Below are 72089 nucleotides of genomic sequence, written 5' to 3'. Positions count from 1 at the left end.
CACGACAGATGTGTGCTGAAGGTAAGCTCCTAAGATAATGCATATATTCTTCATCTACATGTACATGGGTGCTCTGCAAGTCACACGAAAGTGCTTGGTTGAGGCTTCATCGAACCACTTTCAACTTATTTGTCTCCTATTCTCGAATTTCGCGCGGGATAAAACACGTACATCTCTCCGTCTGAGCGCTGCTTTTTTGTATTTTATTCTGATGATCATTTCTTCCAATGTAGATTGGACTCAACCATATATCTTCGAATTCGGAGCTGTAAGGTGGTGATCGAAATTTCATATATAGATCGCGCCACGCGCCACGTCAAGAAACGCCATTGTTGTAATGATTCCCACCCCAACTCCTGTATAATTTCCGCGACAGTCTTTCCCCTGTTTCACTATAATACCAAACGAGCTGCCTTTCTTTAGACTCTTTCGACCTCCTCCATCAATCGTACCAGAAAAGGCTCTCCAACTGCGTAGCAATGCTCCAAAAGAGTGTTTTGTCATTAAAACGCCTACAGCATTTTCTGTGTGTCCATTCCTATTTAAGTAGGTCGTAACTGTAAAAAGAGGTATTAAGTAGAATCTACAGCCTTTAGATTTGACTGGTTGATCCTGTAAACGAAGTTTAACGGACTTAGTTTAGTACACACAGGGATAACCTCGCTCTTGTCATTATTTATTGCCAACTGCTAATTTTCACACCAAAAATATATACCTTATTTAAATCGTCCTGCAGTTACTTTTGATCTTATGGTGACTTTCCTGGACGATAAATGATAGCATCATCTAAAAACTATTATAATTTTAAGTATGTGTAGTACGATCTTCACATTATTCTGCAAATATTAATTGGAACATGTACGGTTTCAGTACAAGTGCCCAATCACAGCACCCAAGAAACAAATCCAGGGCCGTACAAAATGGCGAAATTTGAGGACTGGGCAGAAGAGCCTCCTCTCCTACATGATGAAGTCAGCAGATACTTGCAAGAGCACTGTGTGAACGAGGGAGATATTCTACAGTGGTGGAAAAATAACTCCCAACGACTTCTTCGACTTGCGTGTGTGACAAGAAAAATATTAAATATACCAGCCGCTAGTGCCACTACTGAGAGAATTTTTAGTTGCGCTGGAAACCTAATTAGCGGAAAACGATCACGTATTAATGTAGACAGACTTAACGATCTCGTCATAATTAATTCAAACACTAATCAGCAGACACATTAAGAATACAGTAGAACATTAAACAGGAAACTATGAGTTTGAGTGCAAATTTACTAATTGAGAGTGCAGATTTCTTTCTTGTGGTTTCTGGGCGTCAATTTCTGAGATAGAAATTTTGTAATGCATACAGTTCATTTTTATTTTAGACTAAACTTTTTGATTTCAATCCCCCAAGTGACATTTATTATTGTTTGTAAACCATTTTCTGTTACTTGTGTTTGCAAAAGTAGCCAAATATTTTTAGGAGTATCTGGTTTGGACTAAATAATACTTTCAGGGGAACTGAAGGAAAATTTTAAATATTTTACATTGAAAAGTGTTCTGAAAAATAAAATATTCATTTGTGGATTAAGGCAATACACATTATGAGTTTAAATTACAATTTATTTTGTTGAGTTCCACACAAATTGCGAAATGTAATTTTAATCCTGTATTTCTATATTAAGGGGAATCCCACAAGCAGGGTCAAGATGCTGAAGACCTAGACACTACAAATGCTTTTAAAATGAAGAGCGTCTTTTTCCACGAATGTATTGTAGTAGGAATATAATGGAAACTCTGAGCCACTCTCCACAGCGTCTACGTCTGCGTCATGAGGGTTCAGACTCGTCGTTTAAGTCTGTGTTATGAGGGTCTATAGTCATCGTATAGGTTTGCATCATGCAAGTAAACACTCGTCGTCTAAGTCTGCATCATGAGGGTCCGAACTATGGTCCTTCATGACGCATACCTAGACTAAAAGTGTGGACCCTCATGATGCAAACGTAGTCGCCGCGAAAAATGGCTCAGAGTCGCCATTGTATTCCCAGTACTATAGTTTTTTAGACGAACTGGATACGAAACAAGTGCTTTGATTTTGTTCAAAATGCATTTTGGCAATTTAGAATGATTTTGCCAACTTCGAATGCATTCACAGAACCAGTAAAATACATCCTGGAAAAGTAGTTAAATATTTGTATAACTGGTGTCACACTAACATACTAATGTTAAAGAATCTATACTTCCAAAATCTTAATTTGATTCTCATTGCAGTACAGTGGCTATCAGGGGCGTAGATAATTTGTTCTTCTAGGGAGGGGACCAATCATCTTTTTGGGGGTGGAGGTTCACTTCTTTAGTACATATATCCATCCGTTTCAGTGTTGAAAACTGCAACACAGACTGCATTGCGTTCCACTAAAACAAAAAACACTATGTTCATGGGCTCGAGGGGGGAGGGGGTACCCCTCCCCCCCCCCTCCCAGTTATCTACGCCACTGATGGTTATCTGTAGCTTTTAGTGTATAAAGGGGCTCCATTTTCAGTGATTGTTCTGCTTGATACACAAACCTGTTTGAGATGTGATCTGATGGTGGTTCGAATTGAGAATATTCAGTATTAAGAGATTGTGAAGTCCCGAAGAAATCCTTTTATATTTGACAACTAGCTGAAAACCCGGCGTTCCCTGGGCATTTACTTATTCCATAATCTCGTAGTCCATCTTCCCTCCCCTATTTTCTCTCTATCCATTTATTCCTCTCCCACTATCTGTCTGTTCACCTCGCCCCCCTCCCCATCCCTTGGCCCATCTCCCCCCACCCTCTATCCTTCTCCTCATCCTCTCTCTGTTGGACTCCGCCACCTCAGTTCATCTCCTCGTCACCTATCTATGAAATCTCATATATATGTCAACTTTTGTGGTGATCAGTGAAGCAGTGCCAAAGTTTATTGCTAGGTAGCATTTATTGTAATACTTTTTGATACGCAGCATTGATAGTTTTGTTTTCTGGACGTAAACAAATGATGTTGAAGGTGTCTCGACAGGGGAATATGCGACATACAATTGGTCACGTGAAAAACATGATTTTCAAGATTGATGCCACAAACATATCACGACTGCCCTTGCGATTTATCTATCGACATAGCAAATGCAAGCTGGAAATTATAACCGTTTAAAGTCGAATGGCATGTCGGTCGGAATCATAGTGATACGTGGAATCAAACTGTCTTCATCTTTCTACTTTCCTTTTAAAATTGTGGCTTCGATTACGTTGTTCTTTAATTTCTTCACTGCAAGCCGGGTGCCATTACAAAGAAGTAGCTGGTTTACCTTTCGCAACATAATGATTGCCGATCCGACTTAATTACAGATTCGGAGGCGGTAATCCGGGCAAATCCAGCGAATTTAAAAATTCCGTAGGATAGTTGACTACATCATCTTGGTTAGTAACGGAACAAACCGACTTGTATGTCGTCAATTCGCCAGGTATCATATTTTGAATCTCAAAATTCATTTCGTTAACATCAAGGTTTTTTGCAGCCAATATAACACGTCCGCTCAACCAAAAATGGTTTGCAACTGTTAAACGACATTTGCTGTGCGCGTGTTGTCAAACACGATGACTGTGAATGTGTCAGACATCTCTCAAATTTCAAAAAGATCATAGACACTTCGTTTAAAAAAACGTATGTATACACACACACACACACACACACACACACACACACAGATATATATATATATATATATATATATATATATATATATATATATATATATATATATATATGGTGTTACAAAAAGGTACGGTCAAACTTTCAGGAAACATTGTTCACACACAAAGAAAGAAAATATGTTATGTGGACATGAGTCCGGAAACGCTTACTTTCCATGTTAGAACTCATTTTATTACTCATGTTCAAAATGTCCTCCGTTAGCGAGGATACATGCATCCACCCTCCGTCGCATGGAATCCCTGATGCGCTGATGCAGCCCTGGAGAATGGCGTATTGTATCACAGCCGTCCACAGTACGAGCACGAAGAGTCTCTACATTTGGTACCGGGGTTGCGTAGACAAGAGCTTTCAAATGCTCCCATAAATGAAAGGCAAGAGGGTTGAGGTCAGGAGAGCGTGGAGGCCATGGAATTGGTCCGCCTCTACCAATCCATCGGTCACCCAATCTGTTGTTGAGAAGCGTACAAACACTTCGACTGAAATGTGCAGGAGCTCCATCGTGCCTGAACCACATGTTGTGTCATACTTGTAAAGGCACATGTTCTAGCAGCACAGGTAGAGTATCCAGTATGAAATCATGATAACGTGCTCCATTGAGCGTAGGTGGAAGAACATGGGGCCCAATCAACACATCACCAACAATGCCTGCCCAAACGTTCACAGAAAATCTGTGTTGGTGACATGATTGCACATTTGCGTGCGGATTCTCGTCAGCCACACACGTTGATTGTGAAAATTTACAATTTGATCACGTTGGAATGAAGCCTCATCCGCAAAGAGAACATTTGCACTGAAATGAACACGGGATGGACGATTCGCAGAAGTGTACCCGTGGAGGCCAGTCAGCTGCTGATAGTGCCTGCACACACTGTACATGGTACGGAAACAACTGGTTCTCCCATAGCACTCTCCATACAGTGACGTGGCCAACGTTACCTTGTACAGCTGCAACTTCTCTGACGCTGACATTAGGGTTATCGTCAACTGCACGAAGAATTGCCTCGTCCATTGCAGGTGTCCTCGTCGTTCTAGGTCTTCCCCAGTCGCGAGTCATAGGCTGGAATGTTCCGTGCTCCCTAAGACGCCGATCAATTGCTTCGAACGTCTTCCTGTCGGGACACCTTCGTTCTGGAAATCTATCCATACGTCAAATGGGCATCTGCCAACTCCGCATTTGTAAACATTGCACTGACTGCAAAACCACGTTCGTGATGAACACTAACCTGTTGATGCTACGTACTGATGTCCTTGATGCTAGTACTGTAGAGCAATGAGTCGCATGTCAACACAAGCATCGAAGTCAAAATTACCTTCCTTCAATTGGGCCAACTGGCGGTGAATCGAGGGAGTACAGTACATACTGACGAAACTAAAATGAGCTCTAACATGGAAATTAAGCGTTTCCGGACACATGTCCACATAACATCTTGTCTTTATTTGTATGTGAGGAATGTTATATATATATGGAAATATTCAAAAACCTTCTCCATGGAAACATGCGTATATGTTCAAACTTTCATGGTAACCCGCAAACGATGTCAAAATCCTTTTGTAGCCGGCCGGTGTGGCCGTGCGGTTCTAGGCGCTTCAGTCAGGAACCGCGTGACCGCTACGGTCGCAGGTTCGAATCCTGCCTCGGGCATGGATGTGTGTGATGTCCTTGGGTTAGTTAGGTTTAAGTAGTTCTAAGTTCTAGGGGACTGATGACCACAGATGTGGTCCCATAGTGCTCAGAGCCATTTTTTTAGAGCCAAAATCTTTTGTAAGGTACTCTATTCCATGCACTGTCCGAAATATTATTTAGACAGTGAAAAAATGAAATGTCGTGTGACGAGGGCCTCCCATTTAGACAGTGATGTTCCTCTTGATGGTGAAGTGTGCAAAATTTCTTCAAGATCGGAATAAAACTGTTGGTTAGTGTAGAAGTGTGTAATTAAAGTACCCTCCACCATGCACCATTCAGAATTTTAAGCATCAGCGCCCTTCATCCTGCGCCGGCCGAAGTGGCCGTGCGGTTAAAGGCGCTGCAGTCTGGAACCGCAAGACCGCTCCGGTCGCAGGTTCGAATCCTGCCTCGGGCATGGATATTTGTGATGTCCTTAGGTTAGTTAGGTTTAACTAGTTCTAAGTTCTAGGGGACTAATGACCTCAGCAGTTGAGTCCCATAGTGCTCAGAGCCATTTTGAACCTTCATCCTGCTTTGAATGTCAAGTGTGCCAAATTTCATCATGATCGGAATAAAAACGTACAATTTGTCGAATTCCGTTAGGTAAAGCAACCTCTGCAATGCACCCTACGAAATTTTATGTAGACTGTGACCTTCCTCTTGGTTTCAAGGTATAGTGTGCTAAATTTCATCAAGATTGTATGCAATACAAACACACGGACACAATGAAAACGCACTTTGCCGGCCCTAGTGGCCGAGCGGTTCTAGGCGCTACAGTCTAGAACCGCGCGACCGCTACGGTTGCAGGTTCGAATCCTGCCTCGGGCATGGATGTGTGTGATGTACTTAGGTCATTTAGGTTTAAGTAGTTCTAAGTTCTAGGGGACTGATGACCTCAGAAGTTAAGTCCTATAGTGCTCAGAGCCATTTCAACCATTTTTTGAAAACGCACTTCCAGTTTTTCTCAAATTTTCCATTTTTTCGGTCGATTTTCCAAAAATTTTATTTCATAGAAACCTTGTCCTTAGAATTACGGATACAGCAAAAAAAAATGCCGAATTCTCGAGTTTTCCGCTTGTCAACATATTTGGCAATTCATTTTTATTTATATAGATAATAAGCCCGAAATATACGCGTAAAGGAAGAATGTACAAATAAAACCCAATATTTTTGACCTGCATTTAATATATGTATATATTGTTGGGGTTTGTCTTTTGGTGCTCAGGTAAAATAAAAACTTTTAATTAACGTTCATAATACGACAATGATGCGCGCAGACTAAACGGCTGCGTAGCGCAGCTCAGCATTAATATGGGCACGCAAGCAAGTTTCCCGCAGCCTGCCCGGGTTGGGTTCTGTTTGGCTTGGCTGGGAGTGAAGCAGCCTGCCCGTTCTGTTGACAACGCCTGGCCACCGGGCAAGCATGGGCGGGTTAAAACAACACCGACTCAAAGGAAGGCCTCGGCGCTTGTTCGTGACGTCACGTCAGCTAGGCACGGTGAACGCCAAGTCTGTTGCAGGCATACTCATAATAGTGGTGTCTCGCTCTCCGACACAGGAAAATGTGAAACTATTGGCGGTAGTTGACCAACACACATTGTTCTGAGAGATTTCTGCAATCAATTAATTGTGCAATTCATTACACTTCTTAACAAATAGTGTAGTCCTGAACTTAAATTTCCACCTGTTTTAAGGATTGTCATGCAAAACAACTTCATGGTCCAACATCAACAGAATTCGTGCTTCTTTACCTTATTTGTAAATCTGAGGAAGTTACGTTTGAACTGGGTTGCTTTTACAAGAAACTGTGAACATATTGGTGCGCTTCTTTAGGTATCTTGTTTGACTATGGGGTGAGGAGCACTGAATATTAATGAAATATCTTGCGATTGTACACGTTGGGGAGGGGGTGGGGAACAGAAGAAGAGGCAAAAGAGAAAAAATGGTTCAAATGGCTCTGAGCACTATGGGACTCAACTGCTGTGGTCATAAGTCCCCTAGAACTTAGAACTACTTAAACCTAACTAACCTAAGGACAGCACACAACACCCAGCCATCACGAGGCAGAGAAAATCCCTGACCCCGCCGGGAATCGAACCCGGGAACCCGGGCGTGGTAAGCGAGAACGCTACCGCACGACCACGAGATGCGGGCAGGCAAAAGAGAGATACTTGTTTTATCAAATACAATTTTTTATCTTATAAAGTTTCTTCTTTCCGTTGCAAGAGGGGAATATTTATCTTTTCTAATGTGCATGTTTAAAAAAGTTTAAGCTCAGCGATATTTTCGATGTATGAAGCTATTTTGTTTCATGTTTAGAATACCTTTCGTTGAAAACGACTGTAATCTAATGACTGGCAACAGTTGGACATTTACTTATGTAAATTAGTTCACATTTCCAGTGACGATGTCAAACGAAAATAAATAAATAAAAGAAACAACTTCATTGTAAGGGGGTTGGGGTAAGTTTCGATAACAAAATGGATCAAGTAAATATAGTTACTTGAATGTAAAATTTCCGAAGCTTGCAATGGGGCAAAGCATCTTCTCATATTGATCTACGTTTGTTTCGACAGGATTCAGTAATACAGAACTATGATCTTCATTTGTAGCTTTACGATAGTAAGAAAATCTTTCATCTAAATAAAACTGCTTTACACGTAAGATCTGAAGGGACCAAACTGCTTAGGTTATTGGTCCCTAAGCTTACACACTACTTAATCAACTTAAACTAACCTACGCTATGGACAACACACACAGCCATGCCCGAGGAAGGACTCGAACCTCCGACGAGGTGAGCCGTGCGGACCGGGACAAAACGCCTAAGATCGCGCGGCTACCCCCGCGCGGTTCACTTCCATGAGGGAAAAAAAAAATTGGAGTTAGAGAAAATGATTCAACTGAAATGAAAGTGTTTTTACATATCGGCGGAATCGAATTTTACACAGGAGAGATGGCTCGTCACCCTGGTGAATGCCATTGTCTAACTTACGCGGCTGTACCGCACCCTATTCATCTACAACAACAATTAAGTATACGTTATATTACGGTATTACAGCACACTCGAGATATTAGGAAAACAGAAAAGAAATTTCATACTCAAGTTTTTGAGGTGAAGGGGTTGGATTCCCCAGCGCATCGTCCAGCGCGTGCAACACTTCATAGAAGAATGCTGAAATGATGAGAAAAAACAAATTCAATTTCACGCATGAAAAGAGCAGTTTTGTATTTCTAAATGGGGCTTCAAATGCTAAATAACACTGACACGAAAGTAATAACTTATGCGGGAGCTCGTTCAGGCGGGGCCGCTTCCCCTCACCGCTGAAGTTGACTGAGGAGCGCTTCAGATGGTCGAGACACGCAGGCTGACAGACAGACTGTATCAGAATGAGGGTGAACACATGAATGCTGGGGTTTAAATAGGACCCCGAGCGTCCTTCTACGTCACCAAGAGGCTAGCTAATGGGCGTTCAGCTTCTTGGGGTGAGTCCACTAGCACACCTGGCGACTAGAAGCTGAACTAGCCACATGCATCCAAAACCTCGAACAGAACTAAGTGTCTGATAATTTACGGATGTAAAGCAAAAGAATTCATACTATTTGGAATACACGCTGGATGATATTGTATTCAGCCTCTGCATCTGGAGTTATTACGTGTATTAGGAGCTCAGCTGAGGAGAATGCAATTAGATATATTCTGGACAAGGAAGGGAGGTATTTTTATTGCATGTCGCTCAAAATCTGCGATTTTCGACTGTGAATATTATATACGGGAAATTATACGTTGCTGGTATTAAGACTAGTGTTTCTGAAATTTAACTTAGCTTTGTGAACACAGAAGCAAATCATTTTGAAGGTCTTCAGATGATAAAAATGGGATTTTTAGTATTTAGGAATGGTGTGCAGTGGAGATGATGAAATTTCAAGTAGCGCTATCGGCGGATTGTATGAGCGATGAAAGTTTAGTAAATTACACTAACGTGATGATGGAAAATTTTTACGTAGAACTGTATAGTGTTATATGTTTTGAACTCTTTAGAACTGGAGTACGGGTTTAATAGACGTCTGGAAATGTTTCTCAAAGGTGAATATCATGTTAATTGATACGTGCAATGGAATAATAAAGCGATGGAAAGAACTAGCCCCCCACCCCCATCCCACCACCACCACTGTAAATTATTATTATTATTCTGTCACGCATGTAGCAGGATGATAGAAAAAATTTTCTTGACATGAGTAGTTATAAGTTTTGTACTGACGTGTTTTAATAGTCTTTCAGTGCTTGGATATTTTTTCTCGATAATGTTAAGCATATCGATTGAAGGATCTGTTAAGAACACCTGCGTGGTTCCTGTTTTGGGGGCGTCCGGCTGGCGCCACAGTGGCTGGCGAGAGTGTTCTTAGAGAAAGTGAGACTGTTTGTGTCTGGCAGACGTCAGCAGGACTGAAAGTAGGCTAGTCGGTTGTCGTTCTTATTATCAATGCGCTTGGTCGCCCGGGATGCGACCGCGACACGAACATACAGCCGGACGACACCGTGACCTATCGCAAAGTGCTGTAGCGAAGAACTAGGTCAGTTCTTCGGTCAAAGGCAGTTGCCACTTGTGTAAAGCATTTATTTGCAGGACCATTCTCTTCCTACACAAATGTACAAGCATTAATGGTCAGCTGAATGAGTGCCCGCATCTCGTGGTCGTGCGGTAGCGTTCTCGCTTCCCACGCCCGGGTTCCCGGGTTCGATTCCCGGCGGGGTCAGGGATTTTCTCTGCCTCGTGATGGCTGGGTGTTGTGTGCTGTCCTTAGGTTAGTTAGGTTTAAGTAGTTCTAAGTTCTAGGGGACTTATGACCACAGCAGTTGAGTCCCATAGTGCTCAGAGCCATTTTGAAGCTGAATGAGTGCATGAAATACAGCTATTAAAACACCAACAACTGATACATCAGCCTCTAGTGTAGGTAGATAATAAATTTAAACAAATTTAAAGAAATTATATTCTAATTGAATGGCAACACAATGCTAACTACCGTCAGCTGCAGGAGTAAACTCTTAGAGCAAAATTCGTGAAGATTTTCCGAGCGGATGGCGAAGACACTTGATTGTGGTAGTGACTAATTGTTTAAATAAAGACTTATGTCCAGAGCTCAATGAGTGCATGTAATACAACTATCGATATCTCAGCCTCTTGTGGTGGTAACACGAGACTAATGCTGTAGCTGGATAATAAATTCAAAAAATTTAAACATTTGTAAAAAATTTAAACAAACTTAAATAAATTATATTCGAATTGAATGAGCAGGCCGGCTGGTGTGGCCGAGCGGTTCTAGGCGCTTCAGTCTGGAACCGTGCGACCACTACGCAGGTTCGCATCCTGGCTCGGGAATGGATGTGAGTGATGTCCTTAGATTAGTTATGTTTAAGTAGTTCTAAGTTCTAGGGGACTGATGATCTCAGATGTTAAGTCCGATAGTGCTCAGAGCCATTTGAAGCATTTGAATGAACAGCGTCCAATGGAGGCAACACAATACTAATCCTCCTCAGCTGCAGGAGTTAGCTCTTAGAGCAAAAATCGTGCACATTTTCGAAGAGGATGGCAAAGACACATAATGGTGGTAGTGGATCTAATTGCTTAAATAAAGATTTATGTCCAGAGCTGAATGAGTGCATGTAATACAGCTATTAAACAGCGACAACCGATATCTCAGCATCTTGTGGGGGTAAAATGAGACTAATGCTGAAGGTAGATAATAAATTTAAACAAATTTATACAAATTTAAAGAAATTAATAGAAATTATATTCGAACTGAATGTGCAGCCTCTAGTGGGGGACGAAACCATACTAATTCCCCTTAGCTCTTAGAGCAAAATTCGCACACATTTTCGAAGAGAATGGCGAACACACTTGATGGTGGTACTGGTTCTAATTGTTTAAATAAAGATATATGTCCAGTTCGTAGGAAGAGGCGAGTTAGGTTAGTAGAGATATCCCAAATGCCCTTTCTTTGGCGCCATTTTAGTAGGTTAGTGGAGGTAGCAAAATTCAAACTTCCAGCCAGTTCCTAGGACGAGGTGACTTAGGTTAGTGGAGGTAGAAGCATCCATCTTGAATGACATAAATGGCGTCATCAGCTGACGTCACGGCCGCCATCTAGGATAACGGTACTTGTATCACCATTTGACGTCACGGCCGCCATCTTGGATAACGGTACTTTGGGGTGGTGTCCCCCTGGGGTGGTGTCCTTGTTGCTCCACTACTCTTTACTATTAACAAAAAAGTAAGTCAAAAGCAATGAGTAAATATGTGTCATACAACAAGTCGTAAATTTCCGATATCCGCTCCTTTCGAAATGGCCGTGGAAGGCCCAACAGTACCGAGTGATAGCAGTGTCATCTTTAATTGTAGGAGTCACTGGATGCAGACATTGAGGGGCATGTGATCAGCACAACGCTCTCCTGGCCGTTGTCAGTTTCCGTGACCGGAGCCACTACTACTTATCAGTTAAGTAGCTCCTCAGTACGCCTCACAAAGGCTAAGTGCATCGCACCTGCCAACAGCGCTTGGAAGAAGCGAATAATCGCCCATCCAGTTGCTAGACAAGGCCGACAGCGCTTAACTTCGGTGATCTGATGGGAAACGGTGTTACCACTTCGGAAAGGCTGTTGGCTCGATATCCACGGCAACATGAAAAATCACTACTACGTGACTAACATAAAGTTATTCCTACAGATTTGTTAAATCAATGAAAATAATGGATTTCGCTTGACAATTTGAGTGTACCTATTTGATTGTACTGTATGGTATGCGGGACTAATTTCAGTTGCTGTGGGATAGCCCATAAAGGATTTGTGAGGTGTCAAACTATTTTTGCATTATATAGACAACTAAAAGTCTAGTAAGATGTTGGGGACACACTGGACATACCTTTGTTCATGACATAGTACGTAATAAGCGGTTGTAAAAACACTGAAGTTACAGCAGACCGGAGATGAGGAGTGCAGCTGAAATTTATACGTGCAATTATCGGCACAAATATCATCAGGCACCTGTGAAGGAAGCTGGGAATTACTGCTCCTACCTTTTTAATAGATGTCACAACACACGGAGATAAGAGTGTGTACTCACAAGGTACAGTAACTACGAATGGAAACCAAAAGAGTCCTTCCTGAGTGAGGTAAAGTGGTCGGCGAAGCATGGTTTTCACCCTTCACTAGACGGAGAATTATATGGCAAAATTATGACCTTCACGTCCTCTCTTACATCTAATTGGACATCGTTATTGAGATTATCGCTACAAATACCATTTCATTGGTGATAGAAACGGCAGTACGTAGAAAGGGAAATACTGGTATTACCAGTGATAACAATGGTAAAAGTAATAATAAGAAGTAATAGAGGTAAAATAAAAGTGTTGAAAATAATACAATTAATAACAACATCCGAGTTAATACAACCAGAGGAATAATTATTCCAACCACAAAGCTTTTATTTTACTGCACAGTTATGGCGTTCTGATAGTAGCCTTGGAACCGGTATAACTAATTATTTAACGATGAAACTGATGGTACGGTTAAAGAAAGAGAGAGAGAAAAATGTCCTTAAAAATACTATAAAGAAATGAAATTGCGGTTAGGACAGAAACTTACGGACAGGGAAAAGAACAAGATGAAACAAGTATTGAAGCTGTGTGTTTGCACTGGATGAAGACTGGTTTGATATACCGATAGCAGAGGCAGTGCTTTACAGTCCTATTGAAAGTAATGTGCATCTGCAACGTATACAGATTATTGGTTAGATTGTCCCAGAGATGGTTGGCTTGGATATGCACAGAGCTTCAATTTTACGCAGAACTACTGCCAGAAGACGGAATGTACCACGTCTTACGTTAGTGGCCAGACTTCACTACAGACCTTTCGAGAATAAGATGACATTAATCAAACTGAGCACTTGTGAACAATAATTGGTATGGAAGTTAGATCAATAAATGAGTTCATGCGGCACCTGTAAAGGTTGTAGAGCAGCTTCTGACAATATGACGCTAAATAGCCTCTGGAATCTCTGCCTACAAACCTGAAAGTATAATTGGCACCAAAGGTCTGCACACAACATACCAATTTATGTTACTTATATAACTCACATCGTCAAAAATAAACGACCATCCAAATACTTTTTGGATGGTTATAATTTGATTTCGTAGTCTCGTAGGATTTTTTCTATTATACCTTCTTGTTCATACAGCTGTCATTTTTAGCAAAATTATCATATTTGTTGTAAGAAAATTCGTCTGGACCGTATGTATAAACCCCAGCAAGCTCACAGCACGTAAAATACATAGTGCTAACTTCAAATTTATGACGTGACTGTGTTATCATAACGTAGCTTCCACTTGCTATAGATTATATTCCTATTAAAATTTGCTGTACATAAATGGTGTGGGGTGCAGGAAGTTGGTGAAGGGGCTTGTACTTCCTGGGCGCAACATTGCTCACCAGAGTTTGGCGCGCAGCGGCCTCCGGCAGCGAGGGTAGTTGGGATGCTGTGCGTGCCGCTGGCGGCGTGACGTCAACGCCCGTCGAGGAGGGCGTTGGTCGGTCACGGGGGCGCCTCCTCTGCTCGTATTCTTCTGGACTCCTAGCTGCTCGTCATAACGTCATATGATGGGAAACCTGGATAAGTATGACACTCAATATAAAATCATGAATCTAACAGTTAATTTTTACATACAGGGGACAGAATTATTAGACGGGTTCATGGGCAGTATTTTCATCAACGTTTGCCATGATATCCTCAATATCTCAAAGGAGTTTGTGAAGTCAAAATTCAGTCTTTGTTCGGCTAATACATAATTTCGAATACACATTAGCCCCCGTTCAAATAGTTCAAATGGCTCTGAGCACTATGGGACTTAACAGCGGAGGTCATCAGTCCCCTAGAACTTAGAACTACTTAAACCTAACTAACCTAAGGACATCACACACATCCATGCCCGAGGCAGGATTCGAACCTGCGACCGTAGCGGTCGCGCGGTTCCAGACTGTAGCGCCTAAAACCGCTCGGCCACCCCGGCCGGCATATTAGCCCCAGTGAGCGTCCAATTAGTAGCAGAGCAATTATTTCGTCTACATATTACCATGAAGAATTTTTGCAAGAAAATTGTCAACCGCAGTCACAGTGACATGAGGCAGTGAAGTAAGGTAGTTTGATGTACTGAAAAAGATGTACAGAAACATGTGCGAGGCTTATTGCATTTGAGACTCAAGGGACCATGCTCGACATTATTTCAGGCGAGCATAGTTGTACAGGCGCAATCTGGAAGTGTAGCACGTATCTTCACATCTGTTTAAAAAGTAGACGCTGATACATGAATACTAATTTCTGAGGGGAGGCGGGAGGTAACAGCACGTCTTAGTGCATTTAATCGACCACGAGATACACTGAGTGGACAAAAGTCATGGGATAGCGATATGTGCACATCCAGATGACGGTACTATCGCATACACAAGGTATGAAAGAGCAGTGTATTTGTAGTGATACATGTGAAAAGTTCCCAGTGTGGTTATTGCCGCATGACGGGAATAAATATACTTCGAACGCCGAATGAAGCTTGACGCATGGAACATTCTACACTCCTGGAAATAGAAAAAAGAACACATTGACACCGGTGTGTCAGACCCACCATACTTGCTCCGGACACTGCGAGAGGGCTGTACAAGCAATGATCACACGCACGGCACAGCGGACACACCAGGAACCGCGGTGTTGGCCGTCGAATGGCGCTAGCTGCGCAGCATTTGTGCACCGCCGCCGTCAGTGTCAGCCAGTTTGCCGTGGCATACGGAGCTCCATCGCAGTCTTTAACACTGGTAGCATGCCGCGACAGCGTGGACGTGAACCGTATGTGCAGTTGACGGACTTTGAGCGAGGGCGTATAGTGGGCATGCGGGAGGCCGGGTGGACGTACCGCCGAATTGCTCAACACGTGGGGCGTGAGGTCTCCACAGTACATCGATGTTGTCGCCAGTGGTCGGCGGAAGGTGCACGTGCCCGTCGACCTGGGACCGGACCGCAGCGACGCACGGATGCACGCCAAGACCGTAGGATCCTACGCAGTGCCGTAGGGGACCGCACCGCCACTTCCCAGCAAATTAGGGACACTGTTGCTCCTGGGGTAACGGCGAGGACCATTCGCAACCGTCTCCATGAAGCTGGGCTACGGTCCCGCACACCGTTAGGCCGTCTTCCGCTCACGCCCCAACATCGTGCAGCCCGCCTCCAGGGGTGTCGCGACAGGCGTGAATGGAGGGACGAATGGAGACGTGTCGTCTTCAGCGATGAGAGTCGCTTCTGCCTTGGTGCCAATGATGGTCGTATGCGTGTTTGGCGCCGTGCAGGTGAGCGCCACAATCAGGACTGCATACGACCGAGGCACACAGGGCCAACACCCGGCATCATGGTGTGGGGAGCGATCTCCTACACTGGCCGTACACCACTGGTGATCGTCGAGGGGACACTGAATAGTGCACGGTACATCCAAACCGTCATCGAACCCATCGTTCTACCATTCCTAGACCGGCAAGGGAACTTGCTGTTCCAACAGGACAATGCACGTCCGCATGTATCCCGTGCCACCCAACGTGCTCTAGAAGGTGTAAGTCAACTACCCTGGCCAGCAAGATCTCCGGATCTGTCCCCCATTGAGCATGTTTGGGACTGGATGAAGCGTCGTCTCACGCGGTCTGCACGTCCAGCACGAACGCTGGTCCAACTGAGGCGCCAGGTGGAAATGGCATGGCAAGCCGTTCCACAGGACTACATCCAGCATCTCTACGATCGTCTCCATGGGAGAATAGCAGCCTGCATTGCTGCGAAAGGTGGATATACACTGTACTAGTGCCGACATTGTGCATGCTCTGTTGCCTGTGTCTATGTGCCTGTGGTTCTGTTAGTGTGATCATGTGATGTATCTGACCCCAGGAATGTGTCAATAAAGTTTCCCCTTCCTGGGACAATGAATTCACGGTGTTCTTATTTCAATTTCCAGGAGTGTATTTCGGAAAGCCTTAGGGAATTCAATATTCCGAGATCCACCACGTCAAGGGCATGCCGAGGCTATCAAGTACCGGGCATTAACTCTCATCACGGAAACGCAGTGTCTGGCGGCCTTCACTTAACGACCGAGAGCAGCGATGTTTGCGTAGAGTTGTCAGTGCTAACAGACAAGCAACACTGTGTGGAATAACCGCACAAATCAATGTGTCACGTACGACGAGCGTACAGTGTGGCATTAATGGGCTATGGCAGCAGACGACTTGTAACCTCCCCCTTCCTAAGCGGCCTACTGGATTGCGATATAATTGACCGTGATGGCTGTGCCTAGTGAAATTTTGCAGTGATTAAGGAAGGAAAATAATACCGGTTAGTAGAAGGAAAATGTACAATAGACCCTTCTGAAGGAAGCATCTATACTAAACATAATCTAAATACTGGTAACAATTTTGAAGTTCGTGGAATTTATTGCAGTCGCTCATGAACCACACACTTGGAAAAAGGGTACCACGCAATATTTAATACAAAAAAATACTGATTAGCAAAATAAGGATAATTAAGCGGCTTCCAGCCTACTAGGACAATGAATATCCAGAATCCTAAGAAAGCTAATGGTAAGAAAATTAAGCAAATAATCACTGGCGTGGCAACAGAAGGTCGTCACACTTTTCCACAATACAACAGTTCACGAGAAAATAAAAGAATCAGAATGCACTGAGCTTGCAGTTAATTAATCTGAAATACTAAGTTTTGAAAGTAAAGCTAAATGAAATTGCATGTTAAATAAATGAATGATTGTCACTGAAAATTTTTTACATAAAAACTGACGTCCAGTAACCACAGCATAACATAATGCAGAATTTGGGAAAAGGCAAGAAATTTACTTTTAATTATTGAAAGATATAATTTATTTTAAACAATGAGCAACGGATTTTACTTTTAATATACGGACAGTAAAGTACATGCCAAGCTAACAGAAGTCACTCGCTAAGCTAAATACAAAATAAATGAGATTTTGCACTCTTAATTTGTACTGTATCTTTAGTTATTAGTTTTGTCAGAGAAATTTTACGTTACTAAAAGTGAGTTAAGTTAATAATCAAAATTGCAAATTCTTCACGCCTCTGTTATGCAATACAAGAATGAGCAGTTAATGAGGCAGCATAATTTAGACTGAAACTGGTCATTAGCAAACAAACAAAACCGGCAGTAAATAGTTAATCAATTTTCATATTTTACTACACCCGGTGATTGCACGGAAAGGAAATGGACGCTGCTTTGTAATAATGTCTGAGGACAATGACAACACAGGGGCCCTGCAAGATTTAACAATTGCAGGTTATTATTCAAGAGAGTTAGTCAAAGTTTGTGAAAGAAATTCCACTGAGTTGTACAATATTATTTATACTCCGTCAGTTAACAGTCTTACAATGTAGTAACTGTGCGGACGACGAATAATGTAACTGACGACAGTGCTGAGATGTTGCTGTTGAGAACCACAAGTTGCCTCCAGAGCCACGGATAGTTATGGGGTAGGCAGTAGTTCGAATTGCAGTTTCCTCCGCCTGCCCTATCCTACTGTTCTCTCAATCCTGGCGAGTTAACGTAGTAGGTGCGCCTTCACTGGCGCCGTCATAGCTGCACACCCCAACGAACACTTCCGCACTCTTTCATGATTCAAGCTGCTCCGTCTCCTCGGAGACTCTCCATACGCAAAGATAATCAACGGCACAGCTTCTGCCACTTCGTCGTCGCTATCGATTCATTTAAATAAAGTTCCTTTGGCTACTGCCCAGCAGTTTACAATATGTACACTATAATTACAATCAATTATATACCTTCACAAATAAATACACTATTACATCCATTACACATTAAATATATTTTCTGTAATAAAGCTTGTAGGTTCAGAATTAGTAGTACATTGCAGTTCATCTCCAGATATTAATCGACGAAAAATTTTGGATGGTGGAGAAGGTATTTTATCTGCATTTTCGGTGTTACAGACTGACGTGAGTGCGTTTGCTAACAGCGCGACATGTCATGCAGCGTCTGTCCTGGGTTCGTGACCATATCTCTTGGATCCAACACGATTGGAAAACCGTGACCTGGTCAGATGAGTCCTGATTTCAGTTGATTTATGGGATGCAATCGAGAGGTCAGCAAAAGGAAGTCCGACGTGATATTAGGAGGTATCTCATGACTTTTATCACCTCAGTGTATGTCGTGACTTGTTAAAACACGATCTGAACACTGATTCAGTAAAACAAGGCAGACAACTGACCGATGTATTTAGCTTCTCTCTCTCTCTCTCTTTTTTAATTGCGCGATTCTCTGTAACGCAAAAGTCAAGCTCTGTCAGTATAAGAATACAGACTCTCATTGCATTAAGAGTCTATTGAGGAAAGTTTCACTTTTGCTTCTTTTGTCAATTTAAAAGTAATACATTTCATTTTCAAAAATGTGAACTTCCATTATTTGGTTTATCTGAATATAATCTTCAGTGATCTCAGTTGTCACATTCAGCGTGTAACGTAGATGCTCCAAGTGGCTAATAAATACTTAACTTGTTGAAACAAAGTTTTTAGCATTAATATTATGAAAATTGTAGTTACTTTTACACAGAAAGAAAACAAATTATAGTTTTTCAAATAGCTCTGAGCACTATGGAACTTAACATCTGAGGTCATCAGTCCCCCAGAACTTAGAACTACTTAAACCTCACTAACCTAAGGACGTCACACACATCCATGCCCGAGGCAGGATTCGAACCTGCGATCGTAGCAGGCGCGCGGTTCCAGACTGAAGGGCCTAGAACCGCTCGGCCACTCCGGCCGGATATAGTTTTTCAAATGGACTGCTGAACAGAGAAGTTAAGAAACATGGGGGTAAGACATAGCATTTGTCCGCTTTTTTCGGCGTCTTTATTTTCGCTTTGTGTCAGCAAATTCATCACACTTAGCGAAAGCTAGGGCCACAGTTAAGTATGACATACTTCTGCTGCGTGACCGCCTCACGCACATTTTACCGCAGCTCCGGACGAAGATAAACTGCGAAAATATACACCTCTAAGCTGCAACCCCGCTCACACTATTTTGAATCATCTATATATTCAGCTGTGTTGGCACTTTTTAGACATCGGCGTTTAGATAGTCCGACATTACTGAACCGCCATCCATAGTGGTTCAGTTATCTGTTCTAAGTCACACATTTCCTTCCACCTACATGTGATACTCGTCCTGTCATAACGTACTCGCATTACGCGATCACTAGACTACACATTGGGTAAGACGTTAAGGCTTAGTAACGCCAGACTGATATCAGGTTGCCTTCAGATTCCATCTCTTCTAAACGTTTCCATCGAAACACGCTAGATTCCCGACTCTTCAACTTTAACCACTCTTCAATATTCACCGATGAAGTCACGTACATGACGCCCAATGAAATCCAAAGGCATGAAGGGCGCTTGTACTGTTAGAGGAAAAACGCATCTGATTGGTTCCGTACAAAAATATAATCCGGTTTTATGTAAAGGTAGAGTGTACACATCATAAATTTCTCAAATTCTTTAATAAACTTTCACCGCGCAGGTGCGATGCCTTAAACAAAAGGTGAAGCCTCCTTTCATAGGAAATGTATTCTGGCTGAGGACTTCATCTATATTGTCCTTTTCATAGATTAAAGCATTATCAACATTTGGTCACAACGCTATCTTCCTGCGACACACTCATCATGAAAGCTATGAAACTGCTGCTGAGTTTTAGTTAATCGCAATGATCCTTTTAGTTCAATTACTCTGGGACCCTTAGTTAGATTTCAAAGTAGAAATTAATGGGTCCGTACAATAAACCATGACAAACGCATGAACTGTTTGGTTCTAAGGTGCCATACTATTCGCAACAGAATGTCACACATTTAACATTTTTGACGTCAGTATTTACAACCTCGAGTTTCACTGTCGATGGCTGCATTGCCTTTTCCTCCACCAGCAAATATGAAACCCAACATGTGTAATTTAGCTGTAGTATTCAGATAATTCAGAACATGTCTGTTATCCGCATTCACGGCTTTTATGTCAGAAATCACATAAATTAATTTTCATACCTGTTCGAGAAAACCAGAATTAATTCCTGTTGCGCCCAAATTGATTCTGTGAAGTTTCCGTAAAAATACCTCCGAACTACTTGAAAACTAGAATCTGAGGAGTGTGTTCGTAGTACGGACTCATTTATAGCAGTCGGCAATTACAGATGACTATTTCGACAATGAATCGCAGTAAAATTATACCGGCAATTACTTTTGTTTGTATTTATTTTCCCATGACCCGTTTCGAGAAATTCATGTCCACATAGAAAATCATGGTTTTCTGAATTATGAGTGTTACCAAATGTAGAACTATGCACATGCACTTAGAGTAGAACGTTATCGCACAATCCAGTGCAGTTTGACCTTCATATCACTTTGAACGTCATCACGTGTAATGAAAGTCATTCACAAGCGTCCATCACATGCATGCATGATATCATCAATGACCCTGAATTTATGATGTCATCAAGATGGATGTAGTGGGCAGCGAATTTAAATACTAAAGATGCGGTTGCCTACATTCTGGGACAGGGTCAAGCACCTTGTATACGTTACATCACCAAGCTACTCATACTTCCCCTTACCCTCTCCACTTGCTCCCCTCTCTTTCCCCACCACCATATCTCTAACCAATTATGCCACAGTATTAAAAATGTAAGAACCAATGAAAAATACAAGATGGCGGAAATAATCCAGTTGCGTATGCGGGAAAAATTTACAAATCCATCCCCTGTCATCTGCCTCCAACCAGTCACGCAGTGCAGTATTCCTTACCTATAGGCAGTCGTAGGGTAGTATTGAAAGTCCAAGCTGATAGAAACAGACCAGTTGTGAGCTCTGTACACCACACCCCTTCCTCACTACAACCAATCAGAATATAGTATTAAAAATACGATCAAATGAGCAGTAAACATTACGTAATCCTCGGATTAAAGTCGAAGACATTTACTTCTAGTATCAAAATTTACGTTATTTACACACATAGGCCTACACAAAATATTAAAAAGACTGAAAGGTCAAAGATATGCATCACATATGTAAAATGGCACCCACACACACACTGCATAGTGAAGCACCTTGTGGTGTCACCGCCAGACACCACACTTGCTAGGTGATAGCCTTTAAATCGGCCGCGGTCCGCTAGTATACGTCGGACCCGCGTGTCGCCACTATCAGTGATTGCAGACCGAGCGCCGCCACACGGCAGGTCTAGAGAGACGTCCTAGCACTCGCCCCAGTTGTACAGCCGACTTTGCTAGCGATGGTTCACTGACAAATTACGCTCTCCTTTGCCGAGACGATAGTTAGCATAGCCTTCAGCTACGTCATTTGCTACGACCTAGCAAGGCGCCATTATCATTTGTTATTTATCTTGGGATGCATGTACAGTCAGCCTGATGTTCACCAATTATGGATTAAAGTTAAGTATTCCAGCAGCTACGTACTTTTCTTGATAGTATAATTACTTTACCTGTTCCAGACCTCACGCCAGCCTGCGTGAGCTTAAACGCGTGCCTTTCGGCTTCCTCCAAACCCCGTGAATTGGCTCCTGCCAATTCACAACACACCTCCTTCTCCTCTCCTCCAGTCAGAACTTAGTACTGCTATTATACGTAGGCTGCGCTAAAATATAACCAAAATACAATGAAGCGCCAAAGGAATTAGTATAGCATGCGTAGTCAAATACAGAGATATGTACACAGGCAGGATAAGGCTCTGCGGTCGGCAATGCCTACATAAGACAACAAGTGTCTGGCGCAGTTGCTAGTTGCTGCTACAATGGTAGCGTATCAAGATTCAAGTGAGTTAAAACGTGGTGTTGTAGTCGGCGCACGAGCGATGGGACACAGCATTTCCGAGGTAGAGGTGAAGTGGGGATTTTCCCGTACGACCATTTTTTGAGTGTACCGTGAATATCAGGAATCCGGTAAAACATCAATTCTCTGACATCGCCACGGCGGGAAAAAGATCCTGTAAGAACGGGATCAACGACGAATGAAGAGAATCGTGCAAAGTGTCAGAAGTGCAAGCCTTCCGCAGATTTCTGCAACTTTCAATGCTGGCCATCAACAAGTGTCAGCGTGGGAACCATTCAGCGGAACATCATCAATATAGGCTTTCAGAGCCGAAGACCCATTCCATTCGTGTACCCTTGATACCTGTACGACACGAAGCTATACCCCACACCTGGGCTTGTCAACACTGAATTTGGGCTGTTTATGTTAGAACCATGTTGCCTGGTCGGACGAGTCTCGTTTCAAATTGTATCGATCGGATGGACGTGTACAGGTATGGAGACATCCTCATGAATCCATGGACCCTGCATGTCAACGGGGGACTGTTCAAGCTGGTGGAGGCTCTGTAATGGTGTCGGGCGTGTGTAGGTGGAGTAATATGGAACCCCTGATACGTATAGATACGACTCTGACAGGTGACACCTACGTAAGTATCCTACCTGATCACCTGTATCCATTCATGTTCATTGTGCATTCTGCTGGACTTGGGCAGTTCCAGCAGGACAATGCGACGCCCCACACGTCCAGAATTGCTAGAGAGTTTCTCCAGAGACACTCTTCTGAATTTGAACGCTTCTGCTGGCCATAAGATTCCCTAGACGTGAACATTATTGAGAATATCCGGGATGCCTTGCAACGTGATATTCAGAAGAGATCTCGACCCCTTCGTACTCTTACGGATTTATGGACAGCCCTGCAGGATTCATGGTGTCATTTCCCTCCATCAATACTTCAGACATTAGTCATGCCACGTCATGTTGCGGCACTTCTGGGTGCTCGCGGGGGCCCTACACGATATTAGGAAGGTATATCAGTTCCTTTGGCTCTTTAGTGTAATTACCAACAAATTCATCATAGTACATGAATTGAACAACACACCGAAAATGTTATCCACCATATTTGTATTACTGACTTCGACAATATCGTTTATGACATGGATCACCAGTCACAATAGTGAATTTCATTTGAAGCTATGTATAATTTACTATGGAATATTGGAATGAGTATATGACATATTTCTCTATATATAATTAAAAACCAACATTTACTTGTAAAATATAAATAAACAATTGGTAATTTTTAGTTGTCAAATACGACTTTCACCTTAAATGCTGTCTCATAAAAACTGAAAATGCGAAATAAAATAAACTGCTGTTTCATAGCCCAGTTGCTTACTGTCACCAAAAGTGGGTCCCCCTGTTAAAAAAGCAACAATCTTCATAAAAGCGTTCAAAGTTCCATATATGAACTACATAAGACACAACAGAGCCTTAAATTAATTATTTTCCGTCTATGATGTCTCAATAGTCTAAAATGTCTGCAAAATATGTCGACACCGCCAAAAGTGCGATGTATATGTCGGTTAGCTGGGCTGTAGTTAATGTTAAGTACAAGAAAGAAATGCAGTAGGGCTCAGATTAATTACTTTACGTCATCCATGAGGTCAATATTCTAAACTGCATCAGGAGAGGTAATGTTTACTTCTGAATAGTATCTAAATACGTAAAGTGTGTATTGAAACTGTGCAAAAAGAAGTGTGATGTTTATGTAGATTATCATGATGCATTTACATCAAAATTATTTTTCACACATATTTTGTCATGATTGTGAACTTTAAGTATGTGTCGAGGGAAGCAGAGAGTGAAGATAATGAATCACTAGCACGATATAATCTATAGTAATGAATAACATGATTGCTTTTCTAGAGAAGGAAAGAATCAGGCGTTCGATTTTAGGAACGAATAAGATGTTTTTTTTACGACATATCACATAAAACACAGAACTACATGAACTGTTTATACGTGAGTGAGATGGGCAGGGACGATAACAGTGAGAAATGTGACATTTCGATAAACTATGTCGGAGTCGTTATCTTGAAAATAAATTAAGCGATTTATCATTTATTGTGAGATAGCTCAAGTTTTTAAAGCACAATGAAACTTCAAAAATTAAATATTTCAGCACTTATATTGTCTGTAGCACTTATTAAAATCCTTACAGCTCACATGCTTATCGTAATATATGCAGGATCTCTACGAAAATGCGAGCAAAATAAAAATGCTTCGTTATATGTAATATTTCTGACACTTTGGAAGTGTAATGAAGCTTCCAGCTAAGTTCTGTGCACATCTGAATTGTTTGTATTTCTTATTAAAATACAAACAGCTTGCATGTTGGCTGTATTGATAGGAAGTTTTAGGTTCGGCAGCACTCCTTTACAACGAAAGTTCGATATATGTTCCAGACCTGTAAGCAGTATGGATCATAAAAATAAGTATTTTTCCTGTTATAAAAGGGTTTGTATAACTTATTAAAGTACAAGAAGATTGAGTGCTTATCGTAATATGCAAGACCTCTAATGAAACTGGAGCAAATAAAAAGTTGTATCGTATGTGATACTAAGAAAATTCGAGCAAAATATAGACGTCTTATATGTGAGATTTCATTTTATTTTATTTTTAAAATACGACAGAAATTCGTGCATGAGGCTTATGAGCATGATGAAGTACGTGAAAATTATAACCAAAACTGATTTGTGTTTGAATTTGTATATTGAATTTCTGTATTATATTACGCATTTCGAGCATAGCCCATTATCAGACGATCTGTCAAAAACATTTTCGAAAACAGTCATAAGCATGGCAGTCCAGTTCAAGAAGTGATAAAGAAATATATGTCACACGTTAGAATGAAATGAAAAGTGTCCAAACCGACATTGATACAGGCAACAAATGACCATTCTCACTCAAATGAGTACCTAGTGCACTATTATTTTTGTGTCGCAAAATCTCTGCCAGAACAATTCGGAAAAATCTCGATGAAAATATTGATAAATTTTAAAACTCAGGCGTTTACAGACTGAGGTGTAGTTCTTGCGATAGTATTCACTTCGGTCAGACAGGGAGAGAGCTTACGCCTCGATTTAGGAAGACAGAAAGATAATCTGTTGCCCTGTATCAGTAATGTTTTGGACATTTTACAGGTTGAACCTAAGGGTAGGGACCTTGTTATTCACGAGAAATTAGAAATTTATGAGCATCGCCAGTCCGGAAGTTGTCGTGAATGAACAACTGGCAGGTAGCACGCATTGGCTTTTTTATATCTTTTGACGATGTACTGGTTCATTAACCTGTCTCCTTCGCCCTTACTTATTTTATGTTAATCTGGAAATAATCATTTTATTTCACTTTCATCCACACTTCGTTTCTATTGCAACTACAATAACATTTTTTGTTACTACCCCAAGCTAATGTCTAACGCAAAACACCTGACCCATAATGCCGAATGACTAATGGCTAATGCATAATGCCCAACGCATAATACCTAACAGATAGTGCTGTGAGGAGTGGTTTAAATTGAGATGTTTACTTTCAATGGGTAACAGCAAAAATTATGATTAATGGCTAACAAATAGGTAAACACCAAACAATATAGGGAGTAACTTACTTGTATCAAGTATCTGACATGCTATATGTACATCCTGAACTACATGTTAATAGATGATACAAACCCGAACGTATTTAGCAGCAACACTCTGAGGAACAACATCAACTTCGACAAACACAGGCACTGCGAGTCAATTTTAATTTTCCGTTTTTAACACTAAAATCATAACTCCTTAATGTCTTAAGTTTTGCAGATGGCAAAGTTTCGTATGTGTACTCTAAAGCTATAAGATTTGTGTAACAACTACCGCATGGTGGACTTTCAGAATACTATTTGTGATCTGGGAGTTGATACTCACTGTCCGCTTTTGGTAGTGGTACAATAGAGTTGTAAGATTCAATACCCGACACATAATGTCATGCTAATCGAAAGCACCTATAGTGTGAACACATCCCATCGCTTTTTTTACATTGTTCTGACTAAATATTAATTATATTAAGACTTTTCTGTAAGGACACCTTTGTATGGCCAACTTCCATTCCTATAATTGCCAAGCAAATACCTCAGCGCTTATTAAAGTGACGTTATTCTCTATAACGTACAAATATGGAGACGTAGATGTGGAAGCAGTTGTGTTCTAAAAGTAAGGGATCATAACCGAAAATGATGTGAGATATTCTATCAAGCTCTGATGCTGCTACTGCTGAAGTATAACCTTAATTCAAGTAGTCAGCCCCATCTTTCATGTTCAGACATCCAATCACGTTCTGCTATGGACCACAGAAGTGTGTTGCATCTTTTAATCTGTAGCCTTTAAAATGCAAGTTCGGATTTTTCCCATCTCGATGTAGAATTTCGATATGTGTGTTATAGCGCTTTAACAAGATATTGTATTGGGGAAGATAAATGTTTCCCCAGCTAAAATATAGCTTCTACATATAATATTCATGTCGTTTGTGATAGCAATTTCGTCCTACCTCCATGTGTATTTCTAAGATATATGCAAATAGGTGATTTTAAACGTCTAACGTGTAGCACAATGCGACAGTCTAACAGAATAAACCGGTAACACACGCTAAAACAAATATCACAGCAAGGTAATTTAGTTCAATATTAAAACTGTGAGATGTACATAGACAGTCACTGCGTGAGGCGTTCAGCATACCCGACAGCCTTGGGATGAATCTGGAGGTCGAGGTTTCATGAACCGCTGAGAGCATTTTTGCTATGGGATTGAACCCATCACTTGATCAAGATCGATAATTCAAAAAATTAAGCAATTATCAGCGAGCACATGCTCTTCTGGATGTGATACACGCGGGTTTGATTCCGAACTCTACCACAATGGACGCTGTGATGTGATATGCTACAAAATGGTTCAAATGGCTCTGAGTACTATGGGACTTAACATCTGTGGTCATCAGTCCCCTAGAACTTAGAACTACTTAAACCTAACTAACCTAAGGACATCACACACATCCATGCCCGAGGCAGGATTCGATCCTGCGACCGTAGCAGTCGCGCGGTTCCGGACTGAGCGCCTAGAACCGTTAGACCACCGCGGCCGGCAGATATGCTACAGATTTGCATGTTTCCTATCTGTAACTGAGAATAGTATTTGCAAAATGGTGCGTAAAAGTGGATACAAAAAGGACACTAAACCAGAGAAACGCTTTTTATGATGAGAGCAACGTTAAGAATCTGGGAAAATGTATTGAAAATCATTGTCTCCATGGCAGTAAATCAGAGAATACAAAGAACTGCTAGACATCAAGATATTAATGTACATGGGTGTCAAAGGCCTCCCACCAACATACTTGGCGAGAAAACTACAGACTTCATGGGTATTGTGGTATAAACTTATGTTGCAGATGTATACCTACATCTATAAATTGAGCCTTACGAACTGCAATGTATCTACTTCTAAGATGACCACGTGATCACTAACTTGAAATTTCATAGGTGATTCTGCCTACCTGTGAGTGACATGAGATGCGTCGCTTTTCTGCCTGCTCTACACCTATCGCACTGTGCTACTTGTTAGACGTTTAAAATCACCTGTTTGAATATATCTAACTAAGGCTACTTGGAGGTAGGACAAAACTACTACCACAAACGACATGAATATTATGTATAGGCGCTATATTTTAGCTGGGGAAACATTTTTCTCCCTTAATACAGGGTCTTGTTAAAGTGCTATAACAAACATATCGAAATTCTTCATCGAGGTGGGGGAAATCCAAACTTACATTATAAGGGTGATAGATTCGAATGTACAACACGCTCCTGTGGTCCATAGCAGAGCGTGATTGGAGGTCTGAACATGAAAGATGTGGCTGAGGATTTGAAGTTAAGCCTGTATAGAAGCAGTAGCAGCATCAAAGCTTGATAGAATCTCTTACATCATTTTCGGTTGTGACTCCTTAATTTTAGAACATACCTGCTTCCACATCTTCATCTCAATATCTGCATGCTATAAAGAATAACATCACTTTAATAAGCGTTGTGGCATTTGCTTAGCATTTACAGCAGTGGAAGTTGGCCATACAATGTTGTGTTTACAGGAAAGTCTTAACACCTTAATATCTGGTCAGAATAATCTGAAAAAGCGATGGGATGTGTTCCCGCTATAAGCGCTTTTGATTAGATAGTGTATTTGCCACAGCACGACATTATTTGTCGGATACTGAATCTTACAATTGCATTGTACCACTACCAGAAACTGATAATGTATACCAGATTCCAGATCAGAAATAGTATTCTGCAGTTCCACCATGTGGTAGCTGTTACATAAATCTCATAGCCTTAGAGTACACATACGAAACTTTGCCAGCCGCAAAACTTACGAGATTAAGGAATTATGATTTTAGTGTTAAAAACGTAAAACTGACGTACAGTGCCTGTGTTTGTCGACGTGGATGTTATTCCTCAGGGTGCTGCTGCTAAATACATTCAGGTATGTATCATTTATGAAAATGTGGTTCAGGATGTGAATATTGCATGTCAGAAGCATGATCCAGACGTGTGATTCCCTCTATTGTTTGGTGTTTACCTATTTGTTAAAGTCATTAATCATAATTTTTGCTATTACCCTTTGAAAACAAACATCTCAATTTAAACCACTGCTTAGAGCATTATTTGTTAGGTGTTATGTGTTAGGCGTCATACATTAGCCATAAGCCATTCGGCATTATAGGTCAGGTGTTACGCATTAGCTATTAGCTGTTGGGCGTTAGGCGTTAGCGTATTGGATGTCTCATTGTGCTTGCAAGGTGTGCTAAGTATCACATACGATACAACTTTTTATATTGCTCCAGTTTTATTAGAAGCCTTGTATATTACAATACGCATGCAACCTGCATTTACTTTAATAAGCTATGTAGACACTTTTAGAAACGCTAAAATATTTATTTTAACGGGCCATAGTGATTGCAGGTGTTGTACACGAATAGAACTTTCATCGGAAACGGGTTCTATACAAACCAATATTTCCTGTCAGTATAGCCTATAAGCAAGCTGCGATTATTTTCACTTAGTGTGCGTATGACTTGGTATTACAGTGCTTGCGAGAAAGGAATCTATGGCGGGCGTAATATTGTCACGCCGGTTGTGATGAATTTTCATGATATCAAACGTACAGCTCCCGCAAACGTCTGTCAGGTCTTTGGCTTCTTAGTTCCTTTTATATGGTAGTAGCGGTATCACTGTAAAATTTCGTCAATTTAGGAACATTTAACCTGACGTTCACGTTCTCTCTATATTGTGCGTTTTGTGTCTTTTTGTCTTAATTTTGTGTTAAAAATGTGCAATGAAGACGAGAAACTTCTGGAGAAAATTATTTATAACTCTGCAGATGATGAGAAATAAATATTTGATAATGATTCAGGTTACCGTTTAACGTATTATTTTCGCAGATTTAATTGTTATTAAGGATTCTTCTGCAGGTGAATCAGGAAATCACTCCGAGAATATGACTCCAGTGAGTGTAATTTTGATCTTTGTATCTCTGCGTGAGTCAAATAGTATCACAGTGTGTGCAATATGAACGCAAAATTTCGTTTGTGGTTGGGTTCTGTGTGTTTCTTTTGATTTAAATTAGCTGTGAAGAAAATTTAAGCAGAAAGACCACTTTTTTCAGATTTAAAACTAGCAATGCAAAAAATGTATATTTAGAAAGTTCAGTAAACCTAAAATGGTTTAAAAATTCCTAATATTTATTTTTAACACGAGTTATAACTTCCGAAAAACCGCATATTTAAGCCAGTCCATAGGTAATGGCAGCTACGTACAAGAACAGCAGTGTTAATAAGTAATATGGACAATTTAGATCCGGACAGTCATCAATATGAAGCTTCATTGCGCTTCCAAAGTGTCATAAATCTTACATATCATGACAGATTTTTATTTTGCACGAATTTTCATAGACATGTTATACATATTACGATAAGCAAGCACACTATTTGCATTAATAAAGAAACTGTATACGCTAAACTATTTAATTTTTCAGCTTCATTGTGCTTGATAAGTGAGAGTCACCTCACACTAAATGATAAATGATTTTATTTGTTTTCGAGATATTGTCGTTGACACGGTCTTTCCATGTCTCACATCTCTCGCTGTTACTGTATTTGATCCTCTCTCTCATGTATAAGCAGTCCTTGTCATATTGCGTTTTCAGGAATATCTCCTAATAAAAACACATTATTCGTTCCTAAAATCGAAAACAGTGTTCCTTCCATCTGTAGAAAAACAACCGTGTTGTGCATGTCTATTTGTGTGTGTGTGTGTGTGTGTGTGTGTGTAGGTATTTTTATTAGATGTTGGTGTAGCCGATTACAGGTTTCATATCAGCAAGCCATAGATTCCCAAAATGTAACAGTAGTTTGTTTGCAATTCTTTTCATCGAGTTTACTTTTTCAGTGGATGAATTATCTTCGCTTCGCCCAACGGTAACTGGTGATGAAAGAAAGATAAGTGATGGCAGTTCACACATAATCAGACTGAGTACATTCTATGTATTTCTATTCTGTTGCAACATAAATATTTTATTTTTTGATGTATTTTAAAATAGCGTTGCCTCACAGATGCGGTAAAGTAATTAATTTGAACCCTACAACGTTTCTTTTGTACTTAACCTCTACTAGGTGCCTATTTTCTAATTTGTATTGCAACACTTTGTGTGTCAGTATTTACAGAACTTTTATGAGCACTTTCTATGTTGAAATAATACGTTCGTGGATTTTCTGAGATACGTATCAGTCGAGCCATTAAACAGAATCACGTTTACACTTCTCCATTCGGATATTAGGAAATCTGAATTTATTACGTCCCGTCTCAGGGAGCACTTTTCAATATTTTATGATGTATATCGATTCTCTTGTACACAAATGCTGCATCCATTGTGATTCTTTGTTCTACATTTTACATGTACTCATGATGTGTGCTCAATGGCGGCCCTAGCAAAGGTTTAAAAACAATAAAGCATTTTCTTACTGAAAGATTCGAAAACTTTATTTTTTATTTCTTGTCATTAATTTAAAATTTTGACATCTTTATGTCCAAACTGCACTTTGCAATTGGCGTTGGGTTATATCAGTGCAGTGTTCACTCTGCCTTCAGCTTAGATAAAAATTTCTTGCATTATCATTGTGATAAATATGTATATATTTCAGATAATTGCGGTGTCCAATATGCTGTGTTCACTTTCTTTCCACGATTTTACGGAACAGAACGAAAGTCACTCAATGGCATTCGAGAAGAGGCTGGCAGGTCACTACATTATGTACAATATAATCGCTTGTCTTTGAAATTTCAGACATCTAATTAGGAAGGGTAAACGAACATACTGGATGAAAAATGGTCACAGTACTTGATTTGGCTATAAGCTGAATTACTTACACATTGTTAATCTTAGGCCATTTTCTTATCAGAAGTTAATACGTTTGTGGAGTACACTCAAGTTTCTATATTATGCTCAATATTAGTAACTTGCACAAAGTAAGCATCACCTGTTCTTGTTTAATATGCTCTTTGTGGGTACATTCAAATAGCGTTATCGCACGATCTCATGGGCCTAAATTTTGTGTGTAGGAGGGTATCTTTGTAAGTAGGCTGTTTATGTTTTCTTATCGGCAACGTTTGCGTAGCGCTCTGTATGAAAATCACTGGCTGTGTTGTGTGCAGTCTGTGGCTAGTTTGCATTGTTATCTGCTATTGTAGTGTTGGGCAGCTGGATGCGAACAGCGCGTAGCGTTGCGCAGTTGGAGGTGAGCCGCCAGCAGTGGTGGATGTGGGAAGAGAGATGGCGGAGTTTTGAAATTTGTAAGACTGGATGTCATGAACTGCTATATATATTATGACTATTAAGGTAAATACATTGTTTGTTCTCTATTAAAATCTTTCATTTGCTAACTATGCCTGTCAGTAGTTAGTGCCTTCCGTAGTTTGAATCTTTTATTTAGCTGGCAGTAGTGGCGCTCGATGTATTGCAGTAGTTCGAGTAACGAAGATTTTTGTGAGGTAAGTGATTTGTGAAAGGTATAGGTTAATGTTAGTCAGGGCCATTCTTTTGTAGGGATTTTTGAAAGTCAGATTGCGTTGCGCTAAAAATATTGTGTGTCAGTTTAAGAACAGTCATGTATAATTTTTCTAAGGGAACATTTCATATGTCGACCCTTAGCCGAGGATACCTCACTGGAATCTTCTGATTTTTCTTGTAGTTTGTGTAATTTGTGTAGCTTTTGTTTATTGCTAGCGCGTAATTATAGAGAGAATTTCCTTTGTAGTTGTAGTTTTTCATTGTTGTACACAGTTGTGGCATGCATGTAGATTTGCACTAAGTATTTTGCAGCTGCGCTTGCAATTAACTAGATATTATTTTCAGTGCTATGTTAATCTGTTTTCTTATTTTGCTCTTCAAATTGTGCTTTTCTGTGTTGTCGTGTGAAATATTGTGACAATAATGGCGTGTGAAAAACGTAATACTATGCTCCAAAGTAAACTGAGAAATGACAGTGAAGACGAAAGCAGTGTGTTAGCTCCACCGTGTAATGAATTAACTAATGTTCAAAGTAGTAATTTGGTAATTGTGCATAGGGAAATGGAGCAGGCTGCAAGTAATGGTGTAGGCAGTGAAACAATTAGTGAACAGGGAAACATTATCGATCGATCGGTCGGCAACAGCTCGCCTCAGGAATCCGAAATGACAGATCACAATCTTGCAAATACTGTAGATTGAGGTTTTGGGTCCCCACCGTTTTCTCAAATAAGTCAAGACACATTTTCTGCTTGTCAAAATGTGAATGTTGCCGGTGCAAATTCACTGCCGAATAGCACTGAGGAACATGTTTCAGACACCAGTGCATTGTTATTACAGTTAATGCAACAAATGGGACAAAGGCTACAAAAGTTAGACACAATGGAACAAAATCTTCAGAAGTTAGACACAACGCTTGAACAAAATCAGAAACAAATGGGACAAAATCTTCAGAAGTTAGACTCAATGGAACAAAATCTTCACACCACGCTTGAACAAACACGTGAAGGTTTAACTACTGAGTTACATAAATCGAATAGAAATGTCAAAAAGTCTGTAACGACGTAAAAACACAAATTTGTGAGCATTTCCAACCTATTTTTTCGCGTCATGAAAATGCATTACAGAATCACGAAGTAGCCATAAAAGAACTGCAAACTATTGTTCATGAAAATCACGACACCTTGCAAGCTAAAATTGACTCAGTTGCATCTACCGATTCGGTTACGCAACTTGCAAAAACTCAGGAAAACTTAAAAGACACAGTAGATACGATTTCAACACAAATGGACACTCTGAAACTTGGTTCAAAAAAACACACAGAGGAAATAATTTCACTAACGGATAAAGTAGCCGAACTTTCAGATCCGTTCACTAACTTATCTACAAAGGTAGATGATGATCTGAATGACACAAGACCTGTAGCCTTCACTGACACTAAAGAGTATGACTAAATTAGAAAATTCAAACAAAATCAAAATCAAATCAATACACAGTACAAAAGAGAAATCCGGGAAGTACAAGATCAGTTGGCACAAGTAATACAAGAATTACATATTTCAGAGGACACTCGCGCTCCAGTACGGGAAGAGGGACATAGAAATACGGAACAACCACAAAATAATAACACAGGACACTTCGGAAATTATGAAAGAAATTGACAAGGCGCATTGAATTTTGAGATGGAACCGCCGAAACGAAGTAACAATGAGCCATGTGCGTCTCGCCGACACGATGATTTTGACTGTAAGCTGTTCTTTACTACACGTAAATTCAAAACATTTAAGAATTCTGACAACGACATTCATCCACGAGCACGGCTTCATTAATTCTCTCATTGTTTTCCTCCCAACTGGTCATTGCAGCACATATTAGAATTTATGTGTGGCTACTTAGAGAATGAACCAGCTGTAAGAATGCGATCGGTCATTCACGATTGCCACAGTGAAGGAGGATTTTATCATGCCTTCCTCTCAGCGTATTGGTCTCAAGCTACACAAGACCGAGTAAAACATAGCATCATAATGATGAAACATTTCGAACAATCTGAATTTTCCAGTCTTGTGAAATATTTTGAAGACATGTTGCACCAGAATCAATATCTTTCAAACCCATACAGCCCTTCAGAACTCATCCGCATTTGCTTAATGAAATTGCCTGAAGATTTATGAAATATTATTTTGGCAGGACGTTGCAAAGACGACATTGAAGCTTTTCAGGGACTCTTACAAGAATTAGAAATTGACACAGACAGTCGCGGGATGCGAAAACAGGAAAACAATCACTACAGGTCACATCCGTCGCAATTCCACGATGAAAGAAATAATAACTGGACACGACAAGGCTATTCTCACAACACAAATCGTGACCAAAACAGACACCATCCGTATGACAACCGTTGGCAGAATAATAGTTACAGAGAAAGATCGCTTTTCCATAGTAATGAATGTGACAGAGACAACCATAGAATCAGACAATATGGGAACCAAAATAATTATTATCACGGGAGACAGAACAACTTCAGACGCAACGGTCCACCGTGCAGTGATAATTCAGGGAGAAATTCTCCACCACTTAACCGACAAGAAAGAAACTACAGGAACTACCGACATGACGACAGACGATATAATCATAGCGACAGACCTGAATTGCATCAGAACTGGCGGGATTCAAACAGAGCTGGGCCCTCTCGGCAAGGTGAATTTGTAGAAGTTAGGTCTCCTAATCCCAATAACGACGCGCGCCAACAAAGGAACAGACAATGACTCGCACCGCAGGCAGCCGAGTGCGCCGGCTGGCTCAGAGAAAAATAACATAGACGCTAACCTTGAGAAAAATTCCAGTATTCTTTACTGACGTATACTGCATGATAATTGCGTTCAAGCTGAAACTCAGAGTACTATGAAGAGTAAAGGTTTACATCACATTTCACATGTAAAACCGTTTATTGAAAGATAATCTGCTTTTTAACTTTGTCTTTGCCATATAACTTTTCACTGTACATTACTAGTATGCTTTGTCAGACTTAGAATCTGTTAACATGCAACAATGTTTGAAGTTAAATATCCAGTCAAGAACCAAGAGAACTTATTTAAACAGAAATTACGAATGCATTGTTATAGTGAACAGACGACAGTGTTGTATTTGTACATTCTTGCTTGTTAGTTGCACGATTACGTAACGACTATCAGGCTTACATACTTAGGACACATACTGGTACTGCTAATGAGATTTTAATGCAACATTTTGGTTTACTTGAAAATACATTCTGGATTTAAAGTACTTTCTGTGAGATACCAGATGGCACAGTGGTTAGTTTATGTGACAGCTACACGATTTTATCACGACGCTACTAATGAGTGACAATTTACAATGTTGCTTTTGCGGTGATCTGTTTTATATCTGCACAGTTGTACTGAATTCTTCTGGAAAGTAAAACATGTTTTAGTAGTAACTTTTGTGGTATAGCTACAATGAGACAGCCTTTTTTGTAGCACAACAATACGTTACATTGTAGTACTTTCTTGATCACGGTAAGGTACGTAATAACTACGATATCTATACGTAGAGTATTTCACTTTCGTTTATGATGAGGTAAGTACGTTCATTTCAGCAAGACTTTGCTTACAGAGCACAATAACTACGACACTTACGCAGAGATTATCTTACAACAAGACGCACAGTTTAGCTCTACAGTACATATATTTGAGTGATTAATTTTGTACTTAAAACATTTATTTTCTAAATATTTTTGAATTATAAAGAAAGTTTTCCGTGATACATTTCATTCCATTGCTGTAATCTGTAACACCTGAGGGTATAATTACATTAATCCTCAGGGGGGTACACGCTTACTTTGTGTACCATGTGTTTGGCAAGCACAAGGAGCCCTAGCTAATATGGTATTTGCTTATACAACTTTACACATCGGTACCATGTTTCTGTAACACAGAATTACACAGCTATCTGATTATTTAACTGATAGAGACAAACATTTATTTTACTGCATCAGTGACAGATGTTTACGTAATTACACCGTTGGATAATTTCACACTTAGGAAATTGTATTTTGTCTGTACTTTGTGAACTGTTCATATTTTTTCGGAACCATTGTGATACAATGAGAGCTTTGAATGATGTGTTTGGTATGGGATCATGATATTTAAAGTACGTTTGAGGTAGATGACACTATTGAAATGAGCAGAGAATATTTTTTAGGTTTTGAAATTATTGGAGGAAGCTACGACGATTTTGAGAATTGACTGAGATGTTATGATATTATTACGACGACGATGTGTATTATGCTGTTGAGATATGTTTATGATCAATAAGATGATGCTACCGTATATGAGGAATTTGATTATGCTACGTATTTCTTATGATGAAATATTGAAGAAGTGTCAACGAATATATATATGTGTAATAAGGTAAGGAGTAATGAATAGTGGTTAGGGACTCTGACTTGTGAAAAAGGATGTTGGAAACCAAGAATCGTACTTTAAGAGTTATGAAATGTGTGTAAATGCGTGAATGTATCACAATGCCGGCGAAAATTTTTTGGACACTATTATATTTATAGGATTTTGTTTCTACACATTTGCCACGCAAATTCTCAACCCATTAAATTTTTTATATGAGACTGCCACTGTAGTGCAAAATGGTGTTGTAAATATTTCGGTAAGAAAGTTAAGTGACCTTCATGTAATGCGTCGTGGCCACAACGCATTACGTGGGCAGCTGCGCGACAGTCGCCTGGAAAAAAGCCTTTTGTGTGTGCCTTTCAGAGGCACAGGTGAAAAAAAAAAGGGGGCCATTATCCTCACTATTGACATTCCTTAGTAGAAAGCATCGCAAATACGACATGCTGAAACCTGAAAACATATGATAACACTGTGGAGCTCTTAATTTATGATATTTACTAAAATGTCTAATGAAATGACGAGAAATATTTTATGTCTATGCACTTGATGATGACTACTGTCTTTCTAGTTGAGAGATTTTTTTTACTACCTTATGAAATGCCATATGGCTAATGAATGATGTTTCATGCCTTCCTTTGTACATATTTGCTCATTTTCTTTGATATCTAGTTTCTAGCTGCACTGCAGCATTGGTTATTATAAAATTTAATAGATAAACTAATATCACTATTTTCTGTCTACAGGCCCAGTAAAGAATACGTTTCTCATATACTTTCTTAGAAAAGAGAGCACAAATAGACATTTCCCTTCACAGGAATTGCATAAATAATTTTTTTAATGACTTGGTAACTTTCTTGCAGAGTAAGTTTTTGTGATGCGTCACTCTAGTGTTAAGATGTGACATAGGTATTAGACATGGCCATTTTTAGTGTAATATTTTTTCTGCTTGAGCTATGTCATGTTTGGATACAAGTTATTACATTTGCTGCTGCTGTTTGCCAGGCATAGTGCTACTAAATTTCACTTTGTATTACTCTGTTAAGCTAGTTTCACTACTGATTTATTTTTCTTGTTGCTGCACATTGGCTCCTATTAGTTGTAATGTTGCATTGCTTGGTAATTTAGATTTACTATAGCTTGCTTTGCAAATTTCCATTTTTTTTGTCATTGCTGTTTGTGTTAATTGTTTTGTGTTGCTGCATTGCCTCGTCCCTTAGTTTAGCATCTGAGCTCAGTAGATTTAAGTTAGCTTAGGATGGGGTAGGCCATATAAGAGAACAAGTTGTAATGAATTGGAAGAAATGCATTGAGAAGCTATAAGAAAATGGTTTGGCCAAAAAAGTATTTTGAAAGAGGATATGAACCAAAAAAGTAGGGTTTAGGGACAACAGGTTTAGGTAGGATTTTCTTGGAAATAAATGATGAGGTAAGATAATGGAAAATAAATAGTGAGGTAAGGAATGTGTGAACATATAAATACAGAAAGTATGCTTGGATACGATTTTTTTTTTTTTTTTGGCTGGAGCAAATGTCGAAATAAGAGGAACGATCTATGGAATGAAGTTTTGGGTTGGGCTGCAGTACCAAATGTTACACTGAAAACAAACCCTGTCCTTTCCTTTTGTGTTATCCCACTATGTGTTTGTGTACACTTGTGTATTTGTTTTCTTCCTGTCTCTGTGTAGTTTCATAGAATTTTTTCTTCTTCTAATACTAAGCTACATTCACTATGATGAGGAATACTGTCATCCTCAAATATAACTGGCATTAATAATATGTTATTTACATTGTAAATATGTTTAGACATTATTTATTCTGTTCTGTTTTAATGCTCACGTGTGAAGTTGTTTCAAAAGTTATTCTGATCTTTTATGTATTTACTTATGTCATAATTCCTGTAACACTGTTGTATATGTTATTTCGATTCTTTTGTAAAGCCTGTATTACTACAAATGTTATCTGTATTGTTATGTTCTTTAATGATGTATTTTGTACCTTTGTAATTGTATTCTTATGTTATAAAATTGTAATTGACACCAGTTCATCAAATTAAGTAACTTGTAAGTCACATTTCACTGCACACGTTTCTGTTGGTGATAGCATATGGACAATATGTGAGAAGTAGAGACTGTTAGTGTTTGCACGTGTGTTGATAATTCAGCAAGGGACTGGATAACAGCATTGCTGGTTCTAAGGAAAATTCCAAAAACTTTGCGAGTGCACAAGTGGTGGTTTATGGACTTGCTATATTGTCCGCAAGACTCTTTGATGGTGATTGTGCAACTGCACAGTCGCAACAGATGGCTGCTGGCCGTCTCTACAAGGACTGAAATGGGTCTGCACCTTCGATGACTCACCAATACAATTATTTCTACAAGGACTGCAGTGGGTCTGCACCTCTGGTGGCCCACCAATACCATACTCTCTACCAGGACTACAGTGGGTCTGCTCTGTGATGACCTACCTACCAATATTCTTCAAAACTTCGACTGACTCTGCTGTGGGTTTGCTCTGATGTGGCCCATTACCTGTCTGCATGTCGAGAGTCAGCACTGTCTTTCCATTGGAAGGACAACACTACTTCTTCAATACTGCATGGAAATCCACAACTTCCATGTGCATTTTCTTTTACTGCTCAGACTTTGAGAAAAACACTGCAATTTTACTGTGATGAATGATCAGGACTATCTTTATGGACTGTGAGAAAATTTTAGCTTTTGACCAACATTGTATCAATAAGTGTGTGCATTTGATATCTTTGTTATTGTAATTATGAAAAATTTTATCAAATCATTATTGGCCACTGCCCAAAACTATTTGTAAAATTTTTTGTGGGGAGCATGGGGACTATGTAAGTAGGCTGTTTATGTTTTGGCAACGTTACGTAGCGCTCTGTATGAAAATCACTGGCTGTGCTGTGTGCAGTCTGTGGCTAGTTTGCATTGTTGTCTGCCATTGTAGTGTTGGGCAGCTGGACGCGAACAGCGCGTAGCGTTGCGCAGTTGGAGGTGAGCCGCCAGCAGTGGTGGATGTGGGAAGAGAGATGGCGGAGTTTTGAAATTTGTAAGACTGGATGTCATGAACTGCTATATATATTATGACTATTAAGGTAAATTCATTGTTTGTTCTCTATTAAAATCTTTCATTTGCTAACTATGCCTATCAGTAGTTAGTGCCTTCCGTAGTTTGAATCTTTTATTTAGCTGGCAGTAGTGGCGCTCGCTGTATTGCAGTAGTTCGAGTAACGAAGATTTTTGTGAGGTAAGTGATTTGTGAAAGGTATAGGTTAATGTTAGTCAGGGCCATTCTTTTGTAGGGATTTTTGAAAGTCAGATTGCGTTGCGCTAAAAATATTGTGTGTCAGTTGAAGCACAGTCATGTATAAATGTTAAAAGGGACGTTTCATCTTTTAATAAATTACATATTTCCAGACACACATTAATACGTAATCCCATTTTGAAACGAGACAGGCAGCTTATATTTAGCTTTACCCTGGCTGCATTCTAAATTTCGGCATCTCTGAATACAGATATGTGAAAAATTTTCTTAATTTAATTCAAATTCTATACTCATTTCTCATTTAATCCCGTCAGTGAGCCTTAAATTCGTCGACTTTCCGACCAGGACATGAATTTTTGTTTTTTCTGATCACTCGTTTGCGATGTAACATTTCATATTTATCCTAACCGAGCGACTATTTCATTTGCTTTTCTTATTTGTGAATTTTCTGAGGGACACAGAATCCAACTTAAATTGCACTTTACATTGTTACATGATGTCAGGTCAGTGTAACAGACATTTATATAAGTGAACAAAGTATTTACTTATCGCAGGGTCAGTGATTATTTAATATATTGTCTTGTTAACTAACTACATTGTGGTTCCTGACTATGTATTGAAACATGTGCTCTTTGCTTTCTTGTGGTGTTTGGTGTTTCCTAACTGCAAGCATAAATTATTATTGTATGTGATACTCCGCAGGGAAATAGCAGATGCTAATTGTTACTTTATTTGCTGTAGTATTGAGTCATTACGGATATAATTCTTGATACACATGTCTGTTTGTGAAGATACACACTGTGAGTGCTTATATGTTGGTCTGTGGGAATAATTTCACCAAACCGGGTTTGCTGTTGTAAAAGTATACTAACCCATTTCCCTGTTTTCTTCTTGAACTCCATTAGGAATGATAAAACCGATGTGTTATACTATAAAGGAAGGTTGTAACTACATTGCGTGTTCAAATGTAAATTATAAAGTTTGTACTTCATGCCGAGATCTTTTGTTTGTTAGATGTGGTTGGAAAGTACTTATGATTGTTTAATAAGAGAAAACTCCCGTGGAACAGTGAATACTTTGGGGGCTATGTCAGAATTTGCAATGGTAATGATGTAGAGACAAGTGTGTTGAATACTGATGATATGTAGCGCAGATTTTTTTCTGTGTGATACTGTTGGCATTGAAAGATATTTTGTGTCCAGTGAGTACTAAGTCAGTGAGCAGTGATGGAATATTTTCTTTTAGTTGTATTCTGTAATTCAGAAGTGAATTCACTATCGGAAATTGTGCTGTGGTGATTGATATTGGAGTTCAGTATGTTTATTTCACTAAGTGAAGAGAATATCAGTGTGAGATAGATACATTTAATTGGGTGGGCTCTATGGTTGATAGTTTCATTGCTGACTCCTATGAATCTGCCATTTACCTTTTTCATTTAATAATTCTAATATTGTTAATTAGATTCGATACTGGGGATCATTTGGACGGTTGCAACAGCTAGTTTAAATGTAGTGCGATGAGTGGAGCAACCTTGTTCACAAAGTCAACGATTGGATTTAGTTGAGGCTCGAAGTGGTGACTTGGTAGAGTGGAGAGTAATATTATCATTTCAAATCTCACCCCCCCCCCTTCCCCATCCTAATCTCGAGTGTGATTTGTATATAGATGAGTGCAGAATCAATTTCACGTATCTTAATAGTGATAAATACGTAGGAAAACACCGTTTTGTTGATTTGACAAAGCTGTTTACTCATTTGAAGGTCTTATGAACTATCAAAAACAGTTATGAGCTGCTGTTGAGCACTGACTGTTAAGATCAGAAGTGTTTCACGCTATTAGTATTGATTCTCTACTGCTTGTGGTTAATTTTGATACTTTGAGAATTGATTATATGTGTATCTCGGTCTGAATAAACAGAAGCCTTATAGGATCACTTTTTTGTCCGTCTGTCTGTCTATTTGTCCGCCTGTCCGGCTGCTCAAAACCCTTTTGGTTAGGAACGGGCAGACGCATCAAGTTGCAATTTATGTCACATATTTAGGCCTACGGTCCCTTGGCGATATAAAAAAGTGAAGGTTCTAAGTCAATGCATTGAAAAGTTACGGCCATTTATGTCACATATTTTGATACTCACACATCAAAACCTGCAAGGTACTTCCAGTTTACTTAAAATCACGAAATTTGCCAGGAAGCTAGGTTTCACACTACAACTGAAGGAAAATTCCGGAAACTGTTAATTTGAAATTATATCACACGAAAAAATGTTTTCGTTTGTTATCAGACTGTCTTTCCGTTCGTCTATTTGTTGAGACCCCTTCTTTCTAAGGAACGAGTACACATATCAAGTTGAAATTTATGTCACATACTAAGGGCTATGCTCCGTTGGCGGTATAATAAACGTTAGCTTCTAAGTCAGAGCAAACAAAAGATATGGCCATATATGTCACATATTTTAATATTCGCGAACTCTTTCATAAAACCGTGATGAATACGACCGCTTCAGTTGTGTATGATAACTCTTTATTTCTCTTCCAACTAGTTTCGTGGCGTTAGAGCCATATATTCAGGGATACAAATTAATTTCATAGTTTTTCCAAACGACGTGCAGTAGATGACCCAAAATTCTTTCTCCACTCGTGATAAAGCTCTTTAACTGTCAGGAGGTTGATAGTCCAATTGAAAATTGAGTAGAAGGCACGGAACAACATCCCAATACTGGAAAACTAAGGTTTAACATAGTTGTGACGACATGAGGTTCGCAGTGACCACCCAGTGATAAATCTGTATCGCGGAAGATGTGGCTCAAATGCCGGGAAACTAGCTGCATCAGAAATAAAGATTTATTACACAACCAAAGCTGTCTTATTCATCATGGTTCAATTCTACAGTTGTTGATGCCCAGAATATAAACTTTTCTGATTCATCAAAACCTATAGGTTACTTCCCTTTGGTCTATAACCATTATATTTGGCAAGAAGAAAGGATTCACAGTATAGATAAAGAGGAAAATTCGAAATTTTTAATTTCTTATTATATCACATGTTAAGTAATTTGGTACCAGGCTTTCCATGTGCCCCTCCGTCTGTCAAGACCTTTTATTCCCTGGAGCAGGTAGACCTATCATGGTGAAATTTATGTCACATGCTTAGATCTATAGTTCTTTGCTACAGCAAAAATGGTAAGCTTCTAAGTCAATGCAGTCAAAAGATACGATCAATTACATCCCGAATTTTGATGCTCGTAAACTCACTCATTAAAACCCATAGGGTTCTCCCCTTGACGTATATTCATGAAATTTGGCAAAAAGGAAAGTTTCACAATAAAAATAAAAGAGAATAATGAAATTGTAAATATGTAGTTCTATCACACGAGAAAAAATGTTTTCTTGTCATTTGTTATCCGACTTCAAGTCTGACATTAAAATATTCTCGGATGTCTTCGAATTCCTGGGACAGGCATCTTGCCAGTATCAATGTCAATAATAGGCAGAATTCGTCGAGATGCTCGATTCGCGGAATGTATGAACTTTCTACATACATAATCAAGTTAATACGGAACCATCAGTGCGCGAATCCTAGTCGTTTTAGATTTTAATTTGTGTCTGGATTCATTCGTGTTTCTTGACTATACTGCTGGTTCTTGAGGAACAATATCGAATGGTGTTGTTTCATGTTTATGGTCTTGTAGTTGTGTACAGAGACTCTGATGGCACAGAGCAAGATTATTTTCTTTGACGGCTGTTTAACATTTGATTATTAGCATTATTATTGTTTTGAGTAGTTTGCTGAGAGAAACTGGTTATAATTATTGATTCTTTTAACATTATTTACAAAAATGGAGAGAAGTATTGAAAATTACAGAGGAACAAGGAGCAACAAATTAGGGAGAAACTTGGGTAGCAATGAGAAATGTCAGTGTTGCATTCTGGTTCTAGTGATACTCTGTCTGCTGCTACTCAAGATGATGAACGTGTGCTTTCTCGTGATTCAAACTGAATTTTGGATAATCAAACGGAGAGTGTTGATGTTAGTAGTGGTGATGTAAGAAATCAGGAGGCTAGTTGTGTCGATGCGAAGGGAGGTGCAGACGATTCTGAGGCGATATCTCCATTTGAATCCACTAGTAGTTGTCATGTTCTGTCAGTTAATTCTGTAACACCTACTACCTGCAGAGTTCAATTTGAACAGCAGAATGTTCATAATGTTGACATAGATGACAAAGCAGGCATTCAGGTTCGGGAGTTGTTGAAGAGCGACGAGTAGGTGTTTAATTTATTTCTCAAGTTTACAAGTTCGTGTGAATTTTATTGTTGTAAAAAGGTTGCCCACTGACGCAATTTTCGGAGTAAATTTCTTGTTGACGCATATAGCAGTGATGAACTTGCGTTGTGGTGAAAGGAGTTTGGGAATAATAGGTCTGCGATGAAGTTGTTATTTGATGCATCTGCAGATAGGGAAAGAAGTTCACACTATTCTCTTAATTTTCTCACAATATCTGGCTTGTATTTCGATCGAAAGCCTGCTGAGAGTGAGAGTGGTGTCCGTGCAGTTCCATTGTTAGATAGCCAAAGATATGTTTGCACTTCGCTAAAGATATTGAATCGAATTCGTTGTGCTGAAGAAATAAAAATAATATTTCTTGTAGGTATTGCGACGTCATTCAATGGTATTTTCGGAGGATAGTCACAGGCTTTTTCAGTTTAAAGCAAAGGATCTTGGCAAGCTTTTTAGGAGATCCTGCCCTGTATGAAAGGTTTACAAAGACAGAGTAGAGGCAGAGATGGGAAAGATATAAGAACAGGATGTCATTGAACCAGCTGTCAGTTGTTGCAAAGAGAGGAAATGATATTAAGCTGGTGTTGGGTTCACGACAGAGAAATACGATTATTCCACCTGAGACTGATAGGCCGCCGGCCGCGGTGGTCGAGCGGTTCTAAACGCTTCAGTCCGGAACCATGCGGCTGCTACGGTCGCAGGTTCGAATCCTGCCTCGGGCATGGTTGTGTGTGATGTCCTTAGGTTAGTTAGGTTTACGTAGTTCTAAGTCTAGGGGACTGATGACCTCAGATGTTTAGTGCTCAGAGCCATTTGAATCATTTGAACTGATAGGCCATTGACGTTGGATGAGAGTCTACACAAATTTTATGGAGTCAGAGTTCTGTCGTCTATTGACTTAAGAATAATTTTCTTAAATACATATTGCAATCTGTGTTTGCTGCTGACTTTCTTATACACTCTGATTATATGTCTACCCCACTGCTACTCATTGTATTTCAGCTTATATGCTGTCCAGATCCCCATACAGTATCACATAAATAATCGGGTCACATTACTATGACGATCCTCAATTCACGTCAGTATCGTGTAGCGCATCTGATACGACACATGCCGTGAACTAGGTTGGTGCGTGAAGTGCAGTGTGTCCCCTTATTAATCGTTGCTGTCGCCGAAAAAAAGACGTGTTTTGCAAAATAGGGATGACTGCCTGTTTTCATGCCAAATATGGTAGTATCTCTGAAATAGCGCAGTTTATGAACATTCCTCGCGCAGCTGTGCTGAATGTGTATTGCGAGTGGACAAATGGGAGCTTTAGCAATAACCGGTATGGAAGCGGGGGGACACCACGTGCAACTAATGTGAGACGCAGATGTCGATTGCAAAGTTGCGTAATGGACAGCCGACAGTTTACATTGAAGCACCTGATAGTAAAAACAAACTAATGATTAAGAAGCAGACGTATGTCTACATCTATCATAATGGGTGTAGCACTCAGATGCAAACTAATTGTCTTATCTCCGCTAACGAAAGACAACCGGTAGTTTCCACCACAGCGTCAACATGTATTTAGAAACAAAACCCGTCATCACTCAAAAATGTTCTTTTATTAACGAAAGTGTATCGAACTCTGTGGATCAATCTCGTCGTGAATACTTTTACTACAGTGTACATTGTGATTTATTAACGTACTGGTGACAAGAGTTTTGACTTTGTTGTTATTTAATAGAGCTATATGGAGAAGTTGTCCGACACCGTGGTCGTGTGGTGAGCATTTCGGTTATGACATTGAGACACTATACTGAATTCTCTGTACCGCCAGGTGGAAGGACTGAAACTGAAAAAACCTCTTCGACTTGCTTTGAGGTATCTGAATGTAGCTGATACCTGGAGCAGATGAATACAGCGTGTTACAGGAAGAATGACGTGGCAAATCTTCACTATAGTGTCAGTGCTGTCGATTAATTAGAATAACAACACATTCAGATCCGACTCGACGGGAAAAACCCACCGTGGCTCAACAACAAAGTTAGGAAACTACTGCGGAAGCAAAGAGAGCTTCACTGCAAATTTAAACGCAGCCAAAACCTCTCAGACAAACAGAAGCTAAGCGATTTCAAAGATTGCGTAAGGAGGGCTATGCGTAAAGCGTTCAGTGAATTCGAAAGTAAAATTCTATCTTCCGACTTGACAGAAAATCCTAGGAAGTTCTGGTCTTACGTTAAATCAGTAAGTGGATCGAAACAGCATATCCAGACACTCTGCGATGATAATGGCATTGAAACAGAGGATGACACGCGTAAAGCTGAAATACTAAACAACTTTCACGAAAGCTGTTTCACAGAGGAAGACAGCACTGCAGTTCCTTCTCTAAATCTTCGCACGAACGAAAAAATGGCTGACATCGAAATGAGTGTCCAAGGAATAGAAAAGCAACTGAAATCACTCAACAGAGGAAAGTCCACTGGACCTGACGGGACACAAATTAGATTCTAGACAAATTACGCGAAAGAACTTTCCCCCATTCTAACTGTCGTGTACCGCAAGTCTCTAGAGGATCAGAAGGTTCCAAATGATTGGAAAAGAGCACAGGTAGTTCCAATTTTCAAGAAGCGTCGTCGAGCTGATGACCAAAACTAGAGGCCTATATCTCTGACATCGATCTGTTGTAGAATTTTGGAACATGTTTTTGTTAGCGTATCATGTCATTTCTGGAAACCCAGAATCTACTCTGTAGGAATCAACATGGATTCCGGAAACAGCGATCGTGTGAGACCCAACTCGCTTTATTTATTCATGAGACCCAGAAAATATTAGATACAGGCTCCCCGGTAGATGCCATTTTCCTTGAATTCCGGAAGGCGTTCGATACAGTTCCGCACTATGGAACGGTGATGGACCTTGGGTACAGAAGAGACTTGAACAGCACATTACGTCCACATGCTAACACCTTTTTATTGGTCTTTTTCACTGACGCACATGTACACTACCATGAGGGGTGAGGTACACGTACACACGTGGTTTCCGTTTTCAATTACGGAATGGAATAGAGTATGTCCCGACATATCAGGCCAATAGATGTTCAATGTGGTGGCCATCATTTGCTGCACACAATTGCAATCTCTGGCGTAATGAATGTCGTACACGCCGCAGTACATCTGGTGTAATGTCGCCGCAGGCTGCCACAATACGTTGTTTCATATCCTCTGGGGTTGTAGGCACATCACGGTACACATTCTCCTTTAGCGTACCCCACAGAAAGAAGTCCAGAGGTGTAGGATCAGGAGAACCGGCTGGCCAATTTATGCGTCCTCCACGTCCTCCCGTCGAACATCCTGTCAAGGGTCAGCCTAGTGATAATTGCGGAACGTGCAGGTGCACCATCATGCTGATACCACATACGTCGACGCGTTTCCAGTGGGACATTTTTGAGCAACGTTGGCAGATCATTCTGTAGAAACGCGATGTATGTTGCAGCTGTTTGGGCCCCTGCAATGAAGTGAGGACCAATGAGGTGGTCGCCAATGATTCCGCACCATACATTTACAGTCCAAGGTCGCTGTCGCTCTACCTGTCTGAGTCAGCGAGGATTGTCCGCGGACCAGTAATGCATGTTCCGTAGATTCACTGCCCCGTGGTTTGTGAAACCCGCTTCATCGGTAAACAGGTAGAACTGCAACGCATTCTCTGTTAATGCCCATTGACAGAATTGCACTCGATGAATAAAGTCATCACCACGTAATTGCTGATGTAGCGACACATGAAACGGGTGAAAGCTGTGACGATGCAGTATGCGCATGACACTACTTTGACTCAGTCCACCGGCTCTCGCAATGTCCCGTGTACTCATGTGTGGGTTCATGGCAACAGCAGCTAACACACCAAGTGCACCCGCTTCTCCTGTGACGGGCCTGTTACGGACACGTTTACGTGCTACGACCATACCTGTTGGCGGTAGATGTTTTGCAATGTGCGGCACGTTGGATGCTCTCTGTCCGGGTACCGTTCTGCATACACCCTTCAAGCTTCAGCTGCATTTCGTCGACACACGCCATAGATGAGTATCATCTCCGCCTTTTCAGCATGGTCACAGTTCCTACAACACTACACTATCACAGACGTCTGGTAACACGGTGTACTACAGTTGGTCTGCGTGCGGAGACGAATGCAGAATAACAATAGCAGCAAGCGCTACATGCGGACACTGCGACAGCTAGACCAAACCACAACAGTGCACTACAGCCACACTCCTAAACACGGTCGTCGTCGTAAACATGTCCCTGCAGATGCTGCTCGTCGACCGTGGCCCGTGTTTGTTACAACACGCAACTGAACGTTGGAGGTTTCAAGCGTCAACTTTAGGTTACAATATCTCCGAATGTAATTAACAATTTACAATGCAACAAACGGCACTTTTCAGCATGGTCACAGTTCCTACAACACTACACTATCACAGACGTCTGGTAACACGGTGTACTACAGTTGGTCTGCGTGCGGAGACGAATGCAGAATAACAATAGCAGCAAGCGCTACATGCGGACACTGCGACAGGTAGACCAAACCACAACAGTGCACTACAGCCACACTCCTAAACACGGTCGTCGTCGTAAACATGTCCCTGCAGATGCTGCTCGTCGACCGTGGCCCGTGTTTGTTACAACACGCAACTGAACGTCGGAGGTTTCAAGCGTCAACTTTAGGTTACAATATCTCCGAATGTAATTAACAATTTACAATGCAACAAACGGCACTGATTACGTATTTGTTTATATGTTCAGATGTGCTAACAAAACTAACGGGGTTCCATTTAAAAAAACGTAGGTTTGTGTTAAAAAACATACTTCCGTGCATTTTTTTATGGCTTGTATTAACCAATTACACTAGCCCCTCTCCTCAAGTTCCGTCTGTGGAATCGATTCGTCAGTATTTGATGTGGTTTACGAAATATATCCAGCTGTAACGTTAGGTGACTCACCCTGTATATAAATGACCTAGTTCATAGTGTCAGAAGTTCCATGCGGCTTTTCGCGGATGGTTCAAATGGCTCTGAGCACTATGGGACTCAACTGCTGTGGTCATAAGTCCCCTAGAACTTAGAACTACTTAAACCTAACTAACCTAAGGACAGCACACAACACCCAGCCATCACGAGGCAGAGAAAATCCCTGACCCCGCCGGGAATCGAACCCGGGAACCCGGGCGTGGGAAGCGAGAACGCTACCGCACGACCACGAGATGCGGGCTTTTCGCGGATGATGCTGTAGTATACAGAGAAGTTGAAGCATTAGAAAATTGCATCGAAATGCAGGAAGATATGCAGCGGATAGGAACTTGGTGCAGGGAGTGGCAACTGACCCATAACATAGACAAATGTAATGTATTGCGAATACATAGAAAGACGGACCATTTATTGTATGATTATATGATAGCAGAACAAACACTGGTAGCAGTTACTTCTGTAATATATCTGGGAGTATGCGTACGGAACGATTTGGAGGGGAGTGATCATATGAAATTAATTGTTGGTAAGGCGGGAGACAGGTTGATATTCATTGGGAGAGTCCTTAGAAAATGTAGTCCATTAACAAAGGACGTGGCTTACAAAACACTCGTTCGACGTATACTTGAGTATTGCTCATCAGTCCGCAGCTCGTGGTCGTGCGGTAGCGTTCTCGCTTCCCGCGTCCGGGTTCCCGGGTTCGATTCCCGGCGGGGTCAAGGATTTTCTCTGCCTCGTGACGACTGGGTGTTGTGTGATGTCCTTAGGTTAGTTAGGTTTAAGTAGTTCTAAATTCTAGGGGACTGATGACCATAGATGTTAAGTCCCATAGTGCTCAGAGCCATTTGAACCATATTGCTCATCAGTGTGGGATCCGTACCTGGTCGGGTTGATAGAGGAGATAGAGAAGATCCAAAGAAGAGCGGCGCGTTTCGTCACAGGGTTATTTGGTAAGCGTGGTAGCGTTACGGAGATGTTTAGCAAACTCAAGTGGCAGACTCTGCAAGAGAGGCGCTCTGCATCGCGGTGTAGCTTGCTGTCCAGGTTTCGAGAGGGTGCGTTTCTGGATGAGGTATCGAATATATTGCTTCCCCCTACTTATACCTCCCGAGGAGATCACGAATGTAAAATTAGAGAGATTCGAGCGCGCACGGAGGCTTTCCGGCAGTCGTTCTTCCCGCGAACCATACGCGAGTGGAACAGGAAAGGGAGGTAATGACAGTGGCACGTAAAGTGCCCTCCGCCACACACCGTTGGGTGGCTTGCGGAGTATAGATGTAGATGTAGATGTAGATGTAGATGTAGACCGTTGGCCATTAGGATAACTCTCCATTATGAGTGTCACTAAGCTGTTCGTTGTTCTCTTAAATGATGTTTCCATTTGGGGGAAGGATTAGAATTGCGATCAAATTAATTACATGATACGCTGCGCAAAAAAGGATAACTTTTCCGAAACCACGTAATTGTGTCCCATTACGATGCTTAAGATTGAAATTTGACTCAAAGGTGCCTGTATCCGCCCTCTGTAATGGTGCAAAAGCATTGCGCCCTAAGACGTCACCCTCCAGCTCGGCGACGCTTCAAACAGCAAGATGCTGACACACGGAAAAAGGGCACAGCTCAGAAGTTCATGTGACGTGTAAGGTGGGTTAATGATGTCACATTGACACCAACTTTCCCCACAATCCTGCCCAATGCCATTGTGGAGGTGTTACACAATCTGAAGGTCGTCACAGCCCCTCTAACCCTCATTTCACCATTTCTTGCGGTGCCTCTGGGAAGGAGATCAGAACCGCGACAACCATCTTTGAAATCACGCCGTTTTCTTATGGGTGGTTGCGGAAAACATTTCAGACACACTTCTGCTCAGAATCGACACGAAATGGTCGAGGTGGCATAAAGGGCGTGAATCAAAATACCCCTCCCCTTGGGCCATTAATTCTCCACATTTCACGGCGATAACGAGAGTTCGCATTGTGATGAACCACATGAGCACGTTCTTGACGACGTTCAACACTGCTAACATCCCCTGGACTATTAAAGCCTACTCTGAAGACATCGTGGAGCTGCAACCCCACTAGAAGTGATTTGACACCTTTGGAGTGTAGTGTGAACGGAATTGTTTCTCTGGTCTACAGGATGAAACCACTAGTGATCGTCCAGAACCAATTTTGAACTTGATCCGAAGCAGTAAAGGGTGTTTCCGCTTTCTCAAACCTACTATTTCGCGCTTTCTTGTGGTGTGATAAAGGAATGGAGTGGCGGGGGGGGGGGGGGGGGGGAGGTGCGACACATCGACATATGCGTGGATAAAACGACATGGGGTCCCTCTAATGCCCCCTGTTAGGCAACACCCTTAGTACTGCCCGTGCACCTTTGTTCAGCACATTAAGAATGTACCTTTCAGGGACATCGACACCTATTGAGTGCTACTTCACGACTGCACTAGGGTGTGAGGACAGGCAACCGCTTCGACACCCGTTAGGTGGGATTGCCTGCCCTCAGGCGCTAGGATAGTCTCTAGGAGCCACTCAGCTGAACGGGTGTCGAAGTCTCTGACACATATATTTTAACGTACTCAACAAAGGTGCTTGGTCTAGGTTCTAGGCGCTACAGTCTGGAACCGCGCGATCGTTACGGTCGCAGGTTCGAATCCTGGCTCGGGCATGGATGTGTGTGATGTCCTTAGGTTAGTTAGGTTTAAGTAGTTCTAAGTTCTAGGGGACTGATGACCACAGATGTTAAGTCCCATGGTGCTCAGAGCCATTTGAACCATTTTTGAAAAATGCTTGACTGATAGCGAGAGCGTTGCCTACATTGGGTGTCATAGAGGGACTTCATGCCGTTTTATTCAAGCACATGTCGATGTTAGAACCCTCTCTCGCTCTCCCCCCCCCCCCCCTACCGCCTCCCCCGCCTCTCCTCCCCCATGATCACGCTGCAGTAGGGCGATAACCAGGAGAGCTGAAAATGCATAAACACCATTTTCAGCTTTGTATCATGTTAAAATTCCATTGAATGGTTTTGAACGGTCCCTGGTGTTTTCCCCCTGTATACCAGAGCAACGTAAGGTCGCACTATACTCCACAGGGGTCAGATCACAAAAAAGGTTCAAATGTGTGTGAAATTCTATGGGACTTAATTGCTAAGGTTATCAGTCCCTAAGCTTACACATTACTTAACCTAAATTATCCTAAGGACGAACATACACACGCATGCCCGACGGAGGACTCGAACCTCCGCCGGGACCAGCCGCACAGTCCATGACTGCAGCGACTGAGACCGCTCGGCTAATCCCGCGCGGCGGTCGGATTACATTCAGTGGGGTTGTAATCCCATGATGTCCTTATATGCAGAAGGGTTGAATCGTCTGTATGACGTCAGCTGTGTCGAACTGCGTCAAGAACGTCGTCCTGATGCTTATCGTACCGCAACTGTCGTTTTCGACATGACATATTTGAGAACCAACGCCCCTAAGGAAGATGTGGTTTCATTGACGCCCTTTATTCCACCTCCCGACAACTCTTCGTGTGGCTTCTTAGCTGCGATGTATCTGAAATGTTTCTGTTGGCCACCGGTAAGAAAACCGCGTAATTTAATGGCTGGGTGTCACGGTTCTGACCTCCATCGTATAGGCGTCGGAAGAAAGGACGAAATAGGGGTTGGATGGGATTTGACGACCTTCACATCGCGTGACACGCCCATGATGGCGTTGGGCTGAATTTTGGTGAAATTTGGTGCCAATTTGACATAATTAACCAGCCTTACACGCCGCATGAACCCCTGAGTTGTGGTTTCTTTTTTTGCTTGTGTCGACACCTTGTTTTTTGAAGCGTCGCCGAGCTCGGGGGTAAGATCACAGGTCGTCACACTTTTGCAGAGCTACAGAGGAATGTTGTAGGTACCTTGGAGACAAAGTTCAAACTTCTACGTCACGATGGGACACAGTTAGGAGGTTTCGAAAAAGTGATACATTTTTGCGCCGTGTATAACTTGAGCTTACTGGTAAGTCAGAAATAGTAAGATAATACCTTCATAATAAAAAATAAATCTGGTAAAACATAAAGAAATACATGGGACTTGGAGCACAGTGATCGTCATTGATAATATACGCATCAAAAAAAGTTTTGCATCAACCCGGTTCTCACCACTCCAGAAGGTTGGCTGTGGATATTTTATCACAGACACAGTAACTGTGACTGTTCAGATATATCACTAAACCAACCCAAAGATGTAAACAATCATGCATGAGTAGCTCCTATTAGACGGAGGGGTCCGACAGCCGATCAGTTCCAGTCATTCCACCAGGAAGGACGTACACGGGTCGTGTTGCATGTAGTTCAAAAATGCCTAGACGGTCAATACCGCGGTTCGATCGCGGCCACGTTGTTACTATGTGCCAGGAAGGGCTCTCAACAAGGCAAGTGTCCTAGCGTCTCGGAGTGAACCAAAGCGACGTTTTTCGGACATGGAGGATATACAGAGAGACAGGAACTGTCGATAACATGCCTCGCTCAGGCCGCCCAAGGGCTACTACTGCAGTGGATGACCGCTACCTACGGATTATGGCTCGGAGCACCCTGACAGCAACGCCACCATGTTGAATAATGGTTTTCTAGCAGGCAAAGGACGTCGTGTTACGACTCAAATTGTGCACAATAGGCTGCATGATGCACAACTTCACTCCCGACGTCCATGGCGAAGCCCACCTTTACAACCACGACACCATGCAGTGCGATACAGATGGGCCGAACAACATTCCGAATGAACCGCTCAGGAATGGCATCACGTTCTCTTCATCGATTAGTGTCGCATATGCCTTCAGGCAAACAATTGTCGGAGACGTGTTTGGAGGCGACCCAGTCAGGCTGAACGCCTTAGACACACTGTCCAGCGAGCGCAGCAAGGTGGAGGTTCCCTGCCATTTTGGGGTGGCATTATGTGGGGCCTACGTAAGCACGCCGCTGGCGGCCATGGAAGGCACCATAACGGCTGTACGATACGTGAAGGCCATCCTTCGACCGATAGTGCAACCATATTGGCAGCATATTGGCGAGGCATTCGTCTTTATGGGCGACAATTCGCGCCTCCGTCGTGCACATCTTATCAATGATTTCCTTCAGGATGACATCGGTCGACTAGAGTGGCCAGCATGTTCTCCAGACATGAACCCTATCGAACATGCCTGGGATAGATTGAAAGGGGCTGTTTATGGACGACGTGGCCCACCAACCACCCTGAGGGATCTACGCCGAATCGCCGTTGAGGAGTGGGACAATCTGGACCAACAGTGCCTTGATGAACTTCTGGATAGTACGGCACGACGAATACAGGCCTGCATCAATGCAAGCGGACTGGGTATTAAAGGTACAGGTGTGTACACCAATCTGTACCACCACCTCTGAAGGTCTCGCTGTATGGTGGTACAACATGCAGTGTGCGGGTTTCATGAACAATAAAAAGGGCGTAAATGATGTTTATGTTGATCTCTATTCCAGTTTTCTGTACAGGTTCCGGAACTCTCGGAACCGAGGTGATGCAAAACTCTTTTTATGTGTGTAGTATTTCGCGCTGCTCTCACTGTAGTGCACTTTAGAAAGTGAGCTATAGACCATCTCTCTATCTCTTTCACTGTTCCTTCCCCACGCCCTCTCTCCCTCTCCCTTATTCTTTCTCTCTGTCGACATGCCCAGCCCCTCATTGTCTCTCTTATTTTAGAACTAAGGCATGTATTGTTACCACCATACAGGCGTCACAATTTGCAGCAGAATTGCAAGTTTCCATCTGACGCCGATAGCGGTCACACAATGGTGGGTGCCTGCTGAGTCACACCTCCAGTGGTTCCGTACTACGAGTGCCCTCTGCTGCCATGATATAGGATGGATGGCAGCAGATACTCAACCAACTTGCACTTGGAGCGCTTTGCTCTGATACCATAGTTCGTACTTTAGCACAAAGAGACTCATCCTTGTGGACATTGATAGCTGAACTCTATTTCTTACTGCATTATTTGTAATGAGTTTTCGTTCACGTAGAGAAATACAAGTTTAGTAAATTTTCTGTTTGTTGTGTTAACTTCTTCGGTAGTCGTTTTTGCTCCTGTCCAGCTTTCCTACAATGACAGTTACTGCACCACTCTGTTGCCCACCTCTCCTTACAATTGTGTAGGAAGTCGTACACTACAAACACAAACTTATTACAACAGCACTTCAGAAACGCTTAGGAGCAGATACAGAAACAAACAATGATCAGCCTAGGAGAGCATAGTCATCATAGGCTGAAGAGGCTGGGACTCCTTCGTCGCTCCCTGTACAAGATTCACAGTATCTGTGCGGGTATTGGATGCAGAAAAAAACATTACATATGGAAGTTTGGCTCTGTCTGGGATGCGTGCTCGGATAGTCGAAGCGGTTAAGGCGACCGCTAGCGTAAAGTGGGAATTCCGGGTTCGAGTCCCGATACTACACCAGTTTTCATTGTCATGAATATATTTTGCAGCTGGAGTTCCACCATATTCGCAATGCGAATATGATTCTTGTATTTCTTACAGCTAACGTTCGGAGCAGTGCCAGTTTCTGCAGACATGTATGCATGAAGCAACACAGGCACTGCAATATGGTGATAACTTATTGTCCTTTCAATCACTTTAACTCCTATATTAATCCATTCCACAAGACAAAGAGGATAGATCTCTGTTTACAGAAACATGTGCATCCAAAATGTTTCGTTTTTAAGTGGGCATTAAAATCATTAGTCCAGCACAACTAAGTTGCACATAGGACACTTTAGTTTTCGTAGAGAGATTCTAAATCTGCGAATGGAATGAATTCAGACACCTAATTGACTATATCATGAACTGTGAAATAAATGGAGTCAAGACATCAAAAAAAAAAAAAAAAATAGGATGACTTATTACTTTCTTGGAAGAATAATGTCAACCTGCGACTGATTTTCTTGTAGGTGTCTGTGATGACAATTTGTGCTATTAGGGGAAACCTTTTTAATAAGCCGAAAGAACACTGGTGCACTAATAGCCTGATGCATGTCTTCGTTAGGCAGCATGTCTAGCTTCATCTGTATGTGTGTGTTCTGCAGTGTTCCAGGTGTACATTATTTTGGTAGTGGCCGCTCTTTACACGATCTATAGTGTTTAAGCCAGACAGTCGGAGTGCCGGAGCCGTGCCCATTTTCCGTGATCACAGAGCACGTAATATCGGACTTAAGGGAAGAAAAATAGACTAGTTCGTGGTATGGGCACCATTTCCGTGGATGGAAACAACCCATATATACTGCCTAGAAAATGATGAGGACCCCGACTGCTTGTCATTTACGAGGGTTGGAACTTAAATAGTGGCAACTATTTATTCACAACCGATACAAAAGAGTTACAGGTTTGCACCTGTGACTGTCCTTCAAAGTAGTCACCAGCGTTGTGTAGAACCCGTTGCGAGCGATGTGGAAGGCGTAGTATACCGTTAGCAGCGCCTGTTCTGTTGATGGTGCGAATGGAGCGGTCTAAAGTTATGGTGATTCTCGTGTACGACTGTGATGGTGTTATCCTAACGCATTACGTTCCTCCACGGCAGACCATCATTGCACAGTATTACTGTTCGTTTTTGGAGCATCACCTGCAACCAGCTTTGTGAAAGAAGCGGCGACACTTTCTGCGCAACCCACCCATCATTTTGCACGACAATGCGCGGACGCATACAGCGCAAACTGTGGCTGCTCTGTTCGCTCGATGGGGCTGGGAAGTACTGTACCGTCCACCATACTCCCCGGACTTAGGTCCTTGTGACTTTGACGTGATTCCGAAGATGAAGGAACCACTTCGTGTCATTCGCTTCAGAACTGTTCCAGAGACTCGACAGGCAGTAGACCGCTCCATTCGCACCATCAACAGAACAGACTCTGCTAACGGTATACTACGCGTTCCACATCGCTGGCAACGGGTTCTACAAAACGCTGGTGATTACTTTGAAGGACAGTAACATATTCATCTACGTGATTACTCTGCTATTTACAGTAAAGTGCCTGGCAGAGGGTTCAATGAACCACCTTCATGCTGTCTACCGTTCCACTCTCGAACGGCACGCGGGGAAAACGAGCACTTAAATTTTTCCGTGCGAGCCCTGATTTCTCTTATTTTATCGTGATGATCATTTCTCCCTATGTAGGTGTGTGCCAACATAATGTTTTCGCAATAGGAGGAGAAAACTGGTGATTGAAATTTCATGAGAGGATACCGTCGCTACGAAAAACGCTTTTGTTTTAATGATTGCCACTCCAATTCACGTATCTTGTCTGTGATACTATCTCCCCTATTTCGCGACAATATAAAACTAGCTGCCCTTCTTTGTACTTTCCCGTTGTCATCCGTCAGTCCCACCTGATGCGGATCCCACACCGCACAGCAGTACTCCAGAATACGGCGGACAAGCGTGGTGTAAGCAGTCTCTTTGGTAGACCTGTTGCACCTTCTAAGTGTTCTGCCAATGAATCGCAGTCTTTCGTTTGCTCTACCCACAATAATATCTATGAGATAGTTCCAATTTAGGTTATTTGTAATTGTAATCCCTAAGTATTTAGTTGAATTTACAGCCCTCAGATTTGTGTGACTTATCGCGTAATCGAAATTTAGCTGATTTCTTTTAGTACTCATCTGAATAACTTCGCACTTTTTTTTTATTCAGGGTCAACTGCCACTTTTCGCACCATACATATATCTTATCTAAATCGTTTTGCAAGTATTTTTGATCATCTGGTGACCTTAAAAGACGTTAAATAACAGCATCATCTGCAAACAATCTAAGACGGCTACTCAGATTGTCTCCTATGTCGTTGATATAGATCAGGAACAATAGAGGGCCTATAACACTTCCTTGGGGAACGCCGGGTATTACTTCTGTTTTACTCTGTGACTTTCTGTCTATTACTACGAACTGTGACCTTTCTGACAGGAAATCACGCATCCAGTCGCACAACTGAGACGATACTCCGTAGGCACGCAGTTTGATTAAAAGACACTGGTGAAGAACGGTGTGGAAAGCCTTCTGGAAATCTAGAAATATGGAATCAATTTGACATCCCCTGACGATAGCACTTATTACTTCATGAGTATAAAGAGCTAGTTGTGTTTCACAAGAACGATATTTTCTGAATCCGTGCTGACTATATGTGAATAAATCGTTTTCTTCGAGGTACTTTATAATGTTCGAATACAGTATATGTTCTAAAACCCTACTGCAAATCGAAGTTAGTGATATAGGCCTGTAATTCAGCGGATTACTCCTACTTCCCTTTTTGGGTACTGGTGTGACTTGAGCAATTTCCACTCTTTAGGTACGTATCTTTCTGTGAGCGAGTGGTTGTATATAATTGCTAAATATGGAGCTATTTTATCAGCATACCCTGAGAGGAACCTGACTGGTTTACAATCTGGACCGGAGGCCTTGCCTTTGTTAAGTGATTTAAGCTGCTTTGTAACACCGATGATATCTACTTCTATGTTTCTCATCTTGGCAGTTGTTCCTGATTGGAATTCAGGAATATGTACTTCGTCTTCTTAGGTGAAGGAATTTCGGAAAACCGTGTTTAATAACTCTGCTTTAGTTTCACTGTCATCAGTAACTTCACCGTTGTTATCGTGCAGTGAAGGTATTGATTGTGTCTTGCCACTGGTGTGCTTTATGTATAACCAGAATCTCTTTGGGTTTTCTGCCAGATTTCGAGACAGAATTTGGTTGTGGAAATTATTAAAAGCATCTCGCATTGAAGTACGCGCCATATTTCGAACTTCTGTAAAACTTTGCCAATCTTGCGGATTTTGGGTTCTTTTAAATTTGGCATGCTTTTTTCGTTGCTTCTGCAACAACGATCTGACCCGTTTTGTGTACCATGGGGGATCAGTACCATCACTCATAAATTTATGTGGTATATATCTCTCAGTTGCTGTTGATACTCTCTCTTCGAAAACATTCTACAACTTTTCTACACTTACATGTTCAGATCGGTAGGAGTGAAGACTGTCTCTTAAAAAGGCGTTAAGAGCATTTATATCAGCTTTTCTAAACAGATATACTTTGCGCTTCTTTTTGATGGTTGTAGGTGTCACGGTATTCAGCCTAGCAGCAACTGCCTTGTGGTCGCTAATCCATGTATTCGTCACGACACTCACTATTTGTCCAGGATTATTTGTTGCTAAAAGGTCAAGTATGCGCTCGTAACAATTTACGCGTCGAGTGGACTCATGAACTAGTTGTTCAAAATAATTTTCTGAGAAAGCATCCAGTAAAATTTCGGATGACGTTTTATGCCTGCCACCGGCTTAAACGTATAATTTTTCCAGCATATCGAGGGTAATTATCTGATATGAGGCTCAAGTTTTCTTTGAACTGTTCAGCAACTCTGTCGTCTGAGTCGGGGGGTCGGTAAAACGATCCAATTAATAGTTCAGTCCGATTATCAGGTACAGCCTCTACCCATACTATTTCATACAAATTATCTACTTCAATTTCGCTACAAGGCAAACTACCTCTGACAGCAATAAATACTCCACCACCAACTGTATTTAATTTATCCTTTCTGAACACTGTTAGATCGTTTGAAAAAATTTCGGCTGAACTTATTTCCGGCTTTAGCCAGCTCTCTGTACCTACAACTATTTGAGCTTCAGTGCTTTCTATTAGGGCTTGCAGCTCTGGTTCTTTCACAACACAGCTACGACAATTTACAACTACAATACCAATCGTTTCTACAACTACCTTACTGTGTTTTACCTGTCCACTTTCTGACGGACGCCCCTTCTGTGGTTCCCTGAGACCCTCTAACCTAAAAAACCGCCCAGTCCCTTCCACACAGCCCCCGCTACCCGTGTAGCCGCCTCCTGTGTGTCGTGGACTCCTGACCTATTAAGTGGAACCCGGAAATCCACCACCCGATGGCGCAAGTCAAGGAATCTGCAGCCTACACGGTCACATAACCGTCTAAGCCTGATTCAGACCCTCCACTCGGCTCTGCACCAAAGGACCACAGTCGGTTCTATCGACGATGCTGCAGATGGTGAGCTCCACCTTAATCTCGGAAGCAAGACTGGCAGTCTTTACCATTTCCGCTAGCCGTCCGAAACCAGACAGAATCTGCTCCGATCCAAAGCCACACACGTCATTGGTACCGACATGAGCCACCACCTACAGGTGCAAACATGTAACTCTTTTGTATCGGTTGTGTATAAATAGTTGCCACTATTTATGTTCCAACCCTCGTATTTCACACTTATAAATTTGACTGCTACTGTCTCAAAAGTTTCTAGCATTGGAATGCTGTGATGGGCAGGTAGCAGAATGACAAGGGAGACAACTACAAATGACTTTGACTGCTTCCGGTTATGAGCCTGACATTTAAACTCTTTAGACATTTCGTATTTCACGAAGATTCTTGGGTTACTACGGAAACTTCGTGAACTATTGCACTGACGAGTATTGCCACCCATAGTGGGCTTGCCATTTTTAATGCTTGAGCTTGAAATTCTGATTCGGGATCTAAACGGAACATGACGTCAGGAAAGAAAGTGTCTCAATATCATTCACTACACTTAGCACAAGAAAACTGACAACGTTAAGACTTACCAAAGCAACTAACCAAGTTAACTATGGCTGGACATTTTTTACGTGGCTCCACGAATTTTAGCTTGGCTCGTCCTAATGTGTTTGCGAACAAAAATGTTTAAAAAGCATGGTAGAGATATACACTCCTGGAAATGGAAAAAAGAACACATTGACACCGGTGTGTCAGACCCACCATACTTGCTCCGGACACTGCGAGAGGGCTGTACAAGCAATGATCACACGCACGGCACAGCGGACACACCAGGAACCGCGGTGTTGGCCGTCGAATGGCGCTAGCTGCGCAGCATTTGTGCACCGCCGCCGTCAGTGTCAGCCAGTTTGCCGTGGCATACGGAGCTCCATCGCAGTCTTTAACACTGGTAGCATGCCGCGACAGCGTGGACGTGAACCGTATGTGCAGTTGACGGACTTTGAGCGAGGGCGTATAGTGGGCAAGCGGGAGGCCGGGTGGACGTACCACCGAATTGCTCAACACGTGGGGCGTGAGGTCTCCACAGTACATCGATGTTGTCGCCAGTGGTCGGCGGAATGTGCACGTGCCCGTCGACCTGGGACCGGACCGCAGCGACGCACGGATGCACGCCAAGACCGTAGGATCCTACGCAGTGCCGTAGGGGACCGCACCGCCACTTCCCAGCAAATTAGGGACACTGTTGCTCCTGGGGTATCGGCGAGGACCATTCGCAACCGTCTCCATGAAGCTGGGCTACGGTCCCGCACACCGTTAGGCCGTCTTCCGCTCACGCCCCAACATCGTGCAGCCCGCCTCCAGAGGGACGAATGGAGACGTGTCGTCTTCAACGATGAGAGTCGCTTCTGCCTTGGTGCCAATGATGGTCGTATGCGTGTTTGGCGCCGTACAGGTGAGCACCACAATCAGGACTGCATACGACCGAGGCACACAGGGCCAACACCCGGCATCATGGTGTGGGGAGCGATCTCCTACACTGGCCGTACACCACTGGTGATCGTCGAGGGGACACTGAATAGTGCACGGTACATCCAAACCGTCATCGAACCCATCGTTCTACCATTCCTAGACCGGCAAGGGAACTTGCTGTTCCAACAGGACAATGCACGTCCGCATGTATCCCGTGCCACCCAACGTGCTCTAGAAGGTGTAAGTCAACTACCCTGGCCAGCAAGATCTGCGGATCTGTCCCCCATTGAGCATGTTTGGGACTGGATGAAGCGTCGTCTCACGCGGTCTGCACGTCCAGCACGAACGCTGGTCCAACTGAGGCGCCAGGTGGAAATGGCATGGCAAGCCGTTCCACAGGACTACATCCAGCATCTCTACGATCGTCTCCATGGGAGAATAGCAGCCTGCATTGCTGCGAAAGGTGGATATACACTGTACTAGTGCCGACATTGTGCATGCTCTGTTGCCTGTGTCTATGTGCCTGTGGTTCTGTCAGTGTGATCATGTGATGTATCTGACCCCAGGAATGTGTCAATAAAGTTTCCCCTTCCTGGGACAATGAATTCACGGTGTTCTTATTTCAATTTCCAGGAGTGTATTTGTGTGAATTAATAATGTGGCTTACCAAAGGGAAGAACTTCTGAATCAAATTGTAAATTTGCGTAGTACAAAACGGCGAACAGGCCCCTTGGTAGTAAATGTGAGATATGTCATTTTCCTGGAAATGCAGAGTAAACAGACGTTCATAACAGTCTCAGTGTTCAGTTTCCATGTCAGCAGTTAGAAACTGTAGTAGTGGTCTGATCTGGTTCGTTGAATGGATTCGCTGCTGCAAGATTTCATTTAAGATTTACTGCTCTTACAATTTCCGCTGTTATTTTGCTCGACTGCTTTACTTACGTTTTGCACTCTTTGCTGTTCGTGACACATCTTTTTCTCTGTCTGCCGCAGTAGCTTAAAACGCAGCACCTGCTGTGCTACTGTTCTGGGAGATGTACGATTGCGAAATACATTCGGGATTCTGAGTGCATAAAGTGAATCGGACAAACGTGTGTTTCACTGACGTTAAGTGAACCTCACGACCACTTTTGTGTTTGCAGCGAGATAAGTTTATTACTTATTTGTGGCAGCGGAAATGGACAAAAACAATGATAAGCCTAGGGCAACACATTCGCCATAGTCTTCAGAGATGTCTGAATTACGAACGTTTAAATACACACCAGAGTGTAGCTCGAGTCCCTGTATTACACTTACAAGTAAACAACTGCGAAGTTATCCCACTGGAAGCAAGTCCCAACAACTGGTGCAGCAAGAAGGTATACACAGCATTGACGGTAAACGTAGCATTGGTTGATAGTTTTATTATTATTAAAGCTTTTCATTTTCTACTGCTAAATTTAGAACGGTTTATCCGATTGCAGATTTATTGTGGAGTCACGGTCTTTTCAGTCAACTACCTGGTGAGCTGGTAGTGAGTGAAAGAGAGTTTCAATTATCAATACACAGCTTGGCAAAAAAAAAAGTGAAGCACTCAGGAGACTTTGGCAGATGTCAATGTAGCTGTGAACATGTGAATACCATCGGCGGGTATGTAAATTATTTAAGCTGCAGTTGTCTGGGGCAAGTAGCAAATGTGTTTCACCGCTGCTAAAAAAAGGTTCCTCTGATAAAAGAACAAACTACCGTCCTGTATCACAGTTAAGTTTCTTCTCAAAATTTCTAGAAAAACTTTTATAATACGCACTTAAGTTTCATAAATAAATAGCCTTCTCTTACCGTACAACAACGTGGTTTCAGAAAGTCTAACTCTACAGAGACGCCGATTTTTGAATTCGTGAACTGTGCTTTAAAATCCCATGAACAACATAAATTAGCTGCAGGTATTTTTCTTGACCTGTCGAAAGCCTTCGACGTCCTGGACCATAACGTTATGCTCGAAAAATAGAATGACGAGGGGTAAGACGTGTAGCACATAGCTAATTGTGTTCGTACCTAAAGGCCGCAGGCAGAAGGTATCACTTCAGTATGAATTCAACACTAAGAGTAAAACAAAAAGCAACTCCTTCCTTTCTAGCGAAGTACCAATAAAGTATGGCGTACCGCAGGGATCAATCTTAGGTCTACTATTCTTCTTGATTATATGTGGACGACTGCTGAATATATGAAGCCTCCAAAAACTATCCTATTTACCGATGAAATCAGCATATTGCTTACTGGGTCCAGCCTGGAAACCTTGCAGTCGACAGCAGAAAGTTCTATGAAAAGACTTTCTGAGTGGTTCACCAAAACCAAACTCATTGTAAATATCGATAAAACTGTGTGTGTTAACTTCCATTTATTTCCTCCATCCAATCAAATGTCTGCTCAAGCATGATTAAAAAGGATCCCCTAGGAAATGTATGTGTCACAACATTTAGGGGGCTGTCGGTTCAGAAAGACAAATTGGGACACACATATAAATAACTTCTCTATCAACTCTCACCTATGTGCTATGGTCTAAGAATATTAAAGGCTGCAACAATCAAAACTACAGTACTGCATGCATACTATACGCATTTCGACTCACTGCTTCGATATGAGTTGATTTTCTAGGGCAGCCAGCTCCAGTGTAAAGGTTTTTAGATTGTAAAAAAAGAACTCAAAGAATAGTTTGTGGCCTGAAGAAGATGGAGTCCTGTAAATCACATTTTGCTGAGCTTTGTGTTCTGGATGTTCCAATCTTATTCATATATGGAACTATATTGTTCACTAGAGGCTACCTCTTGAAAACAGGAAAACTACTATGGAACGAAAATGTACTCAAATGTTGTACCAGAGGGAAATCAAATATACACCAAAATTTTCACAGAACAACAGCCTATCTGGAGAGCATAATTAGCATTGGTGTAATACAGTGAAACGACAAAGAAACTGGTATAGGCGTGCGATTCAAAGACAGAGGTATGTAGACAGGCAGAAAGCGGCGCTGCGGTCGGCAACGCCTATATAAGACAACAAGTGACTGGTGCAGTTGTTAGATCGGTTACTGCTCCTACAATGGCGGGTTATCAAGATTTAAGTGAGTTTGAACGTGATGTTATAGTCGGCGCACGAACGATGGGACACAGCATCTCCGATGTGGCGACGAAGTGGCAATTTTCCCGTACGATCATTTCACGAGTGTACCTTGAATATCAGAAATTCAGTAAAACATATCTCCGACATCGCCGTGGCCAGAAAAACATCCAGCAAGAACGACACCAACGACGACTGTAGAGATCGTTGAACGTGACAGAGGTGCGACCCTCCCGCAAATTTCTGTAGATTTCAATGCTGGGTCATCAACAAGTGTCAGCGTGCAAACCATTCAACGAAACATCATCGATATCGGCTTTCAGAGCCGAAGGTCCACTCGTGTACCCTTGATGACTGCAGGACACAAAGCTTTACGCCTCGCCTGGGCCCGTCAACACCGACATTGGATTGTTGATGAGTGGAAACATGTTGCGTGGTCGGACGAGTCTCATTTCCAATCGTATCTAGTGGATTGACGTGTACGGATATGGAGACAACCTCATGAATCCATGGACCTGCATGTCAGCAGGGTACTGTTCAAACTGGTGGAGGCTCTGCAGTGGTGTGGGGTGTGTGCAGTTGGAGTGATATCGGACCCCTGATACTTCTAGATACGACTCTGACAAATGACACGTACGTAAGCATCATGTCTGATCATCTGTATCCATTCATGTACACTGTGCGTTTCGACTGACTTGGACCCGTTCCAGCAGGACCATGCAACACCCCACACGTCCAGAATCGCTACAGAGTGGCTCCAGGAACACTCTTCTGAGTTTAAACACTTCCGCTGGCCACCAAACACCCCATACATGAACATTAATGAGCATATCTGGGCTGAATAAAACGTTCTCGGTTATCCTGCCGCGTCAGTTCGAATAAAATCCTCGAGCTTTCGAAGGCCCTCTCCGCCATCGTCATCAGGAGTTCACTGACTGCCGGAGCTGCTACGGTTTCTCGCTTATATAGACATGATGACATCATCAGCAGCTAATCAAATCGACCCAATGCGGCGCGCGCGCGTAAGTCGACCAAGGCAGCTAGCGGATCTATTGCTCGTGGCAGAACCGGTGACGTCAGGTGGCGCCAGGGGCAGGCACCACGTTTGAAACTGCCACTCCCGCCTCGTGCATCTGTCTTTGCTTTCTTTCGATGTCCAACTCCCCCCCTCGCCCCTCCATGCCCTGCTGAGGGTGTATCCCTGGTCTCTGTTGAAATTGTTGTTGTTTAAACGAATCTCGGTCGCTTCCTTTATAACAGAGTCCCAATATGAAGACGCATGAGCCAACACTTTTGTATTTTCGAACTGTATTTTATGTCCGTTTTCTAGGTAATGCTCCACTATGGCCGACTTGTCAAGCTCCCTTTGTTTTATATGGCGCTTGTGCTCAGTATCTTTTATCCCACTGCTGGCATCCCCCAGGGCTCTGTCCTCTCCCCTCTCCTTTATCTCTGGTATACGGCTGATATGCCCAAGCCACTCCCAACTGTCCACCTTCTCCTTGTATGCTGATGACACCGCCTTCCTGACTCTCTATCCTACCCTTCAACGGTCCCAATGCACCCTCCATGCCCACCTTAACCAGTTCACCACTTGGTGTAACCAGTGTTTCCTCCGTCTCAACCCCTCCAATACCCAGGCAGTCATCATAGGCCACACCACCCGCTCCTTCCATCTCCATGATTTCTACCTCACCCTTTATGGTCGTCCCATCCACATCACCCCCACCCTGAGATGCCTTGGCCTCACCCTCGACTGTCACCTCACCTGGACCCCTTGCCTCCAGACCATCCAGCAGAAAGCCCATACCTGCCTCTGCCTCCTGAAACTCCTGTCTGGCTGGACATGGGGATTGCATCCTTCCACGGTGCTCCACACATAAAAATCACTCATCCATCCTATCCTCTGTTATGCCAGTGTTGCCTGGATCTCCGCACCCACCTGCTTTTACAAAGCCCTGCAAATCTTCAAACACCATGCGCTCTGCCTTGCCTTCCTTACCCGCCTTCCTTCCCCCACACGGCTCCTGTATGAACTGATCCCCTTCCCCCACCTCCTCCTGTTCCTCCAACATCTCTGCATCCTTTACATTGTTTGCAGGCTTGATCCCCCCACCCCCTGGTATCCTCCTTCCTCTCCACCCCCCACCTATTGCCGTGCCTCTATCGCTGTATCCCTCCCTCCCTCCACCTCCACACCCTCCATCCCCTTCATCAGGGCAATTTCTAGCGCCTCCCCATTCTTGATGATTAACTTCACCGTGACATATACCCTTCCTTCCAACTATAATATGGCCTTGCTCTCCCCCCCTCCCAGGGCCCCCTATTTTCCTCTCCCCTCCTTCTCCCAGAGCGGATTTTCCTCCTTCCCCCCCCCTGAGAACCTGCACCCCATCCTTGCCTCTTTCCCTCCCATGTCCCTCCCTAACTGGCCCTCTTCAGCGCCCCCACCCCGCCCCTCTCTTCCCCTCTCTCCCTTCTTCCCTTCTCCCTCATCTCCTTGCGCCTGGCAGATCCTCCGTTTTGAGTATCATCAGTGTACCACGTCAGTGTTGTGTTTAGTGCTGTTTCTCCTGTGCGTCGAGAGGTGTTATTTTAATTGTGTGCTGGCCTTGTACTTAGTGTTACTATCAGTGTTTGCTATGTGCTACGCCATCCATCGATACTTTTATGCTCCGGTCATATTACGCCTTGTGTTCTTTTAATTGTCCCAGTGTGTGGTTTTATGTGTGCACTAATTTTTTATGGTTCTTATCTCCATTTGACAGTCACCCCTTTTTTGTCTATTGTCTTCCATGATGTTCTCCCTTTTTTATATCTATGTTCACCATGTTTTCTCCTTTTTTATTTTTAAATGTCTTCTATTATTTGTTCTATGTCTTTCGGCTGAAGAGCAGTGCATATGCTGCTGCCAGCCCGCCCCGATGGGGAACTGAAATACAATAAAGAAAAAAAAAAGCAGTTCCGGCAGTCAGTGAACTCCTGACGAGGATTTTTCGAATCGACGAGGCTGGAAAACCGAGAACGTTTTATTCACGTATGCCGTCGCGTAAGGCTCCGAGGACACATATCTGGGATGCCTTGCAACGTACTGTTCAGAAGGGATCACCACCCCCTCGTCCTCTTACGAATTTATGGAGAGCCCTGCAGGATAATGGTGTCAACGACCCTCCAGCACTACTTCAGATATTAGTTGAGCCCATACCACGTCTTGTTGCGGCACTTCTGCGTGCTCGCTGGGGCCCTATACGATATTAGGCAGGTGAACCAGTTTCTTTGTCTCTTCAGTGTATGTTACATATATTACGAAAATATATAGTAGCCTGCCTGCCTATGTCCGTTCAACTATTAGAATATCGTGTAAAAGTTTGAACTAAATCGGTCAAGAACTTTTAGAGATTTTTGATTGCAAAGTTTATTGTCAAATTTATTTTGTTTTTGTTTGTTATCTAAATATGTGATAGCAGAACTGTCAACTGAGCGCAAACTTTTTTTAATTTTCTTTTTTGCACCAAAAATACCATTACCATTCAAAATTATGAACATAAAAAAAATCAACCAAATCAATCGAGCCCTTCTCAAGTACTGATGTTTCAGGTATGCAGCAACTGATTTTTATTGGACCATACGCTTTCAATATTTGTAGTTGTCGCCACACTGTCTACAAATTCCAGTGTAAGTGAAGAGAAATGGAGAAGAGTTTTACGGAGTTTAATTGCACGAATATAATTTCGAATGGAACAAATACTACCGTCCACAGGTACTTGGATATGTTTAAATGTTTTGTGTTAGGGACTTTCAGTCATAAGAATTACATTTTCATAAGGGCGTTACTGACTTTATATTCTTTTTTTTTTTAAGAGTAGCTGCTATTTCTGCTGATACTGGTAGACATGAAGTTCAAAACGTTTCATTTTCTGGTGCTGTAAAATAGCTAAGCTGTTGGTGAGAACGCTGAGAATACCACAGCGTCAGGTATCAGGATTCACCTATATACTGTAAATTGCTATCTTGTAGTTACATACTCTATTGAGACATGTGTGACAAACACATAAGATGAGTGGTAACCAAAGGTGCATAAGTTTATCACCACAATGGTCGCTGAGGTGTCTTCATATTAGATTACATATGGGAGTATGGAAAGGAACCAATATTACTTTATGTTGCGACCAGGCAAAACTACTTTCGTCCGGCCACAACAGAAGGTTCTTTGATTACTGTGGGAGAAGTCTCATCGTAGGTATTACTTCACGTTATTACATTAGGTATTACTTCACTTTATTACATAAATGAATAAAAGATTTACTTAACTTTGACACACATCTTAGCCACAGCAGTACTGGATAATTTACAACTGTCATGGACTAGCAAAGCATCACGTGATGCACTAAACTATTCACTTGATGCACAATGTACAACATTTACAACACTACGATTTCATCCGAAACTTTAAGTAGTCGTTGGTGCTACACGATGACGAAGGTTGCCGCACCTGAGGGCTCGGACTGGGCTGTGCTCTTGCATGTCCAATACTGTACTGAGCCCATTGTGAAGGCAGAGAGAGAGGCGTGGTCTTCTAGAGCGTCTACCATACGTCGTAGCGGACCGCAGAGATCCTTCGCTGATGTCTGTGGCACCGATTCGAGTTGCCGACTTCCTTGTGGTACCGCGATCTCTGGACAGTACCACACCTTCCGTGGGTTTGTTTAGATATTCTGTATTAGGGATTTTCAGACACGGCACTCATGTTTTCAAAAGTAATATATCGTTCTTTTCTTCAACAGTAGCTGCAGTTTTTGACCGGTGGAGACGAGATGAGAGCGCTGCTTTCAAACGCTGGTGGCACCTACGGTAGTTGCGAACTCGATCTACATCTGCATAGATACTCTCCAAATGGCACTTAAGTGTCTGGCAGAGGGTTCATCGAACAACCTTGACAATAATTATCTCTTATTCCACTCTCGAAAAGGGCGCGGAGAAAACGAACACCTATATCTTTCCCTGCGAGCTCTGATTTCCCTTATTTTATTATGATGATAGTTTCTCCCGCTTTAGTTTGGCGTCAACAAAATATTTTCGCATTTGGAGGAAAAAGCTGGTGATTGAAATTTCGTGAGAAGGTCCCACGACAACGAGAAACACCTTTGTTTCAATTATGTCCACCCCAAACAAATCCTGTATCATGTCCAAGACTCTCTCCCAAATTTCTCGATAATACAAAACGTACTTCTCTTCTTTCAACTTTCTCAATGTACTCCATTAATCCTACATGGTAACGACCCCACAACGCGCAACAGTACTCCAAAAGAGGACAGACAAGCGTAGTGTAGGCATTAGGTATTACTTCACTTTATTACATAAATGAATAACAGATTTACTTAACTTTGACACACATCTTTGCCACAGCAGTACTGGATAATTTACAACTGTCATGGACTAGCAAAGCATCTTCTAAGTGTTCTGCCAATAGATCGCAATCTTTGGTTCGCCTTCGCGACAGCATTTTCTGTGTGTTCTTTTCAATTTAAATTGTTCGCAGTTCTAATTCCTAGGTATTTAGTTCAATTTGTGGCCTTTCCATTCTATTGATTTAACGTGTAGCCGTAGTTTAACGGATTCCTTTTAGCGCTTACATGGATAACCTCACATTTTTCATTATTTTGGGTCGATTCCAGATTTCCATCTAAATCGTTTTGCAATTTGTTTTGATCTTCTGATAACTTTACTGCATTGTAAACGACAGCGTCATCTGCAAACAACCTAAGACAGCTGCTCAGATTTTCTCCTAAATTGTTTATAAAGATAGGGAACAGCAGAAGTCATATAAAACTACCTTGAGGAAGCTAGAAAGACTTCTGTTTCACTTGTTGACTTTCCGTGAGTTACTACAAAATGTGTCCTCCCTGACTGGAAATCACGAATCCAGTCACATAACTGGGACGATATTCCATAAGCAAGCAATTTGATTACAAGTCGCTTGTGAGGTACTGTGTCAAAAGCCTTCTGGAAATCTAGAAATACGGAATCAATTTGAAATCCCTTGTCGATAGAACTCAACACTTCATGTGAGTAGAGAAGTAGTTGTGTTTCACAAGAACGATATTTTCTAAATCCGTGTTGACCGTGTGTCAATAGACCGTTCTTTACAGGTAATTCATAATGTTCGAACACAATATATGTTCTATAATCCTGCTGCATATCGACGTTAATGATATGGACCTATAATTTAGTGGATTACTCATACTGCCTTTCTTGAATGTTGGTGTTACCTATGCAACTTCCCAGTCTTTGGGCACGGATCTTTCGTCGGGCGATCGGTTGTATACGATTGTTAATATGGAGCTATTGCATCATCATACCCTGAAAGGAAGACAATTAGTATACAGTTTCGATCGGAAGATTTGCTTTTATTAAGTGATTTAAGTTGCTTCACTACTCCGAGGATATGTACTTCTACGTTACTCACGTTGGCAGCTGTTCGTGATTCGAATTCTGAAATATTTACATCGTCTTCTTTGCTGAAGAAATTTCGGAAGACTGCGTTCAATAACTCTGCTTTAGCAGCACTGTCATCGATAGTATTTCAATTGCTATGGCGCAAAGCGAGCGTTGATTGTGTCATGCTGCTAGCATACTTTACATACGTCCAGAATTCCCTTGGATATTCTGCCAGGTTTTGAGACACAGTTTAGTTGTGGAGACTATTATAAGCATCTCGCATTGACGTCCGCGCTAAATTTCGAGCTTCTGTAAAAGATCGCCAATCTTGGGGCTCTTGAATCGTTGTTTGGCGGGAATACCAAAGACTCTGTGGCGCAGCTGCATACTTTCTTCAGTCACGTGACTGAGGTTTCCCTTTGGTCTTCACCAATGGCTTGGCATCTGGCTGTGAACACCATCTGTTGTTACCGGGCCAAATTACGCCCGATTTTGTAAGGAATGTCAACGTACTATCTTCAGAGTGCTTGTTCTCACAACGGAAGTCTATGTAGACAAAACTGGTGAGATAAATGTAATAAATTTTGCTTAAAGAGTCGTCCACTCCATCTACATTATCATCCTGATT

Source organism: Schistocerca nitens, chromosome 3, assembly GCF_023898315.1.
Source record: "Schistocerca nitens isolate TAMUIC-IGC-003100 chromosome 3, iqSchNite1.1, whole genome shotgun sequence".
Lineage (NCBI taxonomy): Eukaryota > Metazoa > Arthropoda > Insecta > Orthoptera > Acrididae > Schistocerca > Schistocerca nitens.
The sequence above is the reverse complement of the archived record's forward strand: the minus strand, read 5'-3'. Positions refer to the sequence as shown.